This window comes from Rhipicephalus microplus, chromosome 1 (genome assembly GCF_043290135.1).
Source record: "Rhipicephalus microplus isolate Deutch F79 chromosome 1, USDA_Rmic, whole genome shotgun sequence".
Lineage (NCBI taxonomy): Eukaryota > Metazoa > Arthropoda > Arachnida > Ixodida > Ixodidae > Rhipicephalus > Rhipicephalus microplus.
The window spans coordinates 98858616-98930704 of NC_134700.1; the positions used below are offsets into that span (position 1 = coordinate 98858616).

The following is a 72089-nucleotide window of genomic DNA, read 5'->3' on the forward strand; positions in this document are numbered from 1 at the left end:
CACTCAAAGCAGGAGATGGTGGAGAACCACTGTTGGTGTGTGGGACGGTTTTACTACTCCATCAACAAACCCTGACACAATAACTCGAAGCGAAAGGTCAAGAACGGAACTGCATATAGAGCCACTGCTCGATGTCACCATGACCAGGTAAAACCAGGGGTGATTAGTCTAGCACTACTTCGCCGACATTGCGACCGTCTAACTATGTCGTTTTCTAATCACTTCCTATCAGCGCTCGTTAGTGTCATAACGCAGTACTATTCTTTACGCCTTACAAAATGGCGGCACCACTTCTCCCCGAATGGGACTAAGTACCGCCTAGCCCCGCCAACAGGCTCGAGAATGGGTGAGATGGCTGATACGAATATGGGTGAGAGGTGCCGGCGTACTTGTGAAAATTCGTTCACCTTTATCGGCGGCGCTATCTGTCGAGCACCGGGCGCCTGCCATTGTGAACCGAGAGGCCATGGGTCTCATTTTGGGCAGTGGAACTTTTTACGTTATTTTTTATCATCTGTAGGTGTGCCTTTTTAGTAACGTAATATCCGTGATGGAAATACGTCAAAGGAGTTTCGGTGGACACCGAAATGAAACACTTTTGTGTTGAAGAACGGTATGAAGCAGTGATTGAACACACACAATTTAGGTGAGTTTCTGTTGCAGCGATGGACTGCTGATGTTCATTCATTTCAGCAATGACGCCACCCGAAAACGAATGCCACCAGAAGATGCTGTACCTTAAATATGCGATAGTCCTCTTCACAATCCCCGTCTCAGAACTTTCGCACTACCCCAATGTTTTTTTCAGTTGTGCTTGCGCCCCTCTATTCGGTTACCGAAGCATCAACATCCACCCATCTAAATGAGAATTTCTTTATTAGTTAATGAGTAATCTTTTCACTGAGCTGCTCTTTTTCCATACGGTCATTTCTTGGTTGTGTTAATATGCACCTGGGCATTGGCGGCGTCTCAGCAAATTAGGAACTAAGGTTGTTGAACACTCATATAATGAAATCGACAAACTGCTGCACAAAGTCGCCTCAAGAGAAAATGACCCTAGTTTAATAAAGCAGAGAATGCGCTTTTCCACTTTCCCTTAGCTATAGCATGAATAGGGGATTATAAACGTTTCTATGAAGCAGTCACCAACACTGTATGAGTACTAGGATGTTAAATATTTGTTCATGATTAGTATTTCTTGTTGATAATTGTACAAGCTCCATATGTGAAACTTGTCCCACTATAAGTTCACTAGTTTTTAATACGTTTCTCTTAATTTTGTAACAGTGGTCTCCGAGATGTTCTTGACCTTAAGCATGAACAAATAAATGTATAAATAATGCTTATTAACTTATTTATTAAATAAATAATTAATACTACGCTCCTGGTTCAAGAAAGCTAGGTAATATTCAGGTTTCAGCGGCTCCTTTTGGTAACTTACATCGAACCACATTTACAAAACAGGAGAGCGTATGGTTATTAGTAGGAAAACAAGGTTCGTAGACTTAGCAGAGTTCCACACGACAAGGTTACCTCAATCTGACCTTGTTGTGTGAGATATATTCAATGGCACATACTGTACGTACACCATACCTGGAATAATGTCAACAGTCGCCACGTACGGGTACGTGGGGTGTTGCCGCGGGATCGAAACCGATACGTCTACCATGACGAAGTCACAGCTTAACGGTATAACGACTGCCAGGAAGGCTGTAGCATGCGTCTGGCACAGGAGCCCATGAAGATCTGAAAAATGAACCCAACAAAGCAAAATAAAAGCACAGAACAAAATTTCTCACATAATTTGTCTAATGCCGGTGGTCGGCAATAGGACGCTATTTCATGGACAACATACGATGCATCAGTGCGTCAGCTCCAAAGACTTAAATGTGTTTTTACTAAGAAACAAATAACAATAAAAGAGGTTTTTTTTTCAGACAATATTCAAAAGTCTCACCGACCAAAATTATCAGGTCTTGGTATTCGCGTATTCGGAAGGCACATGCGGGAACTTCACGGTATCGTTGATAGCAAGACAAAGTGGGCAAGTATTCCATATAGCATTAGTGCGGATGAACGTAGTACGGTGAAATAAAAATTCCAGTCTGACTTGGATTTCCCTGTGAATTGGCTTATGCAACATTTATTAGGAGAAGCATCGGATTGAAGTCATGGCGTAGACACTTGCAGAAGAAGCAAAATAAAATCGAAGAATGTGTGATTTGCAAAACCAGCTGTATTTCAATGCGAAGTTATTGTGGTTGAGTAACCACAAAAATGACACGTTCTCTTAGGTTTTGTGATTGTATACTGTACAAGGTTTGTAGACTGCTGTCACAGGTCCCGTTAATTAGGGAGGCGATCCCCGGGCTAATTCCAAGGGCCGAAGTATCGGCCCCGCGAACCGCACCACGAAAGCGTGGACAATTTAGAAGTGGTCCTATTTGGCGCGCCAGTGGACCCCGGTTGTGGCCCAAAGAACAAGTCAGAGCCGAGCGTTGATAAACCAAACAAAATTATATTCTCAGTTATGGCAGATCAAAACGATACACAAGTATGCACACTCGACAATAGTTGAATACAATATGTCACCATTCAAACAATGTACTACACAGTACAATCAGCCACACTCGAAACAACGGACACAGACAACAATAAGCAATACAATGCAGTCGCATGCATCGAACAACCAAGTTACTTAAAGACTAAAGAGTTAGAAAACTCCAAAGTTCTTGGAACAAAAGTCTGAATGATACTCTTCCGAGAATCACTCACTCAAAGTCTAGCATTGTTGTCGTTCCGCTACCCCCGAAGTTTCTCTTCCAGGAAACCTCGCGTCTTCGATTGGCCGCTCTCCAAGCTTCAAACTTCTTCGCCGGAAACACGTCGGCTTCACACACGCAGCTGTTGCCACGCGTCTTCGCTCGATAGCGGTAGACACACACTCTTGCCTGTAGCTCGAGTCTTCACCCCTCAGGTGGAAAATCTCTTCTTCTCCTCCTTTGTCACGGAAGACAAATGGCTTCGTCCACAAGGCGGAACACCCTACGCACTCTGGCGCATACTTTTTTCTTCTCCTGCTTTGTCACTACGGAGAAAACCTTCGCCGACAGACGTGGCGGAATAACCCCACGCACGCTGGCGCTAACTTCCTTCTTCTCCTGATCTCCCATCTCTGCTGCTGGATTAAATACCTTGCGCGCAAGATTCCAGAAAGATCTCATCATTTCGTCGGCGCGACACGCAGCGAAGGCTGGGGAAAGGGCGAGACGGTACGAGGGCCGTCCGCGAAAGATGACGCAACCCTGCATCACCACGCCCCCTTCCATCGAGAACTTTCTAGGGCTTGCTCGGCCGCCGATGCGAGGAGGTTTCGTCGGCGAACCTACGCTTCCGAGGAAGAGAGACGCGCGCCCGGGGAGTCTTTGGATGTTTGTTTCCTTTTTTTTATCGTTGACCTCCAGGCGTCACTCCGGCGCTTCGTCGCAAGAATTTGGCGGGGCGCCCTTTTTGAGCGCTCGTTTTGTGACAACTGCTCGCCCAGAAATAGCCAGGGCGTTTTGCAATGCTGAAAGACAATGCCTGTAATATGTTTCTTGTCTGTGAAGATGCTACCGTGTCCATTCATCTCAACAGGCACATTAGATCTACAAGTGTTTGAATCATCAAACTTCGTGTTTGTTGTCTTTTGGATTTTTTTTTATCTTTGCCTGTTCAGTCCAGGATGTCCAACGTAAACAGACTGGTCACCCAAGATTCCGAATAAAATAAGATCACTTACCTCTTTTAACGTAGCTTGGATCGATTGGTCGGTCTGAGCAGTGAGCATGTAAAAAAAAATCAAACATAAATATCCTTAGTATTCAGGCTTACAGCAAACTGAAGTACAATATTAATTGAAGAAAACCTGAAGGGCTCATTTTTTTTCTTGGCACATTATCAATAGAAACTAACAGATACTAAAGAGAAAAAAAGGTTTGTGGCCACAATTTTGTAGCAATTGTGGTACAAATGTGAGAAGAAACCTTGCCGCTCACAGCTACCGAACCAGCAACCTTCAAAGTTTGCAACTTTTCTTACTGCAGGTGGTAAGACGACTGTTTATTACTGTTAAGGAAAAATGTGCTCTCCCACAAAGATGTTGCTGCGCGCTAGGTATTTGGAAGCATGCCGCTGGGTATGCTTCAGCGCAAACTAACCGCAGCACTGATGCGCTTCTGGAGAGGTCATGAGAACCGTATGGGTCTGTGCTGCTTTTCTTCGGTGCAAGTCCGCGCCGTATGTGAGAGCCCTCCGCCGAATGCAACCGTGCTTTGTCATGTTAGCAATAAGAGGATACTAAAGGGAAACAATGACTTTGTTTAAATAGAGAAATCGCACTCGAAAAATCTGACATGGCAAGTTTCACTATCATAAGTTCATTATTAGTGGAGAATATTGAGGTACATTTTTAAATTGCGCTACAAACTCTGTGCACGTGTCATCACGCATTTCAAGCAACATTTTTTTTTATTTTGGCAACTTAGGCCTGACAAAAGTTTCTGAAATTTCGTCTGCGTGGTCAATGGCACGCACAGATTACAATTTACTGTAAAAATTTAAGGAAATACTACCCCTTCCTTTTTTTCGGCAGATCCGAAATAAACGTCAGTGACCTAGTAAGCGCCCCCCACTCCACTCTCCCACAACCACTTCTTTTTTTTTCAGGACTAGCATCCCTTGCTTAAAATGAACCACAAGAGTTAGTACACTGAATGCCAATTTCGGAATAATTCAAAAACACTGAGACCTAGCAACGTTGACTTCATGTTTTTGGAAAATACCCAACCGCAAGGCCGAACTTGCCCTATTTTAGCCCACACTACTTTGTTCATATACTCTACTCCAAGAAACAGCACCGTGCAAAAATGACACACAACAGATAACGTTGTACGCTCTACAACAATGAGGTGCAAGGGGGGCTTCTGGGGTTGGCCCATATATGACCGTGTAAGAATGACGATGACGCCACGATCTGACGTAATGACTTCACGATTTCATCAACACTTCTTTTGATATGTGATGCCAAAACGTCATCCGAGGTTGCGTCGTTATATCATGATAATTTTTCGCAAGACTCGCGTTGACTCCGACCATCAATTTTCCAGTATGATGCAGCACGTAAAGCTTCCAACTTTATAACTCAAGCGAACCATCATCGCAAATTTTAAAAGCTCCTTCACGCAACGAATAGATGGGAGACAATCGAGAGAGGGAAAAAACAGCGCGATAAAAAAGCAATCTTAACATAAGGATTGCTAACGTATTATCCTTCATCTTTATTGCTACTGACAATAGGATTGAGAAAGTTCCAATTCGGATCTTCCCAGAATGCAACAGTTGGATATTTCAGCGCTTATAAGCTGATCAATGAGGAGCAAAATGATGAAATTACCCAACGTCATTTCCATACGACCTCATGGTTTGCAACCCTGATGCCCTAGTCATGCTGCAACAGGGAAGGTGCTTTCGCAAATTCTTGAACAGTGTAACCTTTTTTGGCATGTTCGAATAACTCTTGCGTACTTCCATGTGGCGCACGAGTATGAAAGTAGCAATGTATAATAATCTCTGTCCAAAACATCGCTCATATATTTCCATCATATATATAGGTTCATAGAATTCATAGAATAAACATCGATCTTATATATAAGTTCATGGAATTTCTCTAGTATAATTTGCGCAACTCCCTAGTAGGGCTGTTTAAAGGGACACTAAAGTCAAATAACAACTTATGTCAACGTGAAAGCTCAATGTGTGACAACATCCAAAATGACATCATCAACAGTGCCCTACTTACCGAGAAATAAAAGGGACCCTGACCTACTTTTTTGAGTAACCATGGAATTATTTGACTGGAAAAGCGTGGGTCCTCACGAATTTAACGCCGCCAAAATTTTAAGAATCGGTCCAGCACGAGTGTAGTTACAAAGAGTTGTCACACGCTGCAACCGCAATCTCTGTTCTCTCGTCCCAGCGAAAGTGCTGGAAGCTAAGCAGGGAGAGATCGGAGGAGCAAACAAAAAACGTTACGCATGCCTGGTAAGCTTAAGCACGTTTTCTTTTTTTTCTTCGATTACGTGGTTCTTTCAGTGCGATCGCGTGCGCATGCATGAACAAGTGACGGCCTCATTCGGCGATCTCTGTAACGACTGAGCGCGCCATGTTCAAATTGGCCAATGGCTGATAGATGGGCTTACTAAGAGTGATTTCTGGGCTTAATGCGTGATTTGTCGAGAGAACAACAGCAATGTTTAGTTGACTTTGATAATTTATTGTAAATTCCAGGCCGGGTGCTGTGCTATAATATTTGGCTCACGTGTTGTCAAAAGCCTTAACTACCGATCGGCAGCGTTTTCAGACCATGTTAAAAAACTGTTGCAGGGACCCTTTAAAGTGAATGTACAATACCGCATGCACCACAATAGGACGTTCTGAAAATGATTCTGATGACATCAGACGAACCGTCTACAATTATTCACTAATAATCAATTTAGCTGCACTAAATGATGAACCTTCTATGCATGAAGAGACGCAATAAAATGCAGCTTGTTCGTTTCTGTTTCTTTCATGGAAAAGAGAACCACCGAACCTTACTATAGGGAATGGCGCGAGTGGTTTGAAAATTCAATTTTCGCACAGTTACATTGGACCGGTGGTGCTATCTAGCGGGGCGCAGATAAACAAGGAACGTCTGCAATCTTGGAGCCAATGGCAGGAAATTAATCAAAGGCCGTTGTTGCTGCTGTGGCTCCCGCTGGTTTTGGTCTGCTAATACTAGCGCAGTAAAGTCGGGCAACGTTGTGCACGGCAACAGTGACATGAGTCAGTCCGGTTACAGTGTACTAGAAGGGGGCAAAGGAATAAACTAGACGGCAGAAAATCACCAAGGAAGGCATCTATTATAATACTCGGGGTAGTTCTCTACTGTTTGAGGCGAGGACGAGAGTATTTCAAACCAAGACACATCGGGCCAAATACGAAAGGGTAGACACGGTATGCAGTGCGTGTGGAGAGGAGGACGAAACTGCAGAACACTTGATAAAGTTCTGTAAAGGGCTTCACCCTATAGTTCAGGATGATGGCGCAGAGTTTTTCAAAGCACTGGGGTTTAGGGACAGGGAGAGCAAAATAGACTTTCAGCGAGTAAAATTAACTAGAAGGAGGTTATCTGATGGGCGGCTAGAGTGAAGACACCAGTGAAAATTAAACGCTTCACTGCAAAGTTCCAGTTTTCAACCTCTCTATTTAAAGGAAACAATATACCTGGTTTTTGGTTAACTAAGTATTATGGCTTGGTGGCATTAGCTACCGCCCTATCTAAAGGGTACAGCCATATCAATCCATCCATCCGGCCACGCCGTATCTCAGCTGATTCTTATGCGGGTGACAGTAGCGGCGGCGCTGGAGTCGCATGGTACTGAAGATCTCAGAATCGTCTGCATTAGGAGCACGCGCGAGTAGCCTGTGGAAGCGTGTATTTGCCCGTTTTTAGCGCGTTATATAAGTTTCGAGCCTTTATCAGTCTCTGCACACCTGCTAAGCGCAATGGTGCACGAGCAAATATGTAGACACACTGAAATTGCGTCGAGACATTCACTGTTTGAAAAACCGGCCAACAAAAAAAAAAGAAAACATGTAGTACAATCAGAATTTCCTCGGATCCGCCTAGCTTTTCACTCATGCAGCGCTTTGAGCTGCGCTACATCATTAGTGGCTACTGGCGAACTAAAAAGAGAGAAGTATCAAAACCGCGAATAAATCATGGGCTTGTTTTGTGGGCAGTTTATATGAGCACTGTTCCTCATACAAGTCCACATGAGCTCGATCGTTTCATGATAAACCGATTATAGGTAATGTTGTCACACATTTTATATTGGTGACGACTTTGTTTTATCATGCCAGTTTTGTCAAAAATAATAATTAATGCTTTCTGAAAGGCTTTCTTGTTTTAACCTCCTGCTTTCACGCTCACTTTGCTTCTTTTATGCCAGCTCCAGGAGGCCGAGTAAGGGAGCCGAGCTTAAAGAACGCCTGTATCTCCAAGTCAGGAACTCTACGCGAAAGGCGTTACCTTAACCAAATTAAAGAGTGCCAGTTCTATATGTAGCCCGTCTTTTACTCTGCGGAAATTCACTGTATCCAGTTCTCATTTTGTATAAACAGCCTAAATTGCGCTGCGACCATAACATTCTGTTGGCGTAATGCCGTTGCAAGCGAGCAAATTTATGACAATGTTTAATAGGTGTAGTTATTTTATTAAGTGTCAAAGGTGTAGGCAAGCATTGGTGCATTTTGTTTTGAGACATATAGCGTGTATATGTACACAGAAAACAACACACACACACACAAACACACACACACACACACACACACACAATGGAAGCCTTAATTACAACAGCCGCTATTTTTACGCCGTCCATTTTTTATCCAACTACGTTAGACTTGAACTAGTTTTGAAACCTCATACTGTCGAAAAGATGAAATTTACAGTGCGCATTGATACAAAGGCACGCTATATTCAGCTTCGCCAACTGTAAACCTTTGGCGCAGGGGGAGGGTTGCAGCAGGACGACCAACGTTGGCAATTGGTGGTCGATGTGAATACGTGTTTGATTATACCCTGAAAAGTTACGAAAATATTTAGTGGTGTAGGGGGTTCGTGTTCCTTTCCTTTTCCATCTTTACTTACGAACCCCTTGTTCTGCGTGCGTCTGACACGGTGTTTTTTTTTTAGGGGCGAAGTTTCTTATAGCGGCACTCGTTCGTCCCTCGTAACCGTTGTAGTGTGTAACAAGTAAAACATCTTGACCTCCAAGGTGGTGCCGGTGAGAGATTTCTTCTGTGCGTTGTTGAACAATAAAAATAGTGCTCAATGTACATGTCAATGGCTGCTAATGGGGAATGAGAGACAGGAGCATTCGGCTTTTAGTTAATGCGCACGCTGCAATCCCCATTAGCAGCCACTGGTATGTACATTGAGCACTATCTGACAAGAAAGGGATGCTACGTTATACTTGCTGGGTGTAACCTCCTTATTTTTAGACAGGTTTAGCGAGCATTGAACCGCAGTGCCATGAATACAATGAACGAGTATATAGCATGAATGAACTCGAGGTGGTCAAAGGTGCGAAGTAGACACGAAGCGCAAGCCGTAAGAAAGTAAAAGCCGAATTCTCCTGTCTCTCATTTCCCAATAGCAGCCATTGGCATGTACATTGAGCACTATCTGACAGGAAAAGGTTGCTACGTTATACTCGCTGGGTGTAACCTCCTTGCTTTTAGAAAGGTTTAGCGAGCGTTGGGCCACAGTGCCATGAATACAGTGAACTAGTATATACCATGAACTCGAGATGGTTAAAGGTGGGAAGTAGACTTGAAGCGCAAGCCGTAAGAAAGTGTACGTGTGCCACCTCTCGTTTAGTCCTTGGAATGTCCGCTGGATGGCGGTGCTTCTATATGGGCAATATATGATGAAAAGATGCGAGATGGTTGTACTTGGAGTTTTGAATAGATGGACGAACGGAGACACAGACAGGTGCATGGATGGGCGCATGAACGGACGCAGGGGGCGGATGCATAGACAAATGCAGGGAGAGACGCACGAACAGACGCACGCACGGACGGGCGGATGAACGCATGGATGGTCACACAGATGGACGCATGGACGGACGGAAGCAAGAATGAATGGACCGATGAATGCTTCACCCCACTCTCTATCATTCACTCCGTGGATATGCGCGCCAATTTTTTTTTTCTATCTCACAGCTTTATGAGCCCAGCTTACTTCTAATAAATTGACTCAGTGATTTTTGTAAACGCCTGCTCAACGAGAAAAAAAAGAGTTGAGAAAAGAAATAAGAATAAGAAACGCCCTTTATGAATAATTTTTGATCTTTCAAAAGGAGTTTATTGAAGCTCAATTTCCGTAGATTGGCGTGTCAAACTTGAAGGGTTTTGACATTGTGCTAGACAAGAATGTTGGGCAGGTACGAAGAAATCTGCATCAAAAAAGCTGGAAGATCCCACGTACAGTGGGAATCGATTGTATGCGAAGCACGAAGGAGAAATATTGATATGTCACTTTAAAATCAGCACAACGTTACGAGGTTGAGGTGAATGATGCCGTACATGACTTCCGTGTCATGATTATCATCTTGATGTGTCGTTGACCTTCGTCGTCTGTTCACGTCACGTGATACAAAATTTAATATATGTGGAGCTAGCGACACAGCCGCGAGCACGCTATGAGAGTGGTATGTTGTCATGTTTTCTCGAGACACGCGGGTCAGGATTACCATTCTTGCAACATTCATATATTTTGTCATTCATTGACGTCACGTAACACCAAATTTGCTATGTGTGCAGCAAGCAAAACAGCCGCGAGCAGATCATAAATGGGCTAATATTCTCAATGTAGCGTTGACGCGCGCGCACGCTAGGCACAGCGACGCTACGTTAGCAAAACGCGAGCACTCTATCGTCTAACGCCAGGCGCGACCAGCGTCCGTCGGTGCGGCCCGACGGCAACCGCTGCGAAATGCGACATGTTGCATTTCGCGCCGACGTGCTACCCGGACAACACAGCGTCTTTCTCTCTTCGTGACGAAGGGACGCCGGACACGCTGAAACGTGCATGCGTCAAAGCAACGCAGAGCGGCACGTGCCTGCCAGGATATGGCAGAAATAACACCTGGCGTGGAAATGCTGCCATGACGCGGCGAAATGAACACCGCCGAGCACGTGCACTGCGTCACGTCGAATTGTATTGGCGCCTTGACTGTGGCATGTAGTCATGTTTTCACATGACACGCATCTCATGATTATCATCTTTGCACCACTCACATACCTTCGTCTTCTATTGGCATCACTTGATACCAAATTTGGCATATGTGAAGCTAGGAAAATATCCACGCACGTCATGATTATCATGTTAGCACGAGTATCATACCGTCGTCATCTATTCACCTACTGTAATACCAAATTTGGTATATGTGACTCTAGCGAAACGGCCGCGAGCGCACCATGAGCGTGGCATGTAGTCAAGTTGTTACATGACACGCATGTCATAATTTTCATGTTAGGGTCCGTCGCTTGTCTTCGCCGTGAAATCATGCCATACCATACCAGTTCTGCAACATGCCATGTGAACGAAACCACCGCAAGAGCTTCAGGACAATGAAATGTAAGTCATGACTTTCATGACATACATGTCATGATTGTAGGGGCGAAGCTCCTTAAAGCGGCACCCGTTTGTCCCTCGTAGTTGTAGTCGTAATCGTAGTGTGCAACCAGTCTTACGTTTTGACCTGTAAGGTGGTGCCGGTGGGAGATTTCTCGTGTGCGTTGTTGAACAATAAAAAATTCGCAGCGTGCGTGTTAACTAAAAGCCGAATTTTCCTGTCTCTCATTCTCCATTAGCAGCCATTGGCATGTACATTGAGCACTATCTGACAAGGAAGGGTTGCTACGTTTTACTGACTGGGCGTAACCTCCTTGGTTTTAGAAAGGTTTAGCGAGCGTTGGGCCGCAGTGCCATGAATACAGAGAACTGGTCTGTACCATGAACTCGATGTGGTTAAAGGTGGGAAGTAGGCACGAAGCACTAGCCGTAAGAAAATGTGCGTGTGCAACCTCTCGTTTAGTCCTTGAAATGTCTGCTGGATGGCGGTGCTTCTATATGGGCAATATATGATGAAAAGATGCGAGATGGTGGTACTTGGAGTGTTTAATAGATGGACTAACGGACACACAGACAGATGCATGGACGGACGCACGGATGGCTGCACAGATGGATGGACACATGGACAGACGCAGAAGCGGATGCATGGACGAAAGCAGGGACGGACGCCTGGATTGACGTCCGTACGCACGAACAGACGCACGCACGAATGGGCGGATGGACGCATGGACGGTCACACAGACGGACGCATGGACGGACAGAAGCAAGAAGGGATGGACTAACGCATTTTTCGCCCCACTTCCCATCATTCACTTCTTGGATATGCTGACACTTTTTTATGTAATGACTAGTCAAATTTGGCAGATCCCACGTACAGTGGGAATGCATTATATACGAAGCACGATTGAGAAAGGTTGATATGTCCCTTTAAAACCCGCACAATGTTACGAGGTGGAGGTAAATGATGTCGTACATGATTTACGTCTCATTATTATCATGTTTGGATGTCTCGTTCAACTTCGTCATCTATTAAAGTCACGTGATACCAAATTTAGTCTATGTAGAGCTAGCGAAACGACCGCGAGCGCATCATGAAAGGCCCAATATTAATTAATGTAGCGTTGACCCGCACGTACGCTGGTCACAGTGACGCTACGTTAGCAAAATGCGAGCACTCTATAAATGACGCTAGGCGCGACCGACGCGACCAGCGTCCATCGGCGTGGCTCAATGGGAACCGGCGCGAAATGCGACATGCGGCATTTCGCGCGATGCGTCACCCATACAACACTGCTTCGCCCTCTTTTCATGACGGAGGAACACCGGATGCGTTGAAACGCGCATACGTCAAAGCAACGCAGCATGGCGCGCGCCGGCGAGTATATGGCAGGACTGGCGCCCAGCGTGGCCATGCCGGCGTGCCGCCACGAAATGGAACGCCAGAGAGCACGTGTACCGGGTCACGTCGTAATGTACTGGCGCGTTGACTGTGGCATGTAGTCGTGTTCTCACATGACACACATCTCATAATTATCACGTTTGCACCACTCGCATACCCTCGTCTTTCATTGGCGTCACTTAATACCAAATATTGCATATGTGAAGCTGTAGCGAAACTACCGTGAGCGCATCATGACTGTGGCATGTAGTCATGTTTACATGACACGCACGTCATGGTTATCATGTTTGGATGTGTCATTTACCTATGTCGTCCGTTCGAGTCGCGTAATACCGAATTTGGTACAAGTGAAGCTAGCGAAACGGCGACGAGCGCATCATGAGCGTAGCATGTAGTCATGCTGTTACATGACGCGTATCTCATGTTTGTAATGTTTGCCCCATTATCATACCTTCATCATTCATTCACGTCCCATAATACCAAATTTGGTAAATGTGACGGCAGTAAAATGGCCACCAGCGCGTCATGAGCATGGCATGTAGTCATGTGGTTACATGACACGTATCTCATGATTATTACGTTTGCACCAGTCGCATACCTTCGTCATCCATTCATAGACCGTACTACCAAACTTGGTACATGTGATGTTAGCGAAATGGCTGCGAGCGCATCATGAGCGTGGCATTAACACATGATGTTACATGACACGCATGTCATGATTTTCATGTTAGAATCTGTTGCTTGTGTTCGCCATACAATCATGTCGTACCATGCGAGATCTGAAACACGTCATGAGAACGAAACCACCGTAAGAGCAGCAGGATTATGAAATGTAAATCATGACATTCATGACAAACATATCATGATTTTTGTGTTATGGCTAGTCAAAAACGTTTTTCATACAGGAAAATAACGCCATACCAAGTTTGGTACTGATAGCATTATCGAAATGGCCATTAGAGCTAAAAGTCGTAGGCGGATAGATAGATAGATAGATAGATAGATAGATAGATAGATAGATAGATAGATAGATAGATAGATAGATAGATAGATAGATAGATAGATAGATAGATAGATAGATAGATAGATAGATAGATAGATAGATAGATAGATAGATAGATACGCTAAAAGTAGCTGAAGTTCGCTAAGAAATGCTTCACATTAAAAAAAATATTGGCAGCATATCCACAGAGTGAACGATGGAAAGTGGGGCGAAGCATTCGTCCGTCCATTCGTTCTTGCTTCCGTCGGTCCATGCGTTCTTCTGGGTGACCGTCCATGCGTCCATCCGCCTATCCGTGCGTCCGTCCCTGCGTTCGTCCATGCATCTGCCCCTGCGTCCATTCATGCGTCTATCCATGCATCTGTCTGTGTGTCCGTTCGTCCATCTATCCAACACTCCAAGTACCACCATCTCTCATATTTTCATCATATATTCCCCATATAGAAGCACCGCCATCCAGCGGTCATTCCAATGTTTAAACGAGAGGGCGCACACGCACACTTTCTTACGGCTTGCGCTTCGGGTCTTCTTCCCACCTTTAACCATCTCGAGTTCATGGTATATACTAGTTCACTGTATTCATGGCACTGCCGCCCAACACTCGCTAAACCTTTCTAAAAGCAAAGAGGCTGCGCTCAGCGAGTATGAAGTAGCAACCTTTTCCTGGCAGATAGTGCTCAATGTACATGCGAATGGCTGCTAATGGTAAATGAGAGACAGGAGAATTGGGCTTTTACTTTTTTACGGCTTGCGCTTCGCATCTACTTCCCACCTTTAACCACCACGAGTTCATTCATGGTATATACAAGTTCATTGTATTCATGGCACTGCGGCTCAGCGCTCGCTAAACCTTTCTCAAACTAAAGAGGTTACACCCAGCGAGTGTAACGTAGCAACCCTTTCTTCTCAGATAGTGCTCAATGTACATGCCAATGGCTGCTAATGGGGATCGCAGCGTGCACGTTAACTAAAAGCAGAATTCTCCTGTTTCTCATTCCCCACTAGCAGCCATTGGCATGTACATTGAGCACTGTCTTTTATTGTTCAACAACGCACAAAAGAAATCCCTCACCGACACCACATTGGAGATCAAAATGTTATACTTGTTACATACTACAACGGCTACGAGGGACGAACGAATGCGGCTGTAAGAAGTTTCGCCCCTAAAAGCGCACCGGAGAATCCAAAGCGCGTAGCAGTTCCTGCACGTGGCGTGCGGCTCTTTCAGTACTATTCGACTGCAGCGCCGCAGCTACGGGCAACGCGGAAGGCATCAAGCGGTGAGGCGCGGTCAAGCCACTCAACACTTCTAGTACCATCTAGTCGGGTCAGTCCGCTTCTTTAGGCGGGTAATTTGAAGTGCGAACGACGAACACTTGATTTTATTTCAAAATTGGTGTTTCCTTGACAAAAAGTTACAATACGAGGTTTCTGGGTCGCTATTTCAACAATCAACGTCAACTTAATAGTTGGCTTTAGTCCCTTTAAAGCTTAAAAGTGGCTGTTAGACTTAATACCTTGGTATATTGCTTGTACCTGTACGCGTTTGTGCTCTGTGTTATGGCTTCATATCTAGATGTATAGATGCGTCTCTGAAGATATCGTGGTGGTGTGTATTGACCAAGGCACTCGCATGAAGTATCAAGTGACTAATAACTAGTGTAACAAGGCAAAGCTGTTTTCTCGGCAACTTGTGTCACGTTGCTGAACGCTTTAGAACGTTAAAATGACCAACCTTACCATTTTTTTTTACGTTCATGGTCATGCTGTTGTACTAAATGCCACTTGGCATGAAGATTTCTATGACACAAATAAACCAAAAAGGTGTAGCCCTACTTTTTGGTAATTGCTGTTCGCTGCGCTGTTAACTGACACAGCAAGAAGTGACTAATGCGGTACTAGTAAGTGTTGTAGTGATTAAGTTATTCACTTGGTAGTAGCACACGCAGTTACTGTATTGATAGTTAACGTTTCGAGAAACTCTTTTAAATCATAGTAAGTAAATCAAACCAATTTTCGAAACTGCACTTACACGTTGTTGTTGTCGTCGTAGTAGTAGTAGTGGTCGTAGTAGTCGTAGTAGTAGTCGTAGTTGTGGTTGTTGTAGTCGTAGTAGTCGTGGTACTAGTTGTCGTCGTCGTTGTAGTGGTCGTAGTCGTAGTAGTCGTAGTTGTCGTGGTTCTCGTTGTCGTAGTGGTAGTTGTCGTCGTCGTCGTAGTGGTAGTGGTAGTGGTTGTTGTAGTTGTCGTCGTACTTGTCGCAGTAGTAGTAATTGTACTAGTAGGGGTTGTTGTAGTTGTTGCACTTTTAATAGTGCTAGCCGTTGTTGTGGATGTTGACGCTGGTGAGCGTGTCGTGACAGGCACATATACTGGCGTAGTCTTCGTAGTCTTCCTGGTAGATCGCGCTGCAGTCTCGAAAGTGCACAATGACGATGCAAGTGTCGAACTATCACCTGAAATAATGCGTGAATGCAAATAGCTACAGGCAAAAACCTTATACTAATAAAAAAATTGAGTGCAATTTTTTGGGGTCCCCGTCCGTGCCTGGTTGCTTCGGAATGTGTGCATATAATGCGTGACATACACATGTGTATTATTCAATTGATGGACAACGTTGATGTCATTCAATGCTTGTGTCCCACGCTTGTGGTTTGCAAGAAGCCTGGTCCCCCATTGTATAACCCGGCGCATAAATAATTGCGTAGCAGGCCTTAGCCCAAACTAATACGGCACAGCATTCTGCACAAAATTTCTCGACATGTCTTACTTCATTTTTTCATGCATCCTACTTTCTGAAGTTGCTACTGTAGGGATACAACACTTACGTTTAATTAACTATTTTCTTATTTGTATTCAATGTGTCTCCATGCACGTTCACTAACTTTACAGTTACGTGCACCCGATCCCATTATCCTCATGAATCTATACTCTAAAAGACCTCCACTCGCAATACTTGTATAATGAAACCATTATTCACTTCTACTTACTGGAAACAGCTACAAAATGTAAAAAACAGTGCACGCATGTAATCGTGTTTAATTGGCTATCAATTTATAACCCCAGGCCGTTATTTTGATAGAAATGCGCTCACCGTAAGTCATTAACCAGCGTCGTTCGCTTTTCCATGTCTTTTTTCGCTTTTACATGGCCCGCGAAGTTTCAAAAGGATGTGAATTATCACCATCATAACGCTACACAAGACCATTTGTACAATATCTGGCTTACATTACTCTCCTCAAGTTTCCAATGCGATAGTTGAGATCTGTAGGTGCCTAATGATGGTATTTTGTAAAAATGTATTTTTCCTTTTGTTTTTTATAACTTTAGTAGCTAGAACCTTCCCACCTCATCACAATGCCCTCTAATCAGGGGGGAACGCACTGTGCAACTCCAGATGGCGTCCTGAAAAGGCTCTACCTGGCTCCTAGGATAGAAAACACTAAGCCTCGGAAACGCATTACCTGTGCCACTTCGACCGCATGAAATCCACAGTTTCACTTAAATGGACATCAGGCTCACCCAAAGACTTGTACACATGCCCAAATCATAGAAAGTGCTGAACGCTCGCCACCGCAATATTTACCGTAGCGTCCACCATTACACTTGAGCTCTGAGACCAAGCAACACTTAGGCTTTGAGAAATACTGTGCATGCAAGAGAAAACGTGGGGGGGGGGGGGGGCACTGAAAGTGTACGTATAGTGCACCTGCCTGTCAGATTTGCCGTATACTAAAAAGACCGCAAGCGAGTAACGGGGTCGTTGCTGCACGAGACCGCAGGTGTTGTGTAGCATGTGGCGTTATCATGATTGCATGCGTCACCAGGAACGTGGTGTGCGCATTTCCTGAATCTTTGAAAGTGCTGAATGTTGGCTATCTTGAATTTTGTAGGTTGAGTCCCACTATACGAATGCCCATGCTTTTCGCAACATTGTAGAATTTGTCAACAATGATGCCGTTGGTAAGGGAACGGCTCATTCAACAAATGAGTGGCGCGGCTAGTAGCCACGACAGCACGTTTTCCATCCTCTCGTCGATCCTGATTGCAGCATGTGGCCACAAAAGTTGCACTACATGCATGACATGAGAAAGATTTTGATTTTAGTTCAATTTAAAAACTATTTTGCATCAAGTGCGCTCGAAGTGACCCACCATTGCGAAGAGAACGTCACACAGGAGATTGACCCAATAACTACGGTAAATGACTCACTCAGAAATCACAAAGTGCTTCTTGATAAACGCTGTCAGTATCGGTGGTTTCACAGCCTGCAGTGTCCAGCGACAGTGCGTCGTCGTCGAGGTGGTCTCTTTCGACATCAGTGTCAAACGCTATCTAAATATTTATTTCTTGAGTGCCACCTCGTTTTTTCTTAGTTCTGGGTTCAAGCAACACTTTCTTGCAGTGTGCTGCCACCTATCCCTAATGTACAATCGAAGCGGCACTGCAATGGCTATGGAAGGGACATGCGGGTCAAGGACAATGTAGAGAGCGGTACTAGATTTATGGACCAGAGATGGCGTACATTAGCCTAGATATACGCGGTTTCTATCAATAAATAATCAATGAAGCTCAACCGACATCTCAAGCCTCTTTTGGGGACAATTGAACATTTGGTCAAAATTCCTTCCTGCATAAATATATACAGGTTACACTCCCTATACTAACCAACATGATATAATAGTTGCCGCAGAATTCGGCGCAAATCATGGCTGATGGAAATAAATGTCACAAAATTAAAGTTGTTTATCTGTTGAAATACTAACAGTCTACCTATCTCTTGAACAGCGTTACATTGGAGCCCGTCACTTGTTAAAATTATTAATGGGTACATATATCATGTCATATATAAAAAATGAAAACACAATACTCTTTCTAACCACAAATGCAACGCCAACATCACTGTATTGAAATCTTGACCTTATTTCGTGGAATATACTACACTGCGTGCTTCTCGGTCAGCTTGTTTTATCACTTCATTGAATCGTTATATGTCATTCCACACTAGTTATCGCTGTGAGTTAGATTTTCTACTTTCGTAGACCGGAAGCTTACCTGTCTGTTGGAGAAGTGTTCGTTGTTATTATTTTTTACTATACTCTGTTGACTCTTCTTTCAATCTTTGTAGACACGCCTGAGTAAGGCTTTGACTTTGTAATAAATAATTGAGTAAATAAATAAATAAAAATAAATAAATAAATAAGTAAATTTTTCAAATCGCCTGTTGCTTGAACAACGAGCAAAAGTGTAAAATATTATCTAATTTTAGGTGTTTGCAAATTTAGAACCTTTTTTGTAGTATAACAACAAAAATTATAGTCACAATATCATTTAGCTTCTATTTTGCTGCAAATTTGATGACAAGTTAGGCGGCATGACTACGTTTGCTATTTTTAGCTTGAACCTCGGTTACTTTTCACATTTACCCAACGGCAGCCCTGGCAGCAACCATGAAGTGAACTACTGTCAAAAGTTCAACGCTGTTGCCGGACAACACAAGAGAACGCCAGGCAATGTACTTTATACTAGGCATTGCAGCAAAAATAAAAATGGTTCCTCTTACTTGGTTCAGCCTTTGGCACTTGCACTCCTTTTAGGGACACATAACGCGCAGGAAACACCGAAAAGGAAACATAAAAACAGTTGGCGCCACAGACACTACCCGAAGTTTCAATGTAACGATCTGCCTAACTCAAGTCCTTTATGTTTAAAACTTTTGGTACATACTACAATCACTACGACCCTTCAAAGTCAGATTCACACTATAGCAAGCTTCTATAGCGGCGTCTGTCATAATCATATGGCGGTTTTGGGACATTAAACCGCACATATTCATAGCAAGCTTAGCAGCCAAGCATGCATTGCAGTGCACGACAAAATGCATCATCTGCACTGTTACACTGAAATATTCAGCGAAGTTTGGCTATTAAAGGTAATTTGTTGAAGGAATGGTATTCCTGAAATCTTAGGGTGCTTGTAGGCATTATGTAACGGTTCGGGCACATTTCAAACATTAGGTCCACATTTATGATTTAATGCTCTTTTACTATTTTGTAAAGTTTAGTGGCAGAATATCGTGCAAAAGAATTGATAAAAATGGTTGCCCAATTTTGCTACTGTATGTTTGCTAAAATTTGATGTCAGCGTGGTTCCTGTGTAAATTTACAAAATTAACAGGAGTGAACACACTTCCTTTTTTCTGAAGAAGAGTTTTATGACACCTAAAATTAGTTCCAAATATTATTCATGCACTTGTAGCAGTACGACTCACAGATGCATTGTGAACCCAGAAAAATTTACATAAACGCTTTTGTAACGTGAGTGTTTTCGTATAGCAATGTATAGCCATGTTCTGGATATTTTTTTTTCATCGGTGATACATGGCGTTTATTACTCTTTGCAGAATTACTGCAATCTCTTTTGTCGTCTGTTACATCTCCCACAGCTATCATTAAATCGCGCAAGTGAACTGCAATGTGCCACTTCATTCCTAACGAATCTCTGTGGTGCGATGTGTTATGAAAAAAAAGCTTTGTTTTTCTTTGTTATGGTGTGTGCGGCGCATAAAACTCTTCAGCATTATAAGAAGTACGCTTTGCATGATAGCTTTTGCAACTTCGGTAGTCAACAAAAAATAACAAATAAAAAAGTCTACGCCCACATTTATATTTTGCTCTCTGGCCGGAAGACACAGAACCAAGAGATGCCCTGTATGCCTGGGTGTCAGCAGGGGATTACAAAAGGGGCACTTGCCACCCTACATCCCCATCAGCATTTCGCCTATCACACAAGCTTTGCCTCTCGAGCCGTGGTGTAACATAAATTTGGACCCCAAGAAAAACTTCTGCTCACATTCGTGTTTACGTGTGCTTTCGTCGCGACAGTAACATCTAACGTGGGAAATGTTGGCAGTCTTTTTGCCTGTACTTGAACGGGCATAGCTCAACATGAACTTTTGGTCTGTCTGGCTGGGAAATCTCTTCATTTTTGGTGAGGAATCATTCCTGTTCAACAACGACGAACTAACTCTTCCATTCGCCAACATATTGTGACGGGGTCGTGACGTGGCCGAAGACGGGAGACTTCGTGTTGGGATTTAACTATTTATTTGGGCGAACCTGTGCCCGGTAAACGGAAAGTCTAATTACAGCAGTAGTCTTGCACAGATAGCAGTCTCGGACTGATAGCGGCGAACGGAGCGTCGGCATTCGATCAACAACTGACAAGCGGCGAAGCGAGTCGGCATTTATACTCTTGCCGCCGAATGCTCTAGCGTTATCGCTGGCGGTGGCGTAGGTTCCAGAATAATCTGTACTGTTCGCACAGTGGGCGTGATCTTATCGAAATGATCTACTACAGTACGGAACCTTCTCGAAAACTGCAGGCGCGGTTTGCGCTGAGAATCGTGAGGTGTTTTGGGACGATAACAAAAACTTGGGAAATGGAACGTGGCATTGCCCCCCTCTGAAAAAAGGCATCGTCCCGATGCTTTAACTAAAGATGAAGGTAAAATAATAATGCAAGAAAGTACAATGAATGAATTAGGATACAACAATATACAAAAAAACACTGTTTCAGTTTGTTAACGCGCATGAAACGGTTTGAGGCGCGTGACATGGACGACTTCAGGTCGCGATCGGCGTCGTTGAGAGTTCGTGATGCCGTCGGGGACAACCTCGTAATCAAGTGAGCCGAGATGTCGAACCACCCTGTACGGTCCGAAGTACCGTCGCAGAAGCTTTTCACTTAGTCCACGTCGGCGTATCGGCGTCCTCACCCAAACACGTTCACCGGGCTGGTATTCCACGAGGCGTCGTCGAAGGTTGTAACGGTGGCTGTCGGTCGTCTGTTGATTCTTGATACGGACACGCGCAAGTTGTCGGGCTTCTTCGGCGCGTTGAAGGTACTCGCTCACATGGAGGTTTTCTTCGTCGGTGACGTTGGGTAACATGGCATCGAGCGTCGTTGCCGGGCTCCTTCCGTAGACCAATTTGTACGGAGATATCTGCGTCGTCTCCTGCACCGCCATGTTATATGCGAAGGTCACATACGGAAGAGTGGCGTCCCACGTTTTGTGTTCGACATCGACGTACATTGACAGCATGTCGGCAATCGTCTTGTTAAGCCGCTCAGTGAGGCCGTTGGTCTGTGGGTGGTACGCTGTCGTCCGGCGGTGGTTTGTTTGGCTGCATGCCAAGATCGCTTGAGTTAAGTCGGCAGTGAATGCCGTTCCTCTGTCGGTGATAAAGACCTCCGGGGCGCCGTGACGTAGGACGATATTTTCGACGAACAACTTAGCTACCTCGGATGCACGGCCTTTTGGCAGGGCTTTTGTCTCGGCGTAGCGGGTGAGGTAGTCGGTAGCTACCACGATCCACTTGTTTCCGAAAGCCGACGTCGGGAACGGTCCCAGTAGGCCCACACCAATCTGCTGGAAAGGTCGGCAAGGTGGATCAATTGGCTGCAGAAGTCCCGCTGGCCTTGTCGGCGGTGTCTTGCGTCGCTGACAGTCCCGGCATGTCCTCACATAACGAGTGACGTCGGTGGTAAGACGTGGCCAGTAGTACCTTTCTTGTATCCTCGCGAGTGTGCGAGAAACACCGAGGTGCCTTGCCGTCGGATCGTCGTGCAGGGCCTGCAGGAGTTCTGGTCGCAGAGCTGAAGGCACCACAAGGAGGTACTTAGCTCGAAGCGGTGAAAAGTTTTTCTTTTGTAGAAGACCGTTTCGTAGAAAGAACGACGCAAGTGCGCGCTTGAATACCTTCGGGACTTCGGCGGTCCTGCTTTCGAGGTATTCTATTAGGGCCTTAAGTTCCGGGTCGGCCCGCTGTCGTTCAGCGAAGTGGTCGGTAGTTATCGTTCCCAAGAAGTACTCGTCATCCGGGTCGTCGGGTAGCGGTTGATCGACAGGCGCACGAGAGAGACAGTCGGCGTCGGAGTGTTTTTTGCTGGACTTGTAAATGACAGTAATGTCATACTCTTGAAGTCCCAGGCTCCATCGTGCGAGGCGACCTGAAGGGTCCTTCATGGTGGCTAGCCAACACAAGGCGTGGTGGTCGCTCACAACTTTGAAGGGCCTGCCGTAGAGGTAGGGGCGAAATTTTGACGTAGCCCAGATGATTGCGAGGCACTCCTTTTCTGTTGTGGAGTAATTTGCTTCTGCTTTGAATAGCGATCGGCTGGCGTAACTAATAACCCTTTCAAGTCCCTCAGCCCTCTGCAAAAGAACGGCGCCAAGACCTACGCTGCTTGCGTCAGTATGTATTTCTGTCTCGGCGAATTCGTCGAAATGGGCGTCTGGAGGCGATGTTAAAGCTCCTGGAAAGCGTGTTCCTGTGGCGTTTCCTACTTGAACTCCACGTCGGCCTTGGTAAGGTTAGTGAGAGGATCGGCGATGCGGGCGAAGTTTTTCACGAACCGCCTATAATAGGCGCACAGGCCCAGAAATCGGCGCACGGCCTTCTTGTCAGTGGGCGGCGGGAAGTCGGCGATGGCGGCTGTTTTCCGTGGATCGCGACGAACTCCAGACTTGCTGATAACGTGTCCCAGAAACAAGAGCTCCTCATACGCAAATCTGCACTTTTCTGGCTTCAGTGTGAGTCCAGACGTCTTGATGGCTTGAAGTACAGCTTCAAGGCGCCGAAGATGCTCGTCGAAACTCGAGGAAGACACGACGACGTCGTCCAAGTACACAAGGCAAGTCTTCCACTTCAATCATGCCAGTACTGTATCCATAACGCGTTGAAAAGTTGCAGGCGCTGAGCAAAGGCCGAAGGGCATCACCTTAAACCCGAAGAGGCCGTCCGGTGTTATAAACGCCGTCTTCTCTCGGTCTCTTTCGTCGACTTCGATTTGCCGATAGCCAGTCTTGAGGTCCATTGACAAAAAGTACTTGGCGTTCTGGAGCCGATCAAGTGCGTCGTCTCTCGACGACGCACTTGCCACGCAATGCCACGTTCCATTTCCCATGTTTTTGTTAGGTAGTCGGCGATGTCAAGTGGCCGTTCCCCTGGCTGCGGACGTGGTGCATCGACGGCGAAGCCACGCAGTCCCATCTGTCGGTACTGGCAACGGCGGTAAGTGTGCCCGGCCTCGCCGCAGTGGTAGCACAGTGGGCGGTGGTCAGGGGTGCGCCAAACGTCGGTTTTCTTCGGCGCACTGCGCTGGCCCGCTGGTGAACGGTAGGTCGTCGGTGGGGATGGTGGCGGCGGTGGTGTCCGGTGACGGAAGTGCGACGGGGCGGCGTTTCGGCATGGACGGGGAGGAGCGTTGTGGCGCACTGCAGCGGCGTAGCTCATAGTTTCTGGCTCGGGCAGCGGTGTTTTTTAGGTAGAAGTACACACGACGGAGCTTTTCTTCGTTGTCCCAGTGGTTGAGGGCGGCCACACGGTCGTATGTTTCTAGCCAGGTTTCCGGGTCTTCAAACGATGACCCATGAAACGTTGGTGGTTCCCTCGGTTGATGAATTACGATCGCGGGCTGGGACGCTCCGGTTGTCATTGTCGCTGCAGTAGAGGTCATGGCCTTGGCCTTCCGCGCCTTGTCTTGTAGAAGCCCGTACTCGGTGGGAGACCTTGCTGTCGGTGGCTTGTTCGCTGCTCTTGGTTGGCGTCGGTGTCTTCTCCGCGATGTGGTGGAGGTGCCGCTTTCTTCATGTACCGGACGCCCCCGTCAAGCCGTGTACCCAGGACCTCCACCAGATGTCACGGGGTCGTGACGTGGCCCAAGACAGGAGACTTCGTGTTGGGATTTAACTGTTTATTTGAGCGAACCTGTGCCCGGTAAACGGAAAGTCCAATTACAGCAGTAGTCTTGCACAGATAGCAGTCTCGGACTGATAGCGGCGAACGGAGCGTCGGCATTCGATCAACAACTGACAAGCGGCGAAGCGCGTCAGCATTTATACTCTTGCCGTCGAATGTTCTAGCGTTATCGCTGGCGGTGGCGTAGGTTCCAGAATAATCTGTACCGTTCGCACAGTGGGCGTGATCTTATCGAAATGATCTACTACAGTTCGGAACCTTCTCGAAAACTGCAGGCGCGGTTTGCGCTGAGAATCGTGTGGTGTTTTGGGACGATAACAAAAACTTGGTAATTGGAACGTGGCAATATCGACATTCTGCGTGTGTTAGCTATTGTTGTTAATTTACTCCCATTTAACACGAGTCTTACTTGCAGATTATAGCTACCTACTGTCGAATGCCGCTATACAATCTAATACTAAATTATTATTCTTTTTTACTATTCTTTTAGGTCTCAAGGAAAAGTCAACTCCCGCTATACAGTGGGGGTCACTTTACAATCGAGTGAATAAAGTATTTGCGAAAGACGATGTTGTCATAATTATAACAAAACACTACCCAGGTAACAAAACACTACGTATGTAGTAGAAAGAGTCGCATTTCTCTGCTGTCGTTTCCGGTCTTTTCGGCTGCATTATGCCAGCCATCTGTCCACGTACCGTAATAAGGAAATGCGCTCTCGATTGGTTTACAGACGAGAAATATCCTCTGTGTATCCTACTCTGCTTTGCCACGCAGTCGCACGCTTGTTTTGCCTTGCGTCGTGTAACTCGCACGTGATCAACTGATTTCACTTCAATTTGTGTGTTTTCCACTGCGCAAGTGAAGATACCAGTGTGCAGCTTGAAATCACGAAATTATGATAGGCTTAACGCTTTCTGCTGACATTTTAATTTGTTTCACGATGAAATAAAATCCATTGAGGGGATAGCGCCTGTACCAAGGTCGACAAAAAGGCAACAAAAATTAATTGTTGAGCCTTAGAGTGATTTCGGGGCCTTTACCATTTCGTATTCTCTGTATATATTTGCAGAAAATGCGACCTTTGGCGTTATGGTTTTAATTCAGCGGAATCAATCGGCTTACTTCGCTGGGTATTTCTGTTGATGCTTTGTGTGAGGGAATACAGATAGATAAGTTTTATTTACGAGCCCGAACCTCCCTTTTGACTAGAAAGTTAGGGACACTCACAATCACGAACTCAGTGAGTAAGATGGATGGAGCAGTGGTAATAATTATTGTGAACACAGTGCGGCGAATAACTCAAGACTGAAAAGACGTACCTTGATCGTGCGAAGGATCCTCATCAGGAAACGTCCCTGTAAATAAAAAGTGCGAGCGTAATTTAAATATTAAATGTCTCAAAATATTAAGTGATATTATGTGACTCCCATGGGAAAATGTGCGCATTTGCGAAGATTGGGCTATATTGGAACAAAACCAGACAAGAAAGATGGATAGTTAAGGGGTCAAAAGAAAAAAGAAATCAGTTATGCTTATGGCTAAGTGAAATAGGTTAAAATATATGATCAGCACGCCCTTTCTTTGCCCATGAATTATAAAGAGCGTTACAAAATGAATTTCATGATTGATTTTCTTTTTTAAAAAACCCGACACTGTTTACGCAGTGATTTACTTGCGTGTGTGCTTAGGCTAAGAAATTTGAAATAGACCAGTGAATTCCGGGCACGAATGACTTGTTTACTAAAATACGGAAGACATTTACAAAGCTTTTAGAGTTTGCAGGACTACATGGCACATCTCAGCAGAAATTCCTTTGCTGTGTTCGCTTCAATGATACAGGAGATTGTAGACGCACTACTTCTGCCTATGTAACACTTGCAGGTGGAAGTTGCGTACTTCATGACAGCAGTCACAGAGGTGAATAATTGTTTTTTGCAAAATGAAGTAATTTTTAGGTGACACAGTTTAGATAACTTACTTTATTGTAATCAAATGCTTACGTAACGATACGCTCTTACTTTGTATTGCAAAGGTTTATTATAAACTGTAAGGTGATGTAAACTGTACGATAAACGACGTTGTTGCGTGATGTTTTAAAGGGGCTCTGCAACACTTTTTGAGAATGGTCAGAAAACGCTGCCGATCGGTAGTAGAGGCTCCCGGCAACACGCTAACCAAATGTTAGAGCAGAGCGCGCGACCAGGAATTCGCAATACGTTATGAAAGTCAGCAAGAAATTGCTTTCTCTTCTCTTTACAAGTCCCGTTATACGCCCGAAAATCACACGTCAACAACCCATCTATCAGACATTGGCTCATTTGAACATGGGGTGCTCGCTTGTTACAGAGATCTCCGCGGGGGGCCGCTACTTGCCACGCGTGCGCGCGCAATCACATTAAAATTGTTGCACATTCAAAGAAAAAAAAGAAAAAAAGTTTGCAAGGTCACGAAGCGTTCGTGAGGCTCTTCTGTGACCCGGCCATTTTTTCCTGCTTAGCTTCCAGCACTTTCGTCGGGGCGACAGAAGAGAGAATGCAATAGCACCTCCCGACAAACTCTTGTTACTCCACTCGCACTAGACGGATTGCTAAAGCTTTTGCGACGTTGAATTCGTGAGGCAATAAGCTCTTCCTTTGAATTTGTTTCATGGTTGCTTGAAAAAGCGTTTCAGGGTTTCTTTAGAGATAATATTCAATATGATGTGTACACATTGCACTTTTGCAATCAAATTGTTCGACTAACACATTGCCTAAGTTGAGTTTTTTTTTGTGCACCCTCTGCCTCTTTCGTGAGCACATAATGCCCAAACTGTGTACTGAGAGGTTCGAAATAAACAACATAAATAAACCAGACCTACTTTCCAATTTACTTGCTTTGGAGCATTTACAGCTGTAGCGACCAACTGATTAACACTAGACACCACTAACCACATCGGGGAAACCACAAAATGTATCCCGGAAATAAAAGAATTTTGGTAGCAGGCCCAATGACTGCGTGTTGTACCCCGACATAGTCGCCATGACCTTGAATGGCCCGAAGTTCTGTATCTTCAGAATTTTTGTCCCTTTTTTCAGAAAAGTGTTCATTTTTATTGTTTGTGGACAAAAAGAAGCAAGATTGTTTAGTCCCTCACCTGCAGTGTTACCGCTAACTTATCACTACTCAATAGGGTGTGCTATGTTGTTAAAAAGAGTCAGTGGACATAAGAGGAGACCTTATACGAGTCTACTTACTTGTGTCCTCGCGAGTAACTGTAATTGAAAAGAAGAAAGTTATTGAGATACCCCACAAGCACTTGAACTGAAAGTGACACCACATCATCCAGCGTCACCTGTATGGTTCACTATTTTTTTGAGAACAACATTGCCTATCTGTAACAATTACTGAAACAGTCTTACAATTGTTTCACTCAAATTACGACGCTATCACAATCACGAGGTCAAGGTGGCATAATATGATGGTAAGTGCATTGTTATTATTGGTAATTGAAAAGGGGCGAATCGCTAGCATAAAATAGCAAGTGTTCCATGTTCCTTGATTCATAATTTCTTGATTCGGAAGCTTTTTTGCTCCCTGCCTTCATGGTTTTCGAAAAGGTTATTTCTGTAACACGCAACTAAGATATTTTAAGCATTTCCTATCCAAAGCCAATGATAACAATAGCCGTACGCGGTTTTTATAGATATCCGAAACGCATTCGACACTATGTTCCATAAGCTCTGGGATGTAAGCCTTGCTGCATTGTGTGTAAATAAAAAGTTGAAACGTGGATACGTAGTTATTTGAGTGGTGGAACACAGTCCATTGCCCTAAATAATGTCAAATCTTCGTCCACAGCAGCCTCTTTCGGGACCCTTGCTGTTCCTAATTTACATAAACAACATAGTTGAAAACATTACATCACCCATAAAATTATTTCCTGACGACTGCATCATATACAGAGGAATCAGGACTGAATCTCTCAGTCGCAATTTGCAAACTGACCTAAATGACATGGCGAAGTGGTGCAAAGCATGGAAAATAACTTAAATATTAAAAAGTGTAGCCGCGTGAGCTTCTCAAGGAATCTATCTAAATCATATCATCAATATAACATCTATGGTGTACTTATCAGCACACACTGCGACTATAAATACCTCGGTGTTCATTTTAATGAATCGTTTACATGGATGTTTTATTTTATTTGAAGGAATTTCAAACAGGCGACAGGCGAAATCTAGAAAACTTTATATTTTTGCAGGTCAGGTCTATACTTGAATATTCATGCGAGGCATAGGACCCCAACCACGAATATCTTATAAATAAAATACAAGAAACTGGCAGATCCCACGTCCAGTGGGAATCGATGATATGCGAAGCACGAAAGAGGGAGGTTTATATGTCAGTTTAAAATCAGAACAACGTTACGAGGCAGAAGTAAATTATGCCGCACTTAACTTTCATGTCATATTTATTATGTTTGGACGTGTCATTTACCTTCATCATCTATTGACGCCACCTGATATCAAATTTGGTAAATGTGGAGCGAGCGAGATGGCTGCGAGTGCGCTACGAGCGTAGGATGTAGCCGTGTCTTACATGACACGTATATTATGATTATCATGCTCGGACGTGTCATTTAACTTCGCCGTCTATTGACGTCATGCAATACCAATTCGGTATATTTGAAGCTAGAGAAACGACCGCGAGCACATCATGAGCGTGGCATGTGGTCGTGTTGTTACATGACAGGCATCTCATGATTATCATGTTTGCACCAGTCACATACCTTCGTCGTCCATTCACGTCCCGTAATACCAAACATAGCATATGTGAAGCTAGTGAAATGGCGCGGAGAGCATCATGAAGGGTCCGATATACTATGAGGTAATGTTGGCGAGCGCACGCTGGGCACAGCGACGCTACGCTAGCAAAACGCACACACACTATAATCTGACGCCAGACGCGACCAGCGTCTGGCGGCGCAGCCCGGCGGAAACCGGTGCTATATGCGACATGCTGCATTTCACACTACCACGTTACCCAGAATACACCGCGTCTGTCTAGCGTCGTGACGAAGCGACGCCGGGCGTGCTCAAACTCGCACGCGTCAAAGCAACGCAGTGCGGCGCGTGTCTGCGAGTATATAACAGGCAGATCGGCGCCTGGCACAGCATCACCGGCATAACGCGACGAAAAGAACGCTAGAACACACGTCCACCGGGTCACGTCTAAGTGTATTAACGCCTTGAGTGTGGCATGTAGTCATGTTTTAGATGCGGAGCATCTAATACTCGAGGCTTGTAGTGCGGCGCCGTCCGCAAGCTTCCTCCTCCTTCTTCCACCATCTGTGCATCCCTTCCTCCTCTACACAACGCGCGCGCTTCACTCCTCCACCATCTGTGCACCCTTCCTCCTCTACACACCGCGTGCGCTTCTCCTCTTCACGAACATTCGCTAGCTGTATAATGTAGCGCGCATGCGCCGTCACGCTTCGAGAACATCGGCAGCTGACGCGCGCGCATGCGCCGTCGCGCTTCGAGAACATCGGCAGCTGACGCGCGCGCATGCGCCGTCGCGCTTCTCCCCCTTCTCGAACATTCGACAGCTGACAGTGCATGCGCCGTCGCGCTGTATATATACTCAAGGTCGGTGCTCGCTCGCTCAGTTGCCGCTCGTCGGTTGGTTTGTACGGCGCGTCGACGTCCGAGGTCGCAATGATCGACGTCCCTTCGACCAGCGCCGGCCAAAGTGTTGGCGGAACCGCAACCAAGTCGTCGTCCGAAGACAAGGCAGCGCGGAGAAGAGCTCGCGACGCCGAACGTAAACGTCGGCGTCGAGCGGAAGATTCTCAACTTAGAGAACGTGAAGCCGCTGAGAGACGTCAGCGTCGAGCAGCAGCACCGGATTCGGCCGCTTTGAAACGTAAGCGTCGACAAGAGGACCCGGACTTTCGAAAACGGGAAGCCGAGTGCAAGCGTCGGCGACGAGAGGCCGATCCCGATGCTGCCCGCGAGCGCAAGCGCGCCGAGGTAGCGGCGTGGCGCGCCAAGCAGTATGCCACGCCCAACGCTCGCTTAAAGCGCGACTTCCTCGACCGAAGCTTCGGCCACACCTGCAAGGTGTGTGATCGTCTTTGGTTCGATAACAACTTAACTCGGATCGGGAACATTCAGAACAACTCCAAAGCGTTGTCGGTTCTTTGCGATACGTTTGGAAAGGGCACCGACTATGCCGACTACGTCGTGTGTGCTACGTGCAAGCAGTCGTTGATTGCCGGTCGAGTTCCCTCGGCTAGCGTGAGTTACGGCTACCGCTACCCGCCCCGACCCGAACATCTACCCGAGTTGAACGCGGTTCAAGAACGACTCATCGCTCCTCGACTCCCGTTCATGAGTATACGACGCTTGACTCACGGCAACGGACAGTACGGAATCAAGGGCCAGATCGTGAACGTTCCCATCCAAGTTCCCGCTGTCGTTAGGTGCTTGCCAATTATATGCTCCGCATCTTCCTCAGTGTTCCCCCGAGGGAAGCTGCGGGCAATTTTTTTTACATGACACGCATCACATTACAATCGTGCTTCCACCAGTCACATTCCTTTGTCGTCCATTCATGTCCCGTAATACCGAATTTGGTGTATGTGAAGCTAGCGAAACGGCTGCGAGGGCATCATGAGTGTGGCTAGTAGTCATAATGTCACATTACACGCATCCTATGATTATTATGTTTTTGCACCAGTCACATGCCTTCGTCATCTATTCGCATCACGAAACACCGAATTGGGTATATGTGAAGCTAGCGAGACGGCTGCAAGCGTATCATGAGCGTGTAGTCATGACTCATGACTTACATGACACACATATGATTCCCACGTTAGGGTCTGTCGCCTGTGTTCGCCATGCAATCTTCTCATAGCATACCAGTTTTGCAACATGTCATGTGAACGAGACCACCACAAGATAAGCAAGACCATGAAATGTACATCGTGACATTCATCACATATATGTCATGATTTTCATGTTATGACTAGGTAAATATGCTCTTCATACAGTCATGTTGTGCCATACCAAGTTTGGTATCGATACCGTAATCGAAACGGCCAGGAGAGCTAAACGTCGTAGGGGGCTAGATAGATGGATAGATACGCTAAATGTCGCCGAAACTCGCTAAGAAATGCTTCGCATTTAAAACTGCAGAACCAAGTGGCAAGGTTTGTTTTAAATACCTATTGCCCCTAGGCTAGCGTTTCACAAATGCAAGCTACTTCGGGATGGGATATGCTACGTGTACGTAGAGAGAAACTACGGCTTAAACTGTGGCACCAGATATATCACTCTACTACAGGAATCAAACATGATAGCTACCTTTTATACTCCCCCCCTCCACACATTCACCCGCTGTGACTATAGCAAAAGATATCTACCTACAAATGCAGATCCAACACTTTTCTACTCATTCTTTCCAAAAAAAAAAACATTAAGAGAGTGGAACAGCTTAAGTGACGACTTAGTTGTTATAACAATTAATGATTTAGATTTTTTCTATGCTGGAAAATTGTTCCGGCATTATGTATATACTTTGTGTATGAAAATGTATTTTGTGATCTATTATTATGTTCTGATAAATGTGACGATGGTTTTTGTATGCTTGTTTATGTATTTTGCTATGAATTCCTTAGTACTGATTGTTTTTTGTTCACCTCTCCCTACGTAATGCCTATATGGTGATGTAGGTGCTCCGTAAATAAATAAATAAATTATAGAACCAGTGTAAACCATTTTTCATTCGCAAATTCAGGTTTGTTTCGACTTTAACAACGGTGTCAATGCAGTCATCTCGTCGCCGCTGCAACCTGTAGGCGCCGGTAACAACGACAGTGAGAACGCACGCAACAAACGCGTGGTCAGTCGCTATCAGCCAGCTCTAAAGCCCAAAAGAGACGATATAAAAAGCACGTTGTAGTTGAACATGAAGAGCCTACGCTTCCTTCGCGAAAGCATGGCTTTCGTGCAGTCTACCCTCGTGGCCAGCAGTAATTGGTCAGACCAAGAGCAACAATATTTCGATAACATCGTCACCCCTGGTGTTGTCACGGGTACGCCGTTCTCGCAACGTACAACTATGCTCAGTCCACCACTTCACGTGACCCTTACGCACCCACCGGGCGCTCAGGCTGACTTGTACGTGCTTCAGTATAGCTAGGCCAAATGGCAAGTTTCAAATTGCCGATCTCTTTGTGGAGGTGCAAAAGCTTCACCCACAAAAAAGCCTTCTTGCAGCTATACCTCACTAACCACAAAAAAACACACACATCATCCTGTTACAAGAGACCGTTGTATGATCCGCCCGTTTTCCGGATACGAGCGGTTACCCAGCCCTTTGGTAGGACGTTGTATCACCACCCTAGTCACTAACAAAGTTATCTGCACAGCAGACAGTTTAAATGTGCCAGAAATCAAACGTGTTATGATGAAAATTCTTCCTGGGAACATTTCCCCCGAAAAGCGTGGACATGCCTAATGTATATAGTAGTGCCAGCCACTATTCACAATGGTTCACATACGTGCTCCCGAAAGGCAGCCGTCTCTTGGGTACAAACCCACTAGTGATCGTGGGCGACTATAATGCCACGCGTCTCACCTGGGGCTACGTGTATGACACCCCCAAATGTAACCAGCTTTGTCAAAATGCGAATCGCATGACCCCTATTTTAAATGTGCAGAAGGCTTTCTCACGCAAATAGGTAATGCCCCGGATCTCTGCTTCATCAAGCATATCGCCGACGCCCGCTGATCCAACTTCGCGGTACATGTCGGTAGCGACCATTTCCTATTCACCGTACACCTCCATACAGTCAGCAGGAAGACAAGTCGTACACGTGGGTCGACTGGGACTTCCTCTGTGGACGAGGGGTGCGGTGTGGGCCTGTTGGTAATGATTTTGAATGAACGTTTTGCAACATGAGGCGAAATACGGAAACAGGAAGGCATAGACTTAAGGAATAGAGCGATATTATCAACAATATGTTTCTTTTTAAAATCAGGCCCCTTTAAAGCCGTTATTATGGGGCAGAGAGACAGGTACGTGAGATCACTCAGGATGGATGGATGGATTGATATGGCTGTACCCTTTAGATCGGGCGGTGGCTAACGCCACCAAGCCGTAGTACTTCGTGAACCAAAAAACTATATTTATCTTTTTTTTACTTTGAAGAGTGAGGTTAAGGACTGGTACTTTGCACTGAAGGGTTTAATTATCACACGGGCCTTCACTTTAGCCACCAATCAGATAACCTCCTTCTAGTTAATTCTACCCGCTTGAAGTCTATTTTGCCCTCCCTGTCCCTGAGCCCCAGTGCTTTAAAAAACTCTGCGCCATCATCCTGAACTATAGGGTGAAGTCCTTTACAGAACAATATCAAGTGTTTGGCAGTTTTCTCCTCCTCTTCACATGCACTGCATACCGTGTCCACCCCTTCGCATTTGGCCCAATATGTCTTGGTTCGCAATACTCCCGTCCTCTTCTCAAACAGTAGAGTACAACCACAAGTAATATCATAGATGCTTTCCTTGGCGATTTCCTGCTTAAAAGTTCGATAGTTCTCTAGTACGGACTTCTTATCATGCCGATTCTCCATATATTGGTCTCAGCTTCCTTGACTTTCATTAAACCAATAATTCTTTTTGATTTGGCCCCTGGCTGTTTTCTAAGTATTTACCCGTCAATTTTCTGGTTCACTTCCTTGATTTTATATCGACATTTTTCATGTACAAGTAGCCTAAAACCTTCCTAGCCTAACGCTCCTCCCCCATTTTTCTCAATCGCTTCTCAAATTTTATCTTGCTGCTAGCTTCTCTGTCCTCAAATGATGTCCAGCCCATATCACCTTGTACTCTCTGATTTGGTTATTTCCATGAGCTCATAAGGCAAGCCTACCTATTCCACATTGCTTAATTTCTAATCTTGCTTGAACTTCTGATCTCATGCACAAGACCGCATTGCCAAACGTCAATAAGTGCGTTAGGTAAGTGCGCTCCAGTGCCATCTACATACAGGAAAACATAACAGATAAACCAAGTATCGCCATAAGATCAGAAAACCAGGATTCTTGGGTAACAATGCAATCGAAGGCTTGCTGATACAAACATCACCAAGAGCGTCAATAAGTTCGGCTTCCACAATCAAATGAGTCTACTCATATTTACGTCGAGCAACAATGATTGTAGCCTGGAACAAAGGCCGGCAACCACTTGCATGAACGGGAAAACGAGACAACCTTCCGGCGGCAATTTCTTCACTTCCTAACTGTGCTCTTTCTGTCGCTAAATCACACGCCTACTGGTTTGGCCGACACATTTTTTCCCACAGGAAAACAGAATAAGGTATATAACAAATGATTTGGACTCAACAAATATTTGTGTATGCCACCATCCTCTCCGTCTATCCCTTCCTGTTTTCATATTTCTCCTCACACTACAAAACTGTCTTTCAAATTGCTTCTAACACCAATGCAGAACGACCTCCTCTTGATACTACACCAAGCCCCGAGACGTGGACGCCCAGTTCAATGCTGACGTCGACAAGACAACCAATATCTTGAGCATGGACCTACCAACCGAGAAGATGGACAACTGCCTCACCCACCTGCTCGAGGCCAAACAGTCTCTATTGGCCCACTGGAAGGGCCAGCGCCTTAATCAGAGGTTACGCAAGCACACAACTCAGCTGAACAAGAACATAAACGATCACTGCCACACCCTTCCTATACAGCAGTGGGACCAGGTTGACGGTCAGGTCTATAATGACAAAAAATGGGACGTATCTATCTATCTATCTATCTATCTATCTATCTATATAACTAGCTGCCTGGGATACTTAGCTCTCCTGCCTGTTTAGATAATGGTATCGATACCAAAATTGGTGCGAAAAACCGTTTCAGTGTCTTGCTTCGTTTCAGTGTCTTGCTTCTCTTGCAGGGGTTTCATTCACATGGCATATTCCAAAAGTGGTGTGGTATGACATGACTGCATGGCGAACACAAGTAACACCCCCAACCTGGAAATTATAGCATGCTTGACAAGTAAATCAATACTACATGCAACGCTCCTAGTGCGCTTATGGTCGTTTCGATAAGTTCACATCTACCAAATTTGGTGTTACGTGACGTCAATGAATGACAAAAGTATATGACTGGTACAAATATGATTATCAAAACATGCATTGTAAATAAGAACATGACAACATACCACGCCTATGAGGCGCTCGCGGCCGTTTCGCTTGCCTCATATATACCAAATCAGGTATTACGTGACGTGAATGGACGACGTCCAAACGTGATAATCATGACATGCATGTCATGCAAAACATGACTACATGTTATACGCTCATAGTGCGCTCGCGCCCGTATTGCTAGCTCCACATATACCAAACTAGGTGTAACGTGCAGCGAATAGGCAACGAAGGTAAGTGACACGTCCAAACTTGATGATAGAAACATGCGTGCCATGTAAAACCTAACTGCATGCTACGCTCATAGCGCGCTCGCGGCCGTTTCGCTAGCTCCAAATATACCCGGTTTACTATCACGTGACGAGAATAGACGATAAAGGTAAATGGCACGTCTAAACATGATAATCATGACATAGAGGTCATGTACGGCACAATTCACGTCAGCTTCATAACAATGTGCTGATTTTATAGTGACATACCAACCTTCCTGATTCGTGCTTCGCATATCTCGAATGCCCACTCTAAGTGGGATTAACCATTTTGTTATGTGTTTTATAGTGATTCGTCGCAAGTACGATTGATTTTAGCCTATTGTAAAACATTTTTCTTTGTCCCACAACCACTCGTCTCCTCGTGACGGACCCCGCCAACGTGTACGGACAAGCCTCAGCCCCGACATGCTTTGCCCCTAAAATAAGGGGTCAAATCCTTGTCGATTTCAATCCTTAGTGGGTTTGGAATAGGCTGGCTCACTTCCTTAGCAGCACACTGAACACCGTGATTTCTGTTCCTTTTTTTCTCTTAGCCTGACGACGAATAAATGTACTGCATTACGAAGTCTTTAAAGTATATGCGACATAAAAAAATTGTATCGCGCAAGCTAGAACGACACGCTAATTCCTAATTTCCAATTGTATATATTAGCGTTTCATACGTATGGCTGCTTTACATGCAATCAGAAACAAAGGAAATACGTAATGGTAAATGTGACATGAAACAAACGTGATGTTCAACATGGTTGATGACAATTCATACAGGTGAAACACAGCTAATGTCATTTACATGGCGCATCCATCGCCATCCGACATCTTACGCAATAAGCAACAACATAATTCCACATACAACTTCTAGTGAATATCTTGGTGTTCACTTGCAGTCTGACCATAAATGGCATAATCACATCAACCTGATGTTGGCATCGGCTAGCCGCTTATTAGGTCTGCTTAGTATGCTCCAGATATCCTCCCTTTAGTATGCTCCAGATATCCTCCGTAGGCCAGCATACATCACGTTAATACGCCCTAAAATCAAATATGCATCAGCTATATGGGATTTCTTAAAAATATACATCAATATTGACATCGAGTCTTTACAAAACCATGCAATGCGTATCATTTTTTTTATTATTCCCCCCACATCAGTATTTCAGCACTAAAAGCTCACGCCCATTTGAAGACTTATCTTTTTGCCGCAGAAGTTCCCATCTTTCGCTTCTCCATAAAATTTAATATAACGCATGCCTTCACCGAATCTTCAAAACACCAGATGCTATCTTTCCACGCATATACCATATCTTGAAGATAAAGCGCACAATCTCTCGCTCAGATCATTATGCTCAATCTTTGGTTCCCCGAACAATAGTTGGTTGGAATAATCTGCCGTCCCACATTGCTACTGAACTCAATTTCTTAACGTTTCACGAACTTTTACGCAGCAGTGCTAGTTAAACATCCACTCTGAGTGCTCTTTTAGATACCGTCATGTGTTCTTCAATAATAAATGTTCTTGTTCTCATCATTTTTCAACAATTTTTTTTATTCACTGTATATTACATATTTTATTTATTCTCTATATTGCAAACGTGCGCTTTGTACAATTGTTACTAAATTCTACTTTTACACTTGTGTGCTGGATTTCTTAGTGCTCTTAGGTTTCATTACTTTTTTTTTCTCTTTTTTATAATTTCTATGTCTCCTGTATTTTGTATTTCAAGTTTTTTCATGAATTTAGTGTTTTGTTTGCTATACTTTGTTCCGTTTTATAGCACAGAATGCTCTTGTTAGTTTGTAAATATCGCTTCTCAGACTGCACACATACATTGTTTAATTCAAAGCCCTATTCCCCTATATAATACCTCAATTTGCGGCATTTAGGAGCAATGCGAAAAAAAAAGGCAGATCCCACGCGCAGAGGGAATCAATGATATGCAAAGCACGAATAAAAAATGTTGATATGACACTTCAAAATCAGTGCAACGTTACGAGGTGGAGGTAATTGACACCGTACATGACTTTCGTGTCATGATTATTATGTTTGAATGTGTCGCTTACCTTTGTCATCTATTCACGTCACATGATACCAAATTATTCATATGTGAAGCTAGCGAAACGGCTGTGAGTACGCTATGAGCGCGGTATGTTGTCATGTTCTTCCATGACACGCGTGTCAGGATTATCATGCTTGCACCAGTTATATAATTTGGTCATCCACTGACGTCACGTAACACCAAATTTGGTATATCTGGAGCTAGCAAAACGGCCGCGAGCGCATCACGAAGGGATCAATACACACCAATGTAGCCTTGACGTGCGCACGCTAGGCGCCGCGACACTACGTTAGCAAAACGCGAGCACTCACTAGTCTGACGTGAAATGCAACATGCTGAATTTCGCGCCGATGCGCTACCCAGACAACACTGCCTCTCTCTTTTCGTGACGAAGATCGCCAGAAGCAATGAAACGCGCATGCGTCAAAGCAACGCAGCACGGCGCGCGCTAGCAGGACCCGCACCTGGCTTTGCAATGCCGGCGTGACGCCAAGAAATAAACGCCAGTGAGCACGTGCACCGCGTCACGTCGAAATATATTGGCGGCTTGACTGCAGCATGTAGTCATCTTCTCACATGACAAGCATCTCATGATTGTCGTGTTTGCACCAGTCTCATACCTTCGTCATCCAGCGACGTCACGTAATACCTAATTTGGCATATGTGAAACTAGCGAAACGGCCGCGAGCGCATCTTGAGGGTGGCATGTAGTAATATTACATGACACGCATGTCGTGATTATCATGTTTGGATGTGTCATTTACCTATGTCGTCCGTTCTCGTCGTGTAATACCGAGTTCAGTACATGTGAAGCTAGCGAAATGGCCGCAAGCTCATCATGAGCGTAGCATGTAGTCATGTTGTTACATGACACGCATCTCATATTTATCATGCTTGCACCATTATCATACCTTCGTCATTCATTCACGACCCGTAATACCGAATTTGGTCTATGTGACGCTAGCGAAACAGCCGCCAGCGAATCATGATCACGACATGTAGTCATGTAGTTACATGGCACGCATCTCACATTAATCAAGTTTGCACCAGTCACATACCTTCTTCATCCATTCACGTACCGTAATACCAAATTTGGTATATGTGAAGCTAGCGAAACGGCCTCGAGCACATCATGAGCGTTGCATGTAGTCGTGTCGTTACATGACACGCGTGTCAAGATTTTCATATTAGGGTCTGCCGCTTGTGTTCACCACGCAATTATGTCAAACCATACCAGTTTTGCAACATAGTTGTGAACGAAACCCCTGCAAGAGCTGCAGCACCATGAAATGTAAATCCTGACATTCATGACATACACTTCATGATTTTCATGTTATGACTAGTCAGATATGTTCTTCATAAAGTCATGTTATGCCATACCAAGTTTGGTATCGATACCATTATCGAAACGACCAGGAGAACTAAATGTCTTAGGCGGATAGATAAATAGATAGATAAATAAATAAATAGATAGATAGATAGATAGATAGATAGATAGATAGATAGATAGATAGATAGATAGATAGATAGATAGATAGATAGATAGATAGATAGATAGATAGATAGATAGATAGATAGATAGATAGATAGATAGATAGATAGATAGATAGATAGATAGATAGATAGATAGATAGATAGATAGATAGATAGATAGATAGATAGATAGATAGATAGATACGCTCAAAGTCGCCGGAGTTCTCTAAGAAATGCTTCATTTAAGACAGGATGGGATAACGGCGTTTTCGAGAGGCATTTGTGTCGATGGTCGTAAATGCTTTGGGTATGTTCAAGATGGCAGCTGTAGCCACGACACCGGGCCTTCTTGTTACACAAGCGATACTTTTCCCTCCCCAGTGTTGAGACGTCCTCCCACCGCACGTCGCGCTATAGTATGTATCAGTTTACCAAGCCCTTCTTTAGTGGCCGCCAGTGACAGGCCCCGGCCTTCCTCTTCAGCTGAGCTCGCTTCTGTCTGGCGCTTAGTCGTAAGGATATGATTTAAGGCCTATTACAAAAGTATCACGCGTCTCCTTGGCAGGCAATTTCTCGTTCGGTGGTCTCCTTTGTGTGGTGGCCATAGCACCGGATACAAGCGCACTGCATTGGTTTCCCGCAATCATCCTGTGCAGCCTGTATTCCCGTGATTGTCGCACTCTGCCGCATCTTAGGCTCACAAACCCGCATTTGTTGAAATTTCAACTCATGTGCCTTTTCTGCGTTGCGTCGGGGAGTCGACAAACCCGGTCATCTATCTATCTATCTATCTATGTATCTATCTATCTATCTATCTATCTATCTATCTATCTATCCATCTATCTATCTATCTATCTCTCTCTCTAGCTGCCTACGACATTTAGCTCTCCTAACCATTTCGATATTGGTATCAATGTCAAACTTGGTACGGCGTAACATGACTGTATGAAGAACACATTTGACTAGTCATAACATGGAAATCATGATATGTATGTCATAAATGTCGTGATTTACATGTCATGCTGTAGCTGCTTTTGCGGTTGTTTTATTCACAAGATATGTTGCAAAACTGGTATGGTATGACATGAGTGCGTGGCAAACACAAGCGACAGACCTTAACATCAAAATCATGACATGCGTGTCATGGAACAACATGACTACATGCCAAAGTGTTAATGTGCTAGTGGCCGTTTCGGTGTCTTTGCATATACCGAAATTGGTATTACCGGACGTGAATGGATGACGAAGGTATGTGGCTGGTGCAAACATGATAATCATGAGATGCGTGTCATGTAACATCATGGCAACATGCCACGCCCATGATTCACTGGCGGCCGTTTCGCAAGCTTCACTTATACCAAAGTTGGTATGACGGGACGTGAATGGTTGACGAAGGTTTGTTACTGGTGCAAACATGATAGTCATGAGATGCGTGTCACGTAAAAACATGACTACATGCCACGCTCAAGATGCACTCGCGGCCGTTTTGCTCGCTTCACATGTACCAAATTCGGTATTACGGGACGCGAACAGATAAAATAGGTAAATGACATATCTAAACATAATAATTACGACATGCCTGTCCTATAACAACATGACTACACGCCACACTCAGGAAGCGCTCGCGGCAATTTTGCTGGCTTCACATATGCCAAGTTTCGTACTACAGGAAAACAATGGATGTCGAAGGTATGTGACTGGTGCAAAAATAATAATCATGAGAGGCGTCTTATGTGATAACATGACTACATGCGGCAGTCAAGGTGTCAGTACATTTTGACGTGATGCGGTGCGCGTGCTCATCGGCGTTCATTTTGTCGCGTCCTGCCGGCTTTGCCACGGCAGTCGCCGGTCCTGCCATGTACTCGTAGGTGCGCGCTGCACTGCGTTGCTTTGACGCATGCGCGTTTCAGTGCGTCCTGCGTCCTTCAATCATAAAAAGAGCGAGACGCAGCGTTGTCTTGGTAACGCCTCTGCGCGAATTTCGCACCGGTTGCCGTCGGGCCGCACCGACAGATGTTGGTCACGCCAGTCACGCCTGGCGTCACACTATTTGTACTCGCATTTTGCTAACGTAGCATCGCTGTTCACAGCGTGCGCGTGCGTGAACGCTACATTGGAGCATATAATTGGACCCTTCATGATGCACTCGCGGCCGTTTTTCTTGCTCCAAATATTCAAACTTTGTTGTTACGTGACGTCAATGAGTGACGAAATATATGACTGCTGCAAGCATGATAACCTTGACACGCCTGTCATGTAAGAACATGACAACATACTACGCTCATAGTGTGCTCGCGGCCGTTTGGTGATACCAAATATAAATTTGGTATCACGTGACGTGAATAAATGACGAAGGTAAACGACACATCCAAACTTTATAATCATTACACGGAAGTCATGTACGGCATCATTTATCTCCACATCGTAACGTTGTGCTGATTTTAAAATGACATATAAACGTTTCTAATTCATGCTTCGTGTATCATCGGTTACCACTAAACGTGGGATCTGCCAATTTTTTCATGATGTTGACCGTTTGTGATACAATAATGTTTTTCGAAAGAGCAGATCATTGTAAGTCTCTTCATTCAATATTTCAAAAGGTATAATTAAGATATTACCTATATCAATAATTACCATACCAGAACCACCTGTCACGCATTCCCTGGCTTCTATCATTGCACTATAGGAAGGTCTCTGGGCAGGTACTCACATAAATACGTTACTCCAAAACGTTTTATTTCAGCAAAGACAATATTTCAGCCAATCACAATGCATGACCAATGATCAGTCAAGACGGCTGACCAATTGAAAAGCGGCTTTATGATAGAGAATTTTTACAAAATTGGCCCATAATTTTTATTATGACTTTTTTTCCGCACCTCATAGTTACCGACGCTGTTTCATTTCCACCAACCTGTATACACCATGTAGAGTAAGTAGGAGATGAGCGGCAACAAGCACAGGAGGCACAAGACGAAAGTCACCACCTTCACGTCGTCCGACCAGTCCTCTTGTGGTTCTCCCACAGTCACCTCCTGGTGGGGAGCTGGGCTACTTGAAAGCCACGACGGTGCATTAGCGTACGCGTGCGGAAAAAGCAGCATTTTGTGCACTATGATTTTGCTCGACCAAATTTTAACGGTAACGCACGAAACGCGAATTGTCTCTTCGCGTTCCATGAATCTCATCGCATCTCATCGCGTCTCATCACATGAATCACAACAAGCGTCTCATCGCATAAAAATGACCACTCAGCGGTTGTATTGAGGCTCTGCTAAATGTGTAAGTCCATTTGTTTTTACATTACCACTAAATTCAAATATAGTACACCTCATCAGTATTCTTGATAGGATGTAGAAGCGCGATTGAAGAAGACAAAGAGAAAAGGCTACTCATTAGAATCATTGAAGAATGTCTGGTGGGGCGATTATTCCAAAGAAATGAAAAAAAGAACTAAAAACACAAACTCAACGCTTGGGTTCAGCCATGATCGTTGGCATGCACTAAAATTAGTCGTCAAATGAATGCAAGGTTAGATTTGCGGTCTTCGGGGCGTTTGTCTTTTAGCCACAAAACAATATTTCTGAGCCATGCTTACGCCTTGTTTTTTTATAAAGATCTAAATAGGGCTTTCATAATAAATAAACCGTATCAATTCATAGCGTAGTACATTGCTTTTTACGACACAATTTATTTTCATCTAATTTTGTTTCGTTGTTGCTTTCCACTTTTCTGATGGTAATATGTCTTCTTTTACTGGCACTTTGCTTTTCTTCGAGGATGTTCGCAATTGCATACTATTGCGCAAGCCTTTACACACGCCTAGAAATGCAATAATAAATTGAAGTGTCTGTACTTACGCGCCTTCTAGGGGCTGTCTGTGACGTAATATACAGATGTTACTAATTCCGTAAGAGCACGTAATGACACTGACACACCACAATCAAGTGCGAATTGTTCTTATTGCATTTACGCTTACAAAAACTAAATCAATTATACGTGCATTTTTAGCATTATCGAAAGATTTCATCCCACGCATCACTTACCGTTATCATACCAACAAAAGCGTTATTATACCAACAAAACCTCATGACAATAATGAAACTCTTGCTCTTTCTATCTGTCCCGCAAGGTCAATTGACGCGCTATAGATTGTCAATTCAATTGTTTAACATTTCACAGATGTCGATACTTGAAATCAATAGAGGAAGAATAGCAAGCAAGACTGTAAAAAAGGTATTTTGAAGGCTAACACGACACTTCAATGCACCAAATGCTTTTGGCGTGTGATATACTATCATTATTAATATAGAAATGTATTGTCACAGCGCTCACATAGCATGTTAAACATTTTTTTATATTGTTCCCTTTAAAAAGAGCTTTTTACGGCTATTTCGTGTTGAGTGATTAGTATTGATTATTGCTTATTTTGGAACACGGCATCTTTCTGTTTCTGTTATCCAAACTGACGAATATTAGTAAAAAAGTTGGTTTCGCCAGAAACACGAAGCATAGTTAATGACCCGAACGTGTTGGATAGACACATATTCCCGGAAAATAGAGTTTCTACTTTATCGGTCGTAAATATCGTTGCGATTACATTAGTTTGCTGAGTAAATTAGGGTGCGCAGTGTCACATGGCACCAATAAGCATGCATAGATCAAACGCAATAGATCCATCGCGATTCTTCGCTGTCGCAAGGTTGCTGCAGGGAACAGAGTTCATCGATGCAACCAATCGTTTCACGTTAGCTCTCGCTTCAACAGTTCTCTGAAACTGGTATTTCATGACGATCAGCTGTTACTACCCCCTCTACGTCAACTATACTATCGGCTCGGTCAGTCTCTGCACCTTGTAAATTAGCATCTGAAATGTGTATAGTACCTCACTTTTCTAAGCAACAAGTGGGAGATAAATATGTGTGGTGTAACGTCCCAAAACCACCATAAGATTATGAGAGATGCCGCAGTGGAGGGCTCCAAAAATTTCGATCACCTGGGGTTCAATAACGTGCCGCTAAATTGGAGCACACGGGCCTACAGCATTTTCGCCTTCATCAAAAATGCAGCTGCCGAAGCCAGGATTTTATTCAGCTACCTGCTAGTCAGCAGCTGAGTACCTTAGCCACTAGACCACCACGATAGGATTAAGCAACAAATGATGTTCGAACCCTACTTCGCGTGGTTCTTCATTGCTGAGTTCTATAAGCAGCTATTAGGCGAAGACAATGTGAAATCAACAGCGCCCTACTGAAGGAACATTTTTTGCAGTGCCTTCCTCAAAATCGGGGCATTGCGGGCCCAAGGGTCGGGGGAAGGGGGGAGTGGCTCTAAGCGCTAGGCCTTGATTAGAGCCCCTGCACCTCTCCCTCTCTTGGGCGTGCCTATGATAATGACTTCCACGAGGCTGCTGCTTCTTTGCTTTCTGCCCTCGCAGCTATATGCGTCTCAGCACTCAATGCTCACCCAGCTCGCACAACGCATTGGCACGGATGAGTGCGAATGCTTCTTTTTATGATATTTCTAATCGTTATTGTTCTTTTGTATTTTTTGTTGAAATATTGATTTTGAATTATTTTTCACTCAGTTAACCTCCGAAATTTTTTAGAAAAAATAATAGTTTTGCCACAATGGCGACGCAATAAACGTAATAGCAACTAGTGCAGCTTGGCCAAAAAGGCGAGCAATGAAGCGATAGCAACAAATTGGAAGGTCATGCGCAGAATGGAAAGCAATTCGAAACGTGCCCCGCGTTTCTCACGTAGAAACACGCGCCAATTGTCTCGGGTACAGATGCACGCAAATATCTCAGTAGTTAATTCGCTGTATCTAAAAGCGTGCGCTTTTCGCAAACAGAGACTGCCATGAATGCAATGACCTTTGTGCACCCGGTAACTGCAACGAAATAGTTCGAAGTAAAGCCCGACGCCAGCCAAGACGTACGCCCCTCCCCTCCACCTAACCGCGAAATAAGGGCATGCGAGGTAGCGTCGCTCCCCTCCTCTAAGCGTGGCTGGGTACGCGTGGTCAATTAGAGCGCTCACTGCCACGCGATATGGCGGCACGCGCTCATTGCGCCATCTTACTGGTAAAGTATGTATATACATATGTATTCATATACGGTAATTGACACCGATTCCGATCCCGGCGGCAAAATACAGCTTAGAATGTCCATATATTTGCTATCGCAATAAAGGTATGGGCCATCTCCCCGGAATCAACCGTAATGAGATGCGAAGCAGCATCGGTGCGCAGCCATTCACCCGGCTGAAAAGAACGTCGAGGCGTGTTATGGAAGAATGGTTTAAAGGGAAACTTGGTGTAGTCTCTACTCGAGTTAACGTTTCTTTGAAACACAAAAACACGGGAGGCTGGTTAGGTTTCTCGTAAGTTTCATGGTAGATAAACGAGCCGAAAGAGTGTTTCCACTCGATGTGGCTTGAACGTTTAGAGTGGTGGAGAGGGTGAAGAGAGAGATATGACACCCAGCGAGGGGCAACAAGCTAGGGAGAGAGTGACGTCAACGCGCGCGCACGGCAAGGGAAGGTGTGACCTACTTGACACCGCCTCGACACCTGCGGTCAGAACAGTGCAGTGCGGACGGAGAGACAGCGTTACACAGGCTAGACAAAGAGCTGCTTCACATCTAAAATTAGAATGTCACGCGAACAATGCCAACCAAATCGAAACATGCACCACGCTGCTCATTAACTGCTACTCACTCTTCAGCATTAGACCTGTATGCGTAAGTGACATCTTCAGCGCTTGCATGACCTGCGAAAGAAGGAGAAGTACATGCCGCGTGTGGACATTCAGAGAATACTAATGCATAATGCGGCGCCCAATCAGCTCACTCTCCACAACGTCGCGGTTCAGCTTCATGGTACAGTACCGATAGTCGTGCTCGTACTGACAAATGAACCTAAACATCATTAAATTCACGCTAGTCACTGGCCCACTAAATGGCATTTTCTACAGTCGATTCTTCTCTGCAGAATTTTAACAGCCCAAGGGTTTTTAGGTGCGACAGCTGGTTCATGAAATTTGGCCAAAACTACGAGAGGAAAACTTAAGGGACGCGGTGATGTTATCAACTGATTTTTTTGTCTGTAAGAAAGAGAATACATAGGCAGGCGACGAAAAATGAAAACTCGTGAAAACGCTATTGCAAGAATAGGCCATCCGGCATTTGGTTGTTCTCCAAAGGTACCCAGATGCACTGTTCACTATGATCGTACAGCAGGCGCGAAGCAGGGTTTATTTGATTTTAGCAACAGGGTACCTTGGCTTATTCGGTTCTTCATTATCATAAAAAACTGACAAGTATACGGCACTGAGCTGGAACTTTGCGCAGCTTATGTAAATAATTTATCGCTTAAATCATTTATCGAGTCTTTATTCAGGAAAGCGAACGGGGCAGTGCCGCAGTTCAGAATAAGGTGTGATAAGGGTTCGGGACCGGTAATAGTTTCACGAACAGCATAAATACGAAGTCGTTTGTTATTGTTGCTCCGTCCAATGCGTGTGATTGTACCCCTCTCTAGTGAAGGTTTAGTTCAGTCGCGATTGCATTAGACGGTCGAGCTCTTTTATCCGTTTTATAGCACTTACAATACGTCGTTGACTAGCATGTTGTGCGACATCTATTGGGCCTTCATTTTTTGAATTTAGTATACTAGCTAAAGATCTCATGTCACCTGGTAGCAAGTATCGGGTGTTGCATGTTCCTCACTAAAAATTCAAATTGCGCTGCAGTAAATCTGCATTGCATAAGTCCTCACCGTGAGTATTGAGGATGACAGTATGAAATAACTGTCTCAATCAGGGTCATTTGATTAATACAGTACTTTTATCAAGCAAGGATATAAAGTGGCTCAATTGTAATGAATACTTACTGGCTTGGGTGTCCCCTGGTTGATATTTGTACTGGACTGCAAGAAATAAAGTCAGTTAATTTTTCTCTCTGTCTTTCGCTACGACAGTCTATAAACAATGACATGTCACACTTTAGAGGATCTTAAAGCAAATCGCTTTTTTCATTAGACAACACTTTATATCAAGAGTTGTATTTGAAAGTGAACATTACCTAGAGGAAGATAATCGTAATGCGCCGTCAATGTTGTGAAGATCCTAACATTTGAAACTCGAAGCTTTTATACTGCCGCAAACATTTGTCATGACTCTGTTCTTGTCAACTGCGATTGACGCGAGCAAGAAACCACATAATGAAATGCAGTGGTCGCATGGTTAAAAACAACTTTATTCGTAGTGTTTTTTTCTGGGGCTGTATCAAAGTTCAAGATGAGCCATTAAAAGGAGCACAACCAATTTTTTTAATTTATTCTTTGTTGAGCATCTATTAAAATGCACAAATTTCTGATTTGGTAAATTGTTACTAAGCTGTTTTACTAAAAATTTAAGTCCCACTTTTTTTTTTAATTTTGCTGCTCGTTCAGCATTTATCAACCAGCCCAATGTTCATTGCTTGTTCAACTTTGCAACAGCTTGTTCTAAATTTGCGTTTGAAAATATCGTCTTAGGTAAAAACAACTGGGCCATAAATGTGGTCTCCGAACGTCGAGAATAATAAATATTATGTTAATGCTTCGTGAGTAAAATCATTCGTTACATTTCATAACGTTCAGCATATTTTGAACTGAGTTAACCAAATTTCAAAACTGCGTATTTGGCAAACTTGTAAGTGCTAAAAAACGTAATTCTGTAAAAAAAACTTGAGAGGACTGATACCTCGACGAACTGGCGGTACATAGCTACAAAAACTGCGCGGAAAAGACACAAGCACACAGAAAGCACACGCACAAGCGTGCTCGTGAGTGTGCGCTAATTCTGTGTCCTTGTCTCTTTTTGGCGCACCTTTTGTACTTATACAACAAAAACTCAGTACGTGACTTTGTATTTTAGTTTTTGTTGCGAGCTGAACGTCCGTTTCTCACTGCTACATTTCCGTGACTCTGACAGTGATTCTGCTCCAGAAAATTTCTGAAATCATTGCATAGCCAAAGAAGTCCCGCTGGCTTAAAAGGGGCTTCATCAGACGTAATCTGCATGTGTGCGGTATACAAGAAAGGTAATTTTAATGCACCTACACCGCATCATTTATTATTTTATTTTCATAACTAGTGTTTATTCCTGAATGGTGCGTTGCAACTAGTTTAGAAGAAAGCGACATTTGCAATAATCGTCGTTTGAGTTCTTTAAAAACGTACGCCTATTTTATGTGTTATATCTTTATTGAGCTTAGGGATTTGAGAATTTACGAATATAAAGTACTAAAAGCGGTGTTCGGTCATCCCTGTGTGCATTTCAGATTCAGATACATCTTAGGTGTTTTATACACGATGGCTAATAGTCGAAGGGAAAATATAGATACAGTATGTTGCAGCATTCTGCTAGAAACCAACATGTACCACTCTCCTCTTCGGGAAGGCTTGGTGAGTTTAGTTATTTTTTGATATACCTACAGAAGTACATTTTTTTACGATGGTCGTCAAGAGGGTGGTGCGAACATTATTAGCGTAAAATAATACGAAGTTTATCAGATGTGACGAATACAAAGAACAGCGGAAAAGACTCTTACCCTGACGGTACCGAGCCATGCCTTCTTCTTCTTCGCGTCCTCACATGGCACACACACTCATTGGAGGGGAATACCGGAATAGAAGCTGGATTCTTTCCTAACGTGCTATTTATGTGATTTTGAGTTTCACTAGGTTATAGTTGTTATTAATTGCTCTTTTGAAGACCGCCTTCGCCCAGATCAGATTGCATCGTTTTCTTTTTTGTCTGAACAAGGTGCACGTACGGGCCGTCACGGCGCAGCTGTTGTTACCCTTCCTATCACTGCTTCAGAAAGCCACCGTAACCTCACGGAGATTTCGGCATCAGAACGTTTTTTCCATGGCCAGTTTTGAATTTTGTGGACAGAAACATTTTAACATAAGCATGCTGATAAAATTTCCACTGTTGAAGAAAAATTGTACACAAGGAAAAAAATAAAACAACAGAAAGTGTAGTACTACCTAATTGTGTGAATTCAATTTTAAAACAGACCATAATTTTGAAATTACGCCGCACTAGGGTGACAGTTGATCTTATGTATATTTCTTCCAGCATGTTTATATATGTTTCATTGGCGCCCTGATTCCACGATGTCTGCACGGCTGCTGATATCTCTAGTGAATCAAATGCCTTTTCGTAAGCTAATAAGGCAATGTACAGTAGTTGGGTGTATTCTGTGCATTTCTCTAATATTTGATTGATAGTAGAAAGGTGTTCGATCAATGAATCGCCTGTTATAAATCCTGCTTATTTATTTGGTTGTTCGAATTTTAATGTTGCCTTACTTCTGTTAGCAAATACCTTTGGAAATAGCTTCTATAAAATCGAGAGCAAGATAATTGGCCTGTAATTCTTGAAGCCCTTGTTGACCCATTTTTTATGCATTAGGATGATATTAGCACTCTTCCAAGATTCTCGCACCCTCCCCGCCACGCGACACTTTGTAAGCAGGGCGGCTAGTTATGCCAACACAATCTGTCCTATTTCTCTCAGCATAACTGATGATGTTACCTGATATTCACCTGCAGGGCTTTGCTATTGAGTGCCTGCTATATATACGCTGCTAATGAGAGCGATTTTTTTGGCCGTTGAGAGCACCGAAGATGAAGTTGTCAATTGAAGAATTATACTTACTAATGAAGATAGTGATTAAAGTGCCTGCCACGAATGTATCGAAACATCTTCTTGCCCTCTTTTTTATTAACGTGGTTTTTCATTTTTATTATTGGTAATCAGCATTCGAAATGCGCCAAAAATTCTAACAGCACAATCTTAGCCAAGGCATAAGAGTGGGTGTGAGCCATGGCAGAGGTTATAACTAAAGATAGGATTATAGGCAAAATGTCTATTGTGGTATTTGCGTTTCTATTGTGTCACTTTATAATATGAGAATAAAATAAAGGTTACGAAGAGCTTTTATAGTTCTTTTATAGTGCCAATAAATGCCTGTTTTGGAATAGAGTGCCTAAATTTTTATAAGTACCCATAATTGCCTCATTTAAAAGTTAGTGCCTAAATGAAAGCTATATTATTCTCTAACTATTTCCACTACAGTTGGAGACCAGTATTCATGTTACCGGGCAAAACTGAGCTTTTGTAACTATATGGGGTGCGAACTATACTTAATCCTAATAGTTATTTTCAGCGCAATAGTGGCTACAAAATATCTTAGTCAATAGAAAGGCAGATGAGCCTCTACACGTGTATTCCTGAGCGTCGCGTCGTGGGCTTGGCATTTCCCCGGCGTTTGCTTAAATGCGTAGGGACCAAAAGGTGCTCAATATGAAGTTAAAACTCTCGCTCAACACGAAGGTAAAAATAAAGTGCGTTGTTTACGTAAGTGTTTTTTTTTTCATATTTCGTCAACCTTGATACTTACATTCAAGCGACAGACTGCACAAATTATACACGTCGCTTCGAATAGATCTCGCCGTGTCAAGTGCTACTTTGACTTGGGCAGTACTATTTCTTGTTTCATACGTCACCTGGACCATGCTGGGGCGCGCGCCTGAGAGATGGACGTCAAGCGGCGTTCAGTCTACAATTTCACTTCTTTCCGGGGTGCGTAACAATGCCACTTTTGCCAGATAGAATCATGAGCATCCTCTGCATCAATTCCTCTTCCCTTCTCAGCATTTTCAGACCTGGTGGAGGGCATTTTATTGTGTCCACCGACAGAAGTTGAACATGTGCGTTTATGACATGTAATTACGAGGCAAAAGTACCTTTCTGGTCTCCTAGAGTTCTTGCTATACTCCTGGGTTGCCCTTTTCAGCCATGCTGACATGAAAAAGACCCAGGAGTGTGTTTCATTTGAGAGTTGGCACTTCACTAACCACGCTACTAGAAGGAACTGTATTCTGCGAACCCTGCGAGAAATAGAAAATTTCATGCTTATGCTAAACCATTAGCGCATTTCTAGTTTATTGACCAAAACATTTCTTTTCGCTTTCCTGTTGAAAACACAGCTACCTAACTCATTTCTTCAAACATTTCAATTTCGTCAGTGTTTGTTGCGCCTATATTTACCATTTTTCAGGCCTAAAACAGTGTTTTTGTCGCCTATTATTAGAGCATAAGCCCTGTTTTTAGTGCCTCTAAATCCGACCTCTAGTTAGAACAACAGCAGCAGGGACTAAGGGGAGGCGGGCTTTGCTGAAGCTCACGAGGCAACAGCTGGTGCTATGGACGCAGTCTGGCTGATTGCAAATCTGACCTACGCTGCTGTGACGAGAACCATTCCTCGCAAGACTACTCTACTCAGTGGCCTGTGGCGGAGTGCCCACAAGGCTTATCAGCCAACACACCGGGCTAGAGTTCAAGAAATTTAAGTGTTAGTAGTTGTTGATTAAAGTTGCCCTTTCGGTGAGAGACGTTTAAAGCAAATAGAACATGCATATGCTAGTTCAACAGTGTGACACCAGGCGATTATATATGCACGCATGTCGCTAGTCGTAGAAAAAGATGTATGGGAAAAATCACAACATATCCATGGAGTAAATGATGATGAGGAAGGCGATGCTTCGAAGGGTTTTATCGCCAAACCCTGAATCATCCGCTGGGCGCATTTGTCTGTCTGTCTGTCCACCCGTCTGCCTGTATATATATATATATACATACATATATATATATATATATATATATATATATATATATATATATATATATATATATATATATATATATATATATATATATATATATATATATATATATATATATATATATATATATATATATATATATATATATATATGTGTGTGTGTGTGTGTGTGTGTGTGTGTGTGACGTATGAAGGTAGCGATGGTTGGTAGAAGCCGAGAAGGAAGAAGAGAGCATGCAATAAACATGGGGTATGAGCAAGGCCACGTCACCCAGTCATCATAGCGTCACACAAGTCGACAGGATGGAGACCTGCCAGCCGACACTGTTCCCCAGAAGACGCCCTGACCGTACATTGACTACCGAATCATCGCCTAGGAGGACAACGACCAGCACTATGACAGAACCATCAGCTGACCTCGACATCCCCAAGTACACCGGATCAGCGGACGACGGACCCGTACAGGACTGGTTCAACCTGTTCGAACTCCACGCTACCGCTGCATCTTGGTCGGAACGGGAGATGGTTACGAACTTCAGCGACTACGTCACCGGTGAGGCATTTAAATTTTACCTCACCCACATATTCGACAACGACGAGTCTTGGCAAAAAATAAAAAAAGAAATGATCGTCTGGTTTCAGGAATCCAATGAAGATTCGATTAAAACACACGCTCTCAGTGCATTCGATCTCAGTCATCGCAGTCATAAGCAGCCTTCACGCGTTCGAGCACAGAGCAGAAGTTTACGATTCCCGTCAGGCGAAGTCAGTCATCTGCTCATAGAAAGACATCCTAGCCGTCTTCCTACAAGGCCGAACCTTCCACCTGGTTTCCCATGTACACAAATATCACCAACGCTAAACTCTTCCATACAATACACAAATCAAAACAACATTCAAGCACCCAATGTACTTGACTCTTCATCTTGCTTACGTAAGCCACCACCTGGTTTTGTGCCAAGTAGCTCGTCTGGTGCTTGTCACTCTCATCGCACCCCTCAAGATATCGCCACATACGCAACTCACCACCTGAAATATCGGCCAAATACCTTGTCAAGCCACTGCCATTCCGAAAGCGATTGTACTTCAAGAACGCTTGGCTGAATTCTCCCGCAAAGAAACGAACCTACGGAATCGGAAACACGTCAAGCGATGTTTGCGGCGATGTCATTCTCAGGAACCGGACCAACGGAAAGTGGAAACATTACGGAGTCACCATTTAATGCGAGTCTCGCCGATAAAAACGAAAATGTATCTACTGCTTTTCTTGACAGAAATCATGCTTGCATCCCACTCGTAAAGAATGCTGGCAATACCGACAGCGTCTCCTTATTCAACGACGATGACCAACCACAATTTTCTCAGAGCCATCACCAAACCAAGAAAATACGACGACGAACGAAAACTTCAACGGAAGCACACTCACCACTTGAACAACTTAAAAAATTAAGGACTTTGATCCAAGGGTCATTTCAAGAAGTAGGACGTTTCCGGATGAAGGAACATCGCCACAGACGCTCTCTGCGTCTGCGGTTACACAGACAACACCACGGAAAACGCCCAGAAAGACGCGGAAGCACTTCTTGCACGCCGCCAGCACACAGGCATCTGGCCGTCACCATCTCTCAAGAAGCACGCATTCTAGATACAATGCGTCTGTCGCAGCCACAACTCAAAATCCAACGCATTAGACATCCAACCTTCCAATGCTACAAGGACTCCCAACCTTGTTCGTTTTTCGCTACCATCCAGGCTGTGTCATCACGATTTTCCACCTCGAATGCAGGGTTATGCTCTCCAGAACGCAACAGCCAACCTCGCCCACCTGAGGTCTCCTAGATGTCACTGGACTGCCTTCCCTGTGAAGATTTTTGTGCAAGTGCATGGAACCGCCGTGTTACATGGAACTACTCTATTTTGTGATATTTTTTCCTATGATGAGACACCACTTGTTCATGCTTCATAGTTTGTAGCTCGCGCATTCTTTCGGGGGGAGGGGGAATCATGTGACGTGTGAAGGTAGCGATGGTTGGTAGAAGCCGAGAAGGAAGAAGAGAGCATGCAATAAACATGGGGTATGAGCCAGGCCACGTCACCCAGTCATCATAGCGTCATATATATATATATATATATATATATATATATATATATATATATATATATATATATATCAGTACATCCGTCCATCTCTCTGTATGTCCATCGATCCATCTGTCCGTCTCTTTGTCATCTGTCGTCTGACTGTCTGTATAGCTTTCCATCCGTTCGTACGTCCATCTAGTAAACATTCTAAGTACCACAATCTCGCATCTTTTCATCACATATTCAATATATACAAGTACCGCCATCCAGCGCTCTATCTAACGGCTAAAACGAGAGGTGGCTACTACATACAGGAGACGCACCACCCATGCCTCAAAGAGCTTCGGCCCTAAAATCTACGCATAGAATGATTGAACCAATCACATAAAGTGTGACGGAATGATTCAGTAGGCCCTTAGCATCACAACTTGGGCTAATAATACAGTCGCGTACTACTGGGCCTGTGGATGACAGCATAAGGTAGTTAGCTCTCAAAAAGGCTACTCAAATGCACCGCCTACCTACTGAGACCCTCTCACATATTGCCCATCTGTCCTACCAACAGCTCTACATGTCTGGGCGCCAGATTCAGAGTGTTATACAGGCAAAAATATTCACCCCTATAAAAAAAGCGGAAGGGCTCTTACCAAAAAACCACTGATACCTTCTCAATTTTCAATATGAAAGAATGGTCTACCACAACTGACGACAAAAGTCCGTATTTTGAAAGATCGAAGAGCATATGCTGATAACGCTGATATTACGGTGAGTGCTGCGTCACTGGAGGCCAGCCAGCCGGGGAAAAGTAAGACGAGTGTCGTTGGCTTTTGGCACGATGCAGTAAGAACGCTCGGACATGTTTTGCAATGTTTGAATGTGATGTTGAATGAATGTGTGCAATGTTTGATTTTGATCTAATGTTTTGAATGTGTTAATAAGCGAAACTCACCGGACATGTCACTCATTGCTCGACGCTACTTCGGAACTTTGATTTTTGTGATGCCGCAGCTAAATATGATCTTTGTTAAGATGTTTGTGTCCTCATTTACTCAGATTACGGGGCTGGTATTTTACACCTGAAGAGTACCGTGCAGTTAACTAGGCAAGTGCAATAAGGTGGGAGCCTTAAATCCTCATTATAAACACACCGGATACCCTATCCATTTACCTAAGGCGATTCAATGGCGAAGACTATCTTCTTTTGAGGGCGCAGCTCCTTAAAGCGGCACCCGTTCGTCTCTCGTAGTAGTGCGTGACATGTCTTACGCTTTGAACTGCAAGGTGGTGCCGGTGGAAGATTTGTCATGTGCGTTGTTGAACAATAATAAATTCGCAGCGTGCGCGCTAACTAAAAGCTGAATTCTCCTGTATCTCATTCCCATTAGCAGCCGTTAGCATGTACATTGAGCACTATCTGACAAGAAAGGGTTGCTACGTTATACTCGCTGGGCAAAACCTCCTTGGTTTTAGAAATTTTAGCGAGAATTGGGCCGCAGTGCCATGAATACAGTGAACTAGTATATACCATGAACTCGAGGTGGTTAAAGGTGGGAAGTAGACACGAAGCGCAAGCCGTAAGAAAGTGTGTGTGTGCCACCTCTCGTTTAGTCCTTGAAATGTCCGCTAGATGGCGGTGCTTCGATATGTGGACTATATGATAAAACGATGCGAAATGGTGATACTTGGAGTGTTGACTAGATGGACGAACGACATACAGACATGTGCATGGACGGACGCACGGATGGCTGCACGGACAGATGGACGCATGAACGGACACAGGGGCGAATGCATGGATGAACGCAGGGATGGACGCACGGATGGACGGATGGACGTGCGGACGCATGAACAGACCCACACACGGTCGGGCGGATGGACGAATGGACAGTCACACAGATGAACGCATGAACGGACGGATGCTTCGCCCCACTCTCCATCAATCACCCCGTGAATATGCTGCCATATTTTTCTTCTCAGTCGATGTACCGATCCTGCCCCGTCATTCCACGAGTGTCAGCAGTATTTCAATGTGGGTGCAAACCCGTCTTGCATCATAGCTGGGGGAAGGAGACGGCATTGGTTTGGCATGGCTGTGGGCAGACAAAGAAGAAGAAGAAGAAGAAGAAGAAGAAGAAGAAGAAGAAGAAGAAGAAGAAGAAGAAGAAGAAGAAGAAGAAGAAGAAGAAGAAGAAGAAGAAGAAGAAGAAGAAGAAGAAGAAGAAGGTGTAAATAAGGAGGAGAGGACAGCCTTGAATGCGGGTTTCTGGCCTGCTACTCCATACGGGGGTATGAAGAAAAGGGAAAGAAAGAGGAGGGTATGATGAGGGGTGATTGTGGTATAGCACAATGAGTCACTGCACACAATGTCTCGTTCGGTGTAGTACACGCACAAAAGTCTCTACATTTTAACATTGTTTAAAGGCGGGAATCTAAACCTGTCTCGCTTAGAAATGCGAGCAGGCCATTTAAAGTGCGTTGAGCCTGATCCACGCGTTCCCAAGCACCCAAAATTTTCTCCTCTGAAAAGGTCGTCTCCAGGTCCAGGTCATCTGTGAGGCACTTAAGAGATTGTCTTTCAACTGCGTATAAAGGGCACACACACAGGATGTAATTAACAGTTTCTGGCGTGTTACACAAGTTGCAGTTAAGATTTTGCTCTTGTCCTATCATGCATAAGTATCGTCGCGTGTATGCAACACCCAGCCGCAGTCTACGTAGTAGCGTTTCCTGGTCTCTCCTTAGTCAGAACGGAAGGCGAAAAACACGACAAGGGCCATCCCTGTAAATGCGCTTGTGGTGATAATCCGGACCATTCCATAGTCCTTGCATAGATGTCTTCATACCTTTAGACAGCAAGGCGTTGATGTCATATCGGGAAAAGTGAATCGATATCACTTCGCCACTAGTGTGCGCCAATTTCGCTTCTGCATCAGCTTGTTCATTCCCAGCTATGCTACAATGACTGGGAATCCATTGCAACGCAACGGTATGTCCACATCGAAATGCCTCGTTCAACACATTCATTATTTCACACACCAGAAGACTGTATGCAGTGTCTTGTTACATGTAGTTTCTAATTACTGAAGGACTAGCTTGGAGTCGCAAAATAATGTCCGTTTCACTGGACTCTGCTGTAAAATGTAGCACGCAGCTTGTCGGATGCCGGTCAGCTCTGAGGCAGTGGATGTTGTCCGGTGTGCTATTTGGAAGCGCTGAGTGATTCCCATTTGAGGCACAGTGAAAGCTTCTGTGGAGGAGGTGTGCGTGACAGAGCTATCTACAAAAATGTGTAGTGTATATCCGTACATATAGTCAATATACGACAAAGTGAAATGCTTAAGAACAGCAGATGGTATTTTTGACTCTTTGTTATTCCTGGGATCGAAAGTCGCACGATCGGCTTAGGAATCATCCAGAGGGATATGTCGGAGATAAAATGTGGTGCATAATTTGAAGGCAGCAGTTCTCGGTGCGACATAACAGCTTCTGAGTGTGCAGCATTGGGTTGTGTGTTAAAAGTGTCTGCCAGTTGATGGTCTCGACTTGATACCTTGTCAGTAGCCTCAGACGTACTCGGTGTGCGGGGGGTAGAGGACTGGGGATTGAAAGTAGGGATAGCAAAAAACTGAGACAAAAAATCACGGTATATCCATAGAGTGAATGATGATGAGTGGGGCGAAGCGGCCTCTTCATTCGTTCGTTCTTGCTTCCGTCCGTCCACGCGACCATCCGTGCGTCCATCCATGCGTCAGTCCATGTGCCCATCCGCCTGTGCATGTGTCCGCCCGTACGTCCATCTGTCCGTCCGTCTGCCCGTCCACCCATTCATCCATCCGTCTGCTAGTCTGCCTGTCCGTCCATCCGTGCGTCCGTCTGTGCGTCTATCTCGTAAACACTCCAAGTACCGCCATCTCGCACCCCCTATGACACATTCCCACTCCAGAGCGGGTATGCACCAAGCGTGTCACGCCGACTAACAAGGGACATTGCTCGACCCTAAGGAGCTTCGCCCCTAAAAATCATCGCGTAATAGCGTGACCGTATATAGGACGTCATTACGGCATCACGGATCACCAGAATCTGTAAGGTCATCATGGTTCATGATCACGTCATCACAAGCAAACGACTATTTGCACTGCCTCTCTCATCGGTCCCCTAATAATAGAGGGTTAGCAAAAATAGGTGACGTTCTACTTGTTAGAAATGCCTGCGGTCATAAAACCGGTGCAGAGCCACTTTATGTGCTGGAAAGTTTTAGTTGAGGGGGGAAACGACTAGAACAATCCACTGAACAGAAAAGAGGGTTTTCGCTTTCAAGTAGTCTTAGGTGCGAGTATTATATAAGAAACCGTGCGAGTATTATATTTCAGTGTTACGTAGTGTTTATTTTGATGCTTACTGCTTGCTTATGTTCAGTCGAATCTCCTTGTTGTTCAACGTAAACCTAGACGCCTCTCCTACTTTGCCTTCACGCATCTCATTTTTTTTTGTTTCCCTGTGTCAAGGCAGATAGTGCTAGCTGTAGTTTCATGATTATCGACACAAAATCGACACTTGCCGTTAGTTTCTGTCATATTGCCAACTGATGTAAGCACTGCTGCGGCCTTATATACCTTACCCACACTAAACGAGGTTTCCATTATTGCTTTTTAAAGTCACAGTCTGACAATCGAAATTCTTCCACAGCATCACTTATAAACGTCTTTTGGCTTAAGCATAGTGTGCCCGGACAGTGAGGGCTTATTAGCATGACAAGAATGTTCATTCTGCGGATGTATTCCTTCTGAATACTCCTCTGTTGAGTCCTTAAGAAGTTTTGTCGTGTTCTTTTTGGCAAAGGTGACAGGAAAACAGTATCTTTTCGGCAGCCTGGATAGGCACCTTCATTCTAACTACAAATACTTAATTAGCACAATCATAAACTGTAATGAGAGAAGGTCACGGGAGCTCGAACAGTAAAATAGAGAATTGTGTAATTTATACACGCTAAGACGCATTCCGTTATATATTTCTTCCCATTAATGTTACTTTTTGCGCAGTCAGGTTCGCAAATCTGAATTTCATTGCCGATTCACAATTGTGAAAACAGGAACTACAGATTGTACGTTTTACACTGTTTGAAAACAAAATAAATTGGCATTTCTCACGTACAGTGGAAATCGATGATATGCCAAGCACGAATGAGGAAGGTTGATATGTACCTTTAATACAAGCACAACGTTACGAGATGGAGGCAAATAATGCTTTACAGGTCTTCCGTGTCATGATTATTATGTTTGTATGTGTCGTTTACCTTCGTCATCTATTCAAGTCTACTGATACCAAATTTAGTATATGTGAAGCTACCTCGTTATCAATTGACGTCACGTAACACCCAATTTGCTATATGTCATGCTAGAGAAATTGCCGCGAGCGCATCATAAAGGGCCCAATATATTACAATTTTACATTGACACACGCGAACACTGGCCACAGCGATGCTACGTTAGAAAACACGAGCACTCTATAGACCAGCGTCCCTCGGTGCGGCCCTACGCCAACCAGCGCGAAATGCGACATGCTGTATATCGCACCGATTCGTCACCAAGACAGCACTGCGTCTGCCTCTTTTTGTAACTTAGGGACCCGGACGCGCTCAAACACGCATGCGTCGAAGCAACGCAGCGCTGCACGTGCCTGCAAGTATAGGGCAGAAGCGGTGTCTGGCGTGGCAACGCCGGCGCGACGTGACGAAATGAACACCGAAATGTATTGGTGCCTTCACTGTGGCATGTAGTCATGTTCCCACATGACACGCACCTCTATTATCATGTTTGCACCAGTCACACACCTTCGTCATCCATTGACGTCATGTAATACCAAATTTGGCATATCTGAAGCTAGCAAAATGGCCGCGAGCGCATCATGAGTGTGGCACGTAGCCGTGTCGTGACACGGCCCGCATGTCGTGATTATGTTTGGATGTGTCATTTAACTACGTCGTCCGTTCGCGTCATGTAATACCGAATTTGGTACATGTGCGTCTAGCGCAACGGCTGCGAGCGCATCATGAGCGTAGCATGTAGTCATGTTGTTACATGACACTCATCTCATGTTTATCATGTTTGCACCAGTATCATACCTTCGTCATCGATTCCCGTCCCGTAATACCAAATTTGGTATAAGTGAAGCTAGCAAAATGGCCACCAGCACATCATGAGCGTGGCATGTAGTCATGTTGTTACATGACACGCATGCCATGATTTTCATGTTAGGGTCTGTCGCTGCTGTTCGCCATGCAATTATGTCATACCATATCGGTTTTGCAACATGTCATGTGAACGAAACCCCCGCAAGAACATTCAGACTATGGATTGTAAATCATGACATTCATAACATACATGTCATAGTTTTTATGTTATGACTATTAAAATATGCTCGTCACACAATCATGTTACGCCATACCAAGATTGGTATCAATAGCATTATCGAATCAGCCAGGAGAGCTAAAAGTCATAGGCGGCTAGATAGATAGATAGATAGATAGATAGATAGATAGATAGATAGATAGATAGATAGATAGATAGATAGATAGATAGATAGATAGATAGATAGATAGATAGATAGATAGATAGATAGATAGATAGATAGATAGATAGATAGATAGATAGATAGATAGATAGATAGATAGATAGATAGATAGATAGATAGATAGATATCTACCAGGTCCTCCAGTGTCTGTGATGGGACCCGGCTGCGGACGGGACCCGGCTGCGACAGCGAAGGCACTGATGCCTTCTCATCACTGTGAAGGGCCATCTGACGATGACTCCGAAGTTGTAACGAACCCAAAAACAAAGAGACGTAACGTCAGGGCCTCTTCATCCTCAAACACACCGAATGAACGGGCCCCGAGAAGGCCAAATGCCAACACCATCATTTTCGTTCCTAGTGAGCCCAACGCTTACATGAAGTGCCTCAACATGCCATCTGTTTCGGTGCGGCTCGAGCGACTGGTGCCAGATGAAATCATCGACATCAGAGTGAACCCGCGTAAGAATGTCATAGCGATTGACTTTTTGCATGCTGCTGCACTGAACGGTCTACGCTAGCTCACAGAGGTGGGTGGTATCAACGTCCGCCCATACATACCAATGAGCTCCAATATCGTCACCGGTGTGATCTACGACGTTGACGCTGCCATTCCCAACTCGGGCTTAAGTGGCCTGGTCAAGCCAGCTAATGAAGCAAATGTCAATGTCAAGGTTGTTCATTTGGGAGCCTAACGCTTCGTGAAAATAGATTGTAGAGGCAACTCTCTACAGTCGCACGTAAAAGTGGTCTACTTTCAACACTCTGTAAGACCGTTTTTGCCGAAGCCGCTGCAATTTCTGAACTGCATGAAGCTCAATCACGTGGGAAGCGTATGTGAAGGCAAGTGAGTATATTCTCGCTGTGCTGAAATCCATTCCGCAGGCACTTGTACAGCTACTGTTCTCAACTGTTCAAATTGCAAAGGACCTGCAGAAGATTCCTTGATATTCGCCCAAAAATTGAAAAAGAAATAGCTGTGTTGAGGCAAATGGTGAGAGACCATACATCGCATCGCAAGGCCACCGTAATTTTCAGAAAGCGGCGCCATCGGTGCCGAAGTTTGGCAAAAAAATTTCATTTCATTTCATTTATTTATACTGTTAGCCCAGAAGTGGGTCGTTACAGGGTGGAAGTACAAACAATTATTTGCAAAAAAGAAGTACCGTACAGGTCTCGAGATAATTTCTCTGTATTATTGTGACCAGCAACTTGAAGTTATACATAACATACATAAATGGAACACACATGCGATGCAATACATACGCGCAGAACAGCACATGACGCATTTGAGGCGGCACTTTTGCACCGCGCTGAAGATTTGAAAGACAACTACTGCAGAATCATGCAACCAACAAAAAGTACACACACACGCAAAAAAAACACATATGTCACTGTTATTCGGAAAATAAACGTTTTAGATTCTGTTCAAATGATGTAAGCGAGGAACAACCAATTATAGACTCTGGCAGCATATTCCAATCTTCAATAGCACGTGGAAAGTAACTGAACTTAAAGCAATCGTTACGTGGGACTAGGGGTGGTATATACATATTATGGCGATGTCTGGAGTGTTCTTGTGTGTTGACCTGGAAGTAATCTGAATAGTTTAGTTTAAAATGATTATGAATTAACTGGAAGAGGAATTTCAGACGCTCAATCCTCGTCCTAAGTTCAGGACTATCCAGTCCAGCTTTTTTACAGAGTTCAGTAGGAGAATGATGTCGGCGATATTTATTAAAAATAAATCTTGCACCAAGTCGCTGTATTTTTGTTATTTTATTGCAGTTTGTCTTTGTGTAAGGGTCCCAGACAATTTTAGAATATTCGATAATAGGTCTGACAAGAGTTTTGTAAGCAAGACACTTTATATCAGATGGGGCGGTATAAAGGTTACGTCTAAGGCTATACAATGCCTTGGTAGCCCTGGAGCACACATTATCAATATGAGTGTTCCACCGGAGGTCGGGCGTGAACCATAACCCAAGATATTTATAGTTTTGTACACGCTTGAGGAAAGCATTGCCAATCCGGTAGTTGTAATCTAGAGGTGCTTTCTTTCTAGTTATAGTCATAAAGACTGTTTTTTCTGTGTTCAAACTCATTTGCCATTCTTCGCACCAATCCTTTATTCTTTGAAGATTGTTGTTTAGATTAACTTGGTCATGTTCAGTCTCGATTCTGCTATAAACAACACAGTCATCGGCAAACAACCTTATCGGGACCGTAACGCGGTTTGGTAGGTCATTTATATATAACAAAAATAAAAGGGGACCCAGCACGCTCCCCTGGGGAACTCCAGAATTCACTGCAACTGCTCTAGACTGTTTATTTTTTATTTGAACAAACTGCTGACGGCAGCTGAGATAGGATGAAAACCATTTTGTCAAGTGATTATTTTGAAACGTTTTGTCAATTTTAAACAGGAGCTTTGAGTGCGACACTTTATCAAATGCCTTTGCGAAATCCAAATATACCACATCAGTTTGACCACGCAAATTGATTGTTTTTGAAAGATCATGAACAAATTCGATTAACTGAGTTGTTGTAGATAAGCCTCGGCGGAAGCCATGCTGCTTCGAAGATAATAGATTGTGCGTATCAAGATAGGACATCAAGTGTTTGTTAATAATGTGCTCGAGTATCTTTGAACATGTACTGATAAGCGAAATAGGTCGGTAGTTGCGCTCGTCCCGAGAGGAGCCACTTTTGTGAACAGGGGTAATTTTAGCCTGCTTCCACGCTAGTGGGAAAGAGCCACTGCGCAAGGACGACTGAAATATTTTTGTAAGGAAGCGAGCCGCCCATTCAGCGTATCTGTACAGAAATTCGTTTGGTATACCATCAGGGCCGGGGGTTTTTCTTGTATTTATATTAAGTAAAATATTTAGGACACCCTCTTCGCTAATTACCACATCATCGATCGGCCGCTGCAATGGTGACGTAGAAAACTCGGGCAAAATGCCATTATCATGAGTAAACACAGAAGCAAAAAAAGAATTGAAATCATCAACCCGTTGTTGAGTAATTTCAGGTGGCCTCGGAGAGCTTGCTGGGGGAGTTACAAAGCGCCAAAACCTTGAGGGGGCTTCCTTCAAGTATTTCGTCAATGTCACATTGAAAAACCGATCCTTGGACTGCTTGATCAGACGTTTCAATTCTTGTCTCATTGAAGAAATGCAAGCTGTTCCTTCAGGGGTACAATTTTTTGCACAAGATTTCCGTTTCCGTTTTAGTTTTCTTTTTGTGTGAATGATTTCTCTGGTAATCCAGGGATTGGTTTTACAAATGCGTTTTCTAATCCTAGGTACATAGCTGTCTATGCACTTCCCTACAACAATTGAAAAGAAATGCCATAGCCTATCAGTGCTGCAGTCAGTGTTGTAAAGGACCTGAAATTCATCAAAGGACCTTTCAAGATAGTCCAAAATAGACACATCATCAGCCGCCATAAAATTCAATACAGTGCTAAGTGTGGGTTTACCCAAGGTGTCTGGGGACAATGCTAGGTGCGTTTATTCAAGGCATCTGCATCTGCAGCGGCCACTCCATGCCCTTTTTCACTATCCTTTTTTCCACCCGGATTATACTCGGCTAGTACGAAGCAGACTACTATGAAAAGCGTGGTGCCTGCGAACTGCACTTGACCTCCATCGCCAAAGCCATAATCACATGAATCAGCGAAGGTCGATACCAACAAGACCACCATGAACAGAACTGACACAGTTTCGCCTTCATTGCTGAAATCGCAGCGTCATGCTGCTTCACAACGCACCTCAGCATTGCCAGAAAACAAACCTATCCTACAAGTTCCTAAATCACCGCTCGACGCACGTGAGGGCTTCGTCGGCAGGGTGAAATCGCCACACACTGCGCCCGTACAACAGTTACTGGACGTCTACGTTCACTGCTTGCAAGTCTTCAGTAGGCCTCAAGAACCGCCGACCTACCGTAGAACGTGACACGCCTGAAGTCCTGCATTCACTGCTACAAAACGCAGCAGTGTAGTTTAAGCTCACCTGTTTTTGTTTTTATGTTCTCTTTATTTCTATCACTCTTTTTTCATTCTCAATTCCATTCCCCCCGTTTAGGACAGCAAACCGGACGCTCGACTGGTTGACCTCCCTGCCTTTCCTCCATCTCCTCCTCCTCATAGTGCCAAGTGCAAATTTCCCAACACGCAGCATTTGAAATAGGCGATTAGTAATTTAACTTATACAGTATAGTGGGTCCCGAACCCAATTATAGAGTCGAATTTTGACTCTATCGTAAACATGGTGCCACTGTCTTGCGCTTAATAACGCAAGTGATAGTGCCCAACGTAAAGTACTAATCATGAAGATCTACACTCATGCTGACAATAAAACGTACGAGGAAAGCTTCCACTACGTGAAAATAGGATCAACGAATGACAGGGGACCCCCGCGGAATCTGAATAAAGTTTCCCAATAAATGCGCCTTGTCGCGGGTACGTGCGCATTTTCTAGGGTCCTTAATAGGTCAATGATGCTTTCTGTTTGCTGCTTCCAGCTTCACGTGGCTCTGGGTGAGCTTCTACTGAAAGTGCAGATCAAAACACTGTTATTACAAGCGATATTTCCTCAACAATGCATTCGTAAGCCCGCGCGATGCGGCAAACGATTGAGTTGAGCCAAAGATTCCGCGAGCAGACGGTACTTCGCTGGCAATCCGGCTTCCCATTAGGCTTCCCATTAGGCTTTGAAGCCACCGTAGGTGGCGCTTGCCAATTTCTGGAAAGGTCCATTACTCATAAACTCTATAGCATTTCATAAGACTCCTCAATTTTTCAACCCCACTCCCAATGGGTAAGAGCCAGAAGCTGAACAAGAAAAAGAACAATTCGGCCTGGCCCGACGCAGCTGCCAGCGCTCCTCTTCGACATATCACCTCCTTTGTCCATTGTTAACCTTTGTTTTTGCATTAAAAGAGCGACCACGGCAGGTCCATGATGAACGCCGTCCGTCGCAACACGGAGAAATGAAAGATGAAGTGAAAAATTTGGAGAGTCTGGTTGGTCTACGAACCTGTTGGTCATCCATTTGGATGCTTTTCACTGTGCATGTTGTATTTTGTAAATACATAATGTACATACTTCCAACAAGCACGTAAGAAAAGAAATATTGATTGTGTATATATATATAAATAATTTTCGAAATTCAACAAAGTGATGCTTGTGGACCGCAAAAGAAGGATGTTGCCTTATTTGTCAAGGTCCTCGGTAATCCTGGTCATATTAAAAAGGGGGGGGGGCTGGAGGCTTTGCATTGCATGACGTACTGTGAACAGTTGTCATCGTCGAGAATTGGTACATGCTGGCTTCGTCCTCTTGAATTTCTGATATTAATAACATCTGGCATTTAACAATACAAAACCGCACAAAGATTATGCGCTCCACCGTAGTAGAGGATATCGAAAATTGTGACCCCCTGGAGTTCTTTACCGTGAGTACACAGGCTCAAACATTTTCCCCTCTATAGAAAATGCAGCCGCAGTTGCCACTAGCGGGATTCGATGCCGTGACCTTCGGGTTAGCGGTCGAGTGCCGTAACAAGTAGACCCCCATGGCAGGGCCTCTTCAACTTTTGTTTCACATCTTCAGCACGTGCGTCAGTTTGTCTAGCGTGGAATATGATTCGTTGATGGGCGGGTGTGTTACGTGGTTAAGCGTCATGTAACATCTAGTTGAGTGACCAGAGTTTTGTAGGAAAACTTAAAAAATAGTCCCATGACTACAATCATGTTGCATGACGCTGCTCCTAGCATGACTAAAGGTAATGAAACATTAGGCAACATCTAGTCACGTGACTCGATTTCACGTGACATTCTGTCACACGACTAAAATCACTCCAACTCTGGTAAATAGCTAGGTGCAGACTATCCTTCACTCATGAACCACGTAACATCTAGTCACGTGACATATCTAACCAAATGTAGCCATACTCAGAACCGCTAACCAAAATTAACGACTTTTGCAAAAGCCTGACACTCAACACTAGCTCCCTTGATGTGCCCACCCTGGCGCTACAAGTGCAAGCTGCATGTTTCTTTTGTTTAATGCGTCATTTTATTCTTCTACTAGTAATGCGAGGTAGCACTGAACATGTTCACTTGCGAAGCTTTTTTTTTTTCATGTTTGTTCAACGAATGAGCCTGATTTGAATATGAAGGCAAAATTTCGCATTTCCTTATAGAATACAACGGTTCTGTCGCATGATCGCACTATGGAAACACGCCGTCTGAAAGAAATAACTAGTGACCTAAATAACAATCTTTCAGCTGAACAATCCCGCAGCAGTAAATCAAGCAAAATAACCTTGCTTGCACTATGTGCTGCTGTGTAATCTCATCGACCATAAGAAAAGAGAAGCTTATTTCACGCACACGATCGCACGTGCGTTACCACTTCAAAAACAACACCTACAAAAATGAAGCCGAAGAAAATAAAACGAAAACACAGGAAAAATGCACCATATTAACTTCGCACTACAACCTTGAGTTCTAGTTTTCATATAACGGAAGATGAAGGCGAACTCACGGCATGCAGAAATGTCTATCACCATCATTCTGCAATCTTCAGAACATCTATCTGAGCACTCGAACTGCTGAATATTACAATCATAATGAATGATGAAAACACGAAAGAAAACAAGCATCATCACCGAGAAAGGCACCACGAGATCGGCGCTTGAGTACCACCATCTTCCTCGTCCTGTGGCTATCATCAATCTTACACCTCTCCGTTAGACTCGCCCAATGAACCTCCTCACACACGTATACAGGGCGCCACATGTAGACTGTTAACATAAGGAGTACTGCAGGGCCTTCGATAACTGGAGGGGCCATGCTATTTATGGAGCGTTCGCCATGGGTGCTATGCAAGATGGCCCGAGCTTCTCGGGCAGACGAATTCGCTCCGAAATCTCTATGCGTGGGCCATGGCATGACGACAGTGCGGAGCGCGTTATAGCAGTGTTGATGAATATGGCTGCACGAATGCGCGTGGCGTTGGAAACGCATGTGAGACATTTGCGGTGGTTGTCAAAGTAACAACGCGTGCGAACACGTCAGCGCCGCCAATCAGTTAACATTTTAACAGTGCACCCACGTCAGCGTGATTGTCGTGCTATCTTTTCTCCATCTCAAGAAGCGCCTCCCACAGGCGTGTTCGTGGGTGTATATATTCTTTCGGACAGGTTCTATCGTTAGACCTGCAGAATGGAAATTTCCACTCCCGAAGGCAGCAAAGGTGCACACGCAGCACTCTCGTGCTGCTCGTTTTGCTTTTATCAAATATTGCAGATAGATATAAGGACAGTTGGTCACCAGGTGCACTCGCATCATGGTGGCAACGCGGCTGTGATTAAACAAGTCGACAGCGCGATGAAACTTAATGCGAGACATTGTAGCCGTGTGGTGACATCACTTCATTTTCTGTGTGCGTGTGTGCGTAACCTGCACGGTACAGATGATAGATTAAATGTGCCGCAAGACGTGAGTACTGTTCCTCGGCAAGATCTAACCTGGTAGGTGTACCCAATCTTCGCCACGGGCGTCTGTCAATCTAACTGCCTGGCCGCCGTGGTCTAGTGGCTAAGGTACTCGGCTGCTGACCCGCACTGGCTGCTGACCCGCTGACCGGTCGCGGGATCAAATCCTAACTGCGGCGGCTGCATTTCCGATGGAGGCGAAAAGGTAGGCCCGTGTGCTCGGATTTGGGCGCACGTTAAAGAACCCCAGGTGGTCCGAATTTCCGGAGCCCTCCACTCCGGTGTCTCTCATAATCATATGGTGGTTTTGGGACGGTAAACCCCACAAATCAATCAGTCAATCAAACTGATCGACGCGTGAACTCCGATACAAAGTGGTTCATTTTGAGAAGACCCGAATTCAACTCGCGACTGTGATGGTGGTGATGGGACTGTCAAGCCTTTGATGCGATGAACGCAACGCGGGAGCTCCTTTGCGTATAAAATATTTTGGTGAGCTTACACAACTTGTGCAAAGCTGCAGCTATTCAGGAGCGTGTGATAACCTGAGTGCAGGTGTTTGCATCTTTTTAAGTTGATCGTCTAATCACGTGCTTGGTCAGCCTCAAAGTGAAGACCGCATCAGCTCTGTCTTAGTTTTCTTGTATTACTTGACTGAGGCCTATAGCTTGCTATACTGAGCTGTCTTGTCTTTATTGATAAAGCTTCAATTAAAAGACAATGATCCTAGGCGCAATCAGCAAGACCATGATCAGTATGGAATTATTAAGCATAATTCTTTATAGCAGGATACGATTTGTCATCATATTGGTAAGGACTAACTATCATGGTTTCACCTCGCATGCCCATAATTAGCATTGCGGTAATTAGCGTAGTTTAGTTACCTCATGAACTACCATGCCTTAGTTAGCCAGGTTCTAGCTTTACATGGTTTCATAAGCATGGCCTTCTTTAAAAGGCCAGCAAACAGGCTCCCACTTTTTTTTACAACCCCCATTAGAGCTCCACAATTCGTGGATTAAACCGCAGCGATCACGTTTTCTGAATATTGAAGCACTGCGTGCCACGCAGAGCCTCCATTTTGAAAACCAATTCCCGCGCATCTTTCCTGCGCCTGACCGACCCCCTTGCACGCACATTGACGTCAACTCGGTGATCGGCGACGTGACATAGCACGCCGCTCTCCGATTGGTCTAAATCAGGTGTGAAAAAACAGTAGGGAAGTCAACGTCAGTTCCTGTTCCCACCCACAGTTACGAAACTGCCCCTTGTTTCTTGGCGCTGCGGGGAAAGAACCAGCCTCGCAGTTGTCGCGTGCACGTGTACACTCCTCGCTCAAATACAGCGCCTGTGCGCAAATACGAACGTACTTCGCCCTTGACATGAGCAACACGGGTAAAAAGCGTTGCTCTGTCGTCGGCTGCGAATCGAGCGTCTGGGCAGCGGAGAAGCATCGGCACCGGGTGCCTCACGATGGGGCCCTGCGCGCTGCATGGCTGAAGCGAACCGGCCATCCAGAGACGTACGTCGGGGCCCTGATCGTTTGTGGTCGACACTTCGCACCTGACGCTTACACGGTTGACCCGCGGCTAGTGGGGCAAACGGTTAACCAACAACCACGCTTCACAGCAAGCGAAAGTGCGTTGCGAATGATCTAGTTCATCGATTACGTAGATCACTGACGTGATGTCACGTTGCCGAATTGGGCGAGTCACGACGATGGGCTTGCGTCCCCTTCATGGGAGGTAGAAGGGGTGCGATGCCATGTAGAAATTCGAAACCAGCTTAGACCGATGTTCTAACCCCGTAACTTCCTTATTATAGCCCGTATTCGCAAAATTTTTGCGACAGCATGTTCGCAAAGAAAAACTGCACATATATCTCTTTTTAAAATTTTTTGAACCTCAGGGTTGTTTACTGGCCCTTTAAGATGTGGAATAATTACCTCGTCCTTACCTTTTATTGTCGTAATTAGCTTGGTCATAGCATATTCTGGCCTAACTGGCCTAGGAAACCATCCAGCGAGAAAAAAAAAGCTACAGCATATCCACGGAGTGAATGATGAGGAGTTAGGCGGAGCTTCTAGAGTTTTAATTGGTAAACCGTGAATAGTCTGTCTGCCTGTCTGTCTGTCTGTCTGTCTGTCTGTCTGTCTGTCTGTCTGTCTGTCTGTCTGTCTGTTCATCCACACCTGCTGAGTGAGTCCTTGAACTTGGCCAGGAGCATAGCCAAGGGGTGGCACACAGAGACTATGCTTCCCCCAATGCTTTTTTTTCACCATGGAACAGAAAGCGGCAAATGACCATTTTAAGGACTGAAATAGTTTTTTTTGTTCACTTCATTCTCAGTCAATTTTTCTTCCTTAGTTAATTGAACGCTGTACGGTGGAAAATTTTTGTTATCAGCGGGATGTAACTGAACACTTGATATCTCATTTTCTTTATTGAAGTTATTTTTTTTAGCATTGCATCTGCACGCCAAGTTGTATGTGTTATATGTGCAGGCTCCTAACTTAGAACAACTAAAGCATTTTGTGAGAGTATTACGCTTGTCTACATCCACTGTTGCTCACGATTCTAGGGTGCCTCGATGCGCGCGCCCCCGCTCAGGGTGCTGCCACCTTTTGTACTGCTCTTTCCGCCATTGCAACGCCTGCAGCGTCTTCGCCAAGCTGTAGAGCTCACATGCATGCTTTTTTCGGTATGTTTTGCCTAGATGTTGAGTTCTTCAGGGCTGCAACCATTCACGCTAAACTGGGGGCCACTACACGGCCGAGTGAAACTTGTATGCAGCGGGATTGATAATGGCGGCCGCCGCACATGTCTTCACTTGGAGCAGAGGACCGGGTATCGAAGCACTGTACACGATCTCATCTCTCCACCCTCTCCCCTTTTACGCACACATTTTAGATACCAGGCATACAACAGGCAGAATTTCTCAGCAGCAGCATGCCACCACGGCTCCAACGAAAAAGACACACACTCCAGTGTTTTTAGCTTTACAACAACTTTATGTGGCTGCCAGCATACTACGCAAGAATGCACACCAAGTACGCTTTACACACATCTGCCTTGTAATGAGTATCTGGAGAATCTCAGTGCGGCATACTATGTTCATTTCTGCTTCTCACTATTTGCCTTTCATGAGAATACTTAATATATGAAAATAATGTCTTATAACGATTCACTTCTGAAAGCTGTATTGTCACGTGCATTGATCTGCAAGTGAAGGATGTGCTTTAATTTCATCAATCCTCAATCCCCTTCCCCACGCAGTGTAGCAAGTCAGCGAGTTTTACATGCCGGCTCTATTCTCTGCATTTCAATAAAGAGTTCTCTCTCTCTAATGTGCTTAACATACCTGCAGACAGCAGCAGGCGCATTGTCATTTACTAAAAGGCTGACGCATCTTTTCAGAAATACATTTGTTGTCCTCCTCTTGAAGAGTTCCCAGTGCACCTGAGTAGCACTGAGCTTGGTGAACCACAATCATGTCTAGCTGTTTCCAAACCGGCCCTTCCTTTACAGCTTGAAAAACTAAGAACAAGACCATAAGTTTTACTCCACTTATTACCATATTGCCTTGCCGCTTCGCTGTTTTAGTTTATTAAATGACTTCGCAACTTTCAGCATATCTATATATCTAGCCGCCTACGACTATTATCTCTCCTGGCCGTTTCGCTAATGATATCAATACCAAACATTGTATGGCATAGCATGACTGTATGACGAGCATACGTGAATAGTCATCACATGGAAATATTGAATGTATGTCATGAATTTCATGATTTACATTTTTTGATTTTGCTCCTCCTGTGGTGGTTTTGTTCACATGACATATTGTAAA

The 72089-nt window shown here is 44.4% G+C and overlaps 1 long non-coding RNA gene across 1 annotated transcript; it reads right to left on the minus strand.

Annotated features, from left to right (window-relative positions):
• Positions 1-1599: 1599 nt before the first annotated feature.
• On the minus strand, positions 1600-16055 carry LOC142795600 (uncharacterized). The gene is made up of 3 exons (XR_012893188.1): positions 15656-16055; positions 3782-3814; positions 1600-1746 (listed from the first exon to the last, which is right to left on the minus strand). It is a non-coding gene; the product is annotated as an uncharacterized LOC142795600 (long non-coding RNA).
• Between the last annotated feature and the right edge of the window lie 56034 nt (positions 16056-72089).